Genomic DNA, 72,089 nt, shown 5'->3' on the forward strand with positions numbered 1-72,089 from the left:
CATCCACAAGGAAACCTAAATCGGGCAAGGTAGAAGAATCCTTTTACCCATTCGCTAAGTGTACAAGTAAGGTGGGTAGACAACATATTCCTGTCATGTGACGCACATGCCGTCACCAGTGTCGTGTAGAATATACCAGACGTGTTTTCCTGTGGAGGAATCGGTTGACCTATGACCTTGCGATCAAATGTTTTCGGTTCCCATTGCAGAGGCACGTCCTTTCGTATACTAATCGCACGGTTTTGCGGTGCGGTCGCAAAACACAGACACTAAACTTATTACAGTGAAAAAAAACCTGAATGAACGAACGGACAGATCATAACTTTGCGAAAATAAAGAAAATAAACTTTTCACTCGAGCTAAGACTTGAACCAAGGACGTCTCGTTCCGTAGCTGCTCACCCTAACCACGGGACCACGGCGCTCCTGAGCTCATAATATCCTTGATGTTGTATATTTTGCTTATTTGTTTCATAGTTCCACACAACTTCTTCCTGTTTTCTCGATTGATCTGCGTTCAGTTTTTCAAGGCCTATCCACTGTGCCAACTTGTAACTAAATCTGAGGGGGTTGCGATGGGGAGGTTCCCTTGTAAGCATGCATTTTTCTTCCTGACTCAACTTGTCTGTATCTATTGCAACAAGTCTCATTTTTGTAAGGATTTTTAATCCCAGTTTATTAGCGATGCGTTTGCAGATACTAGCGCACTCATCATCGGGCATCAAGGAGCCTGCTAACACTAATAATATTTAAGTTCCGGAATAAAAGTTGCTCCCTGTAGCAGATTGTGCGCTGATATGGCAGATCAACACTTCGTGCTGCAAGGAGACTCGAACTCGAGACCTTTGCTTAGCCAAAATAGGCAACAAATAATATGTGGGCAATCAACACTTCGTGTTGCAAGGAGACTCGAACTCGAGACCTTTGCCTAGGAAAATAAGCAATATATAATATGTAGGCAATATATAAGTGACCTGTAGGCCTTGATTCATGATTTAAGCGTGGTTTTAAGCACTAAAGCCTCTAAACGGTAAAAAATTGATGTCGCAAGGTTAACATTCTTTAAAAAACTAGGCAACTTGCGGTACATGCCAATATCTCTTATTACAATGTAGGCACGCAAAACTAAATTTCGAATATGGCTAATATTTGTGTTAATTGTTCGTTCTGTTCGCTCATAAAAATTAATACTGTTCAGATTTCAAAGACCTTTATCTTCAGATAGCACTGTTCAATTTATTTACCAGTTACGAACAACATGTGTAGTCAAATGATCCTATGGCATTATAGCTGGCAAAATTAATTGCACAGTGTGCACACTGTCACTATAATAAGCAATGTTATTCATTCAGTGCACATCTCGAAACATATTTTCATCGTCAGAATTCCAGCAGACTTCAGTACCAAGTCACCACGACAGAAATGAGTATCTTTGGGAAATTATTGAGGATTTTAATGGAGAAATCGACGGAAATTGGGTTGCATTGTATTACAATCATAGTCACCTGCATTTGAAGTAATATCAACTTTAAAAAATAGTACGTCTCTGTTAAAAACAGTCTTGGTTGCAATTCTAGTTTTTTATTTTTCAACTAGGCGTATCGCCTTATTTAGGCATTTTCAGGTTATCTTAATTTGGTATTTCTTAGAAGGACCCTTTAGTCAGTGTAGCCAAAGGGCATCGTCGAATATATCAGGCCAACATCGCCTTCGTTAAACTCAGTACAAACTTTTCTACATGGACGCGAGTGACACCAAGATCTGCATAACGCGTTCCCGTTCACAGGAGCGAGTAACAGAATTAACCAAATTAAGATAACCTAAAGATGCATAAATAAGGCGAAAAGCGTAGTTGAAAAATAAAAAAAACTAAAATTGCAACTGACATTGTTTTTAACCGATACTGTTAAGCACTGGTTTGCTGTACGCCACATATGGATTGGAAGAATTTCAATAGTACGTCTCTAATGAAGATAATATTCTTGTAGAAATAGTAAGCAGCCAATCAATTGCAAATTGGAAGTTTTACGAAAACCACCTTACTATGGTTTCAAGGGTTATAAAAACGTCTTCAGAAGGAAAATGTTGAAAACTGGATTACGTGCTGTGGCAGAGCTATGTTGAAATGTGGACACCTTTCTGGTATATTTTAACGAACCTGTGCCACAGCATGTAATGCAGTTGTTCAAATTTACCTTCTGAAGAAGACGTTTTTATAAACCTTGGAACTGCAGCAAAGGGGTTTTAATAAATCTTCCAATTTGCAACTGATTGGCTGCTTATTATTTCTACAAGAAGATTTCGTTCTACGGTTCTTGCTCCAGTCATACACATAATTCAATAAAAATAAAATAAAATGATGAAAATAACTCGACGGAGAAACTTCATTCTGACAACATATGCAAGAAAATAACAACATTTTAAAATTCTCACTATGTTCGACAGTAAGTTTTGCACATTTATTCGTTAAAATCATTATAACGTTCCACAGATAACTATATGCAGCGTTAACACTGCAGTGAAGGGCCTTTAGTAGTCAGCAGAAAATATAAAATATCGTTGGCTGGTCGAAGGCTTCAAGTCGACGTAGGTTGCAGTAGTTATTCTGAAATGAAGAGGCTTGCACAGGCTAAAGAAATTTGGAGAGCTACATCAAAACAGCCTTCAGACTGAAGACCACAACAACAGCATCAGGAACAGCAGGCGTATTTTACTATTAATTTTCGTTCATTTCATTGACTCGGATTGCCAAGGAATGAGACTCGCTTTATTTGCCCAACGTTTTCCAAATTTTGCGAAATTCCAGAAGTAAACAATGACGACTGTGTGTTATGGGTGTCTATGGCCATTTGAGACTGTTCTGAAGGAGTTTAGACTGCAAAAAAAGTGAGTTCAATCCCATGTAACCGAAAAAAAATTGCCCCCTAAAAATGGAGGCAATCAGTTTTTCAAAGAATCGCGGAATAAATTACTGAAAGGGACTGGTAGTTTTTTCGTTGTTACACAACACAAAATTTTTTCTAAGTATTCATGTTACCACAAAAATCCACAAATAAAATTGTGTAACAATGAAAGTGAACATTGTTCTCAAGTAAAAAGTCAAATTAGCATACAGTTATACAGCTCTCAGACGATTATATTGACATTTTACACTAGTCTGGTAAGTATGGCACTTTAATCTTAATTCTCCATGCTTATTTTTCCACTAAAGAAATATTTTCCTACTAAAAAAATGTTTAATACAAACGTTAACACATAACTACAAAGCTGAAGCCTCAGTAAAGTGAACTTGTAGTAAATTCGTCATTTTTTGTTTTCCGTTGTTCCTTAGTTGCTTCTATATTCTTGAAGATGTAGTTCGTCTAATGCAACTAAGTGGAAGGCTGTTCGTATTGAGCCATATGAGTTTTTATTTGCGAAGCATCTTCAGTGGTGGTTTGTGATCTTATTAGTACGCATGTGCCGTCCTAAAGTTGTGCTTAGTCGATCTGCGTATCCAGGATGTCTGATTTTCGACTTTTCGCTGGACTTCCATTGTTCAGTGTGTTTTGGTGTGGTGTATTCCTTTTTGTGTCAACGGCAGTAAATTCTTTATTTGTGTGGCTATGGTGTCCGTTGTTTCTGAATAATTATTTACGTTATCGGTAAAATAAATACACATTTTACTTGCTTTGAGGCTGTGGTCGCCAGCGTAGCATAAATATGGTACAGTTACTTATAAATCATGTTGAAATAAACGGATACTGCCGCAGTACCTTTAAAGCTCTCCTTCATTTAGAACATAAGTCATCTCGGAAACTCTGACCCTCTTCAGATGGACACAGTGTTTCCTTCGTATTCCACAAAGTTAGCGACACATCGTTTGCTGATGTGTTTTATGAAAAATTATGTTACCCCTATTATCTAGAATAAAACCAATTTAAGAGATTTATGTAGCGAATTTGTTTTACTATTGCTATGATGATAATTTTTGAAGATATGGTAGGGGAATGTGTAAAGGCTGTGTAATTTCATTCACACACTAACCATCGTTTCAGACAAGCGCTTAACAAATAATTCAATGTCGCATGCGCATGTTTTCAGTAAAAGATTTTCAGTTCAGCAAAGATGTTAGTAAAGTCTGGATACTAGAACGTAAATATTGATGGAAAATTTAAAATCATGAATATAAATTAACAAATTTCAGTGGCATTAACGCTGAGGATTAACCATTTAGGTTCGTTTTCTTAAAAATATGCTTTTCTACAATAATCGTTCTATTTTCGTTATTAAGCATTACATTAATTTGCTGAATGAAGACTAATTTTTAAGAAATACTTACTGTTCACTATTTACTTGAATATAGTACATGATTAATTAATTCGCGCAAGACAACACAATGAAAGAGGCATCGCTTTTGCACAAAACTATTACATCGCTTTCACTCGTACGAAACTTTTCTAATTGTCCTTTGCTGTACGTTTTATAGACAGTTTCGTAACTGGTTATCCGTATAATCAGGCCTGCATCACCAAAAAAGTTTTTGTGGTACTTGAAATACGCTGCTTCCGATGATAATGCACTAATGCAAAAACAATATACAGCTGCTTCAACCTAATATTTGCATTGCAAATAACGGAAAGTATATGCACAGTTATCAGATCACTGGCAAATTTTCTCAGTAAACAACTTGTTTGTCTCGAGTGGACAATCTATAAACATGATGTGCAAAGTTCTCAATCCTGAAAAAGCCAGATATAGACCTGCTTCCTAGAACCACCACTCGCCATGCGTTTATGTACTGTATTTAGTTCGGACATTGTGCAGAGCATTTAACTCACTCTGGCCTAATGCTAACCAATTCTGTGATACTCATTTAACTTTTCTTATGAAACTATCTACAACAGTATTCGTGTTAGACCGTATCCACACGAGTACTTACCCAAATTATAAACAAACGAGCAAACGCCAAGTATGCGAATGGTACTGCCATGCATTTAAGTTATTCAGAAACTCACACAGTCTGTTTTTTACTACAAAAAATTTGAATAAAATGGGAAATATTCGCTTAATTTTTCAGAATATCAGTAGCAAATTTAAAAAAAAAGTCCATTGTTACTATTTCGAGAGAAGTAAAGATGATTCTTTCATAAGTTCCAGCTTAGCGGTCAAAGAAGAGAGTGCATCTTCTTTAGCATTTCCTTACTACATTAATACAATAAGAATGTTATTTGGTGTGTTGAAAGTGCTTCTTTTTGAAATAAGTGGCCGTTGAACTAACACTTCAGCTCGAAAAATTATAAATTGTGGAACCTAAAGACGAAATAAAGGAGCAACTTTAACTAAAAACATCGAAGACATTAATAATTGAAGTAGGTACTACAATGTTATGAAGGCAAATCTAGTAAACGTCTGCATTCTTGGTATTGCTTTTTAAGATAGTAATTTATACACCATTATTGTTGTCATTTTCAATTTCCCCAGTTCTCTCATTTAAAAGCTATCATTTGTTTTGCCGCCTCAGTCGCACATTTAGTTTTAACATATGACTAGCTTCGATCAAGGTTGATTATCTTCGGATTTATGTAGTCTGATGTGTAATCCCATATGGATACGACGGGTTGCTTATACAACTACATAGATCTCAAAACGATAAACTTTGATCGAAATGGGTCATATCACGAAAGTGAGTGTGCGACTGACATGGCAAAATAAGCGATAACTTTTAAATATCAGAACAGTTCCGCATCTTTCGCGACGAATATGTCGGCAATAGTAAGTCTGTCAATTGTATTAGGATTCAGATTCCGTTTCAAAAACTTACGGCCCGTGAGGATCAGTCGTCAGGATGGCATGTTATCTGCCAACACACTGGGGCACGTTTCTTGCGCAGTGAGAATTAGGAAGTAAACATACGACCACCTGCCGATATCACTCGTAAAAAGTGTGACGATGCTTTCTTCTAAAACTCGCATCTCGATGTCGTGCATTACGCATAAACGGTGAGATGCTTAGCTCAACATTAGGCTTAATTTGCCGGATAAACAACGCTGCGGAATGTGCGAAAGAAGTTCAGCAAATGTTTAGGCATTTATTGTTTCTAATCAACTGTATGTGGTTTTTATAGGGTGCAAACGCTGAAAAGGTGGTACTGTAGAAAATTGAAACAATGCTATTGACAGGTATCAGCCTTTGCACTCTGTTGATAACACTAAAAAATAAAAGATGATAGTTCTCCTAGTTACTACAGTAAAGACAGTGGAAAATTTAGCGGTGTCTGCCGCGAAAGCAACTGCCGATCATGCAAATAGTAAACAGTGATTAAATTCCTACCTTTCGAATGCCCTTTTTCGGGCATATCTTTTGTTTCTATTTTGAAACTTTTTTAATTTAGTTTTTTTAACTGACCAATACAGCCAAGTACAAAACGCAGAAACATGAAGCAGAGATAAAACTTGGTTTCTTTGTACACAGGACATCAACAAACTGAAATGTTAAAATCAATATTTGGAGACATTGTCTTCAAGAACATAAAACCAATGGACTTCGTATCAGTCAAGGTTAAATTTTCCCATAAACTAAGAAAATGAAGTGATAATTCATTTTTTTACGCTTTGCGTGGTCAATAAATTTCGGGAAACGAGATGGTGAAATGTTTGATATTCCCATTCAACTGTTTCTTGTTCTGTACTACTGAAATCTTGTGTTCGATAGATCGTCGTAGCGTTGTAATATCTTTGGCGTGGTCAGATAAACCAGTGGAAGTACATCGTAACCACTGCCGTGTGTAGAAAACCCGGTCTTCGCTGCGCTGTCAACTTGAAGAATCGCTAACAACGTACTTCCAGCTTTACTGGCTTCTGTGTTCTACGCTCGAGCCACACGGCTTTCAAATTTCGGTCCACAGGTGAACTCAAGAACGAATTTAGCATCTAGAAAACCTAAGGATATATATATATCGTTGGAAAATCAGAAATTCCGAAGCACTATCTTTCAGGGCTTGTCAGTAGCTTAAATATAAAGAGAATCGGAAGATAACAAAATACGTAATAAGTTTCTTAGAGTTAGTTATTTAAATTATTAACAGCTACTTAGCAATTTCCACTCAAAAAAAAGAAAACGTGCATACAGGGGACTGCACCACGCGAAACAGAAAAAACTGAGAATAAAGACAACAAAAATTCGTCTTCAAACACACATGAACAAGATATGCGTCTGCTTTTGATTATGCTTTTAGATACGGTTGTATTACCGTACAGAGCGATGATTCAGAGAAGTCTACTGTTCAGCATTTTAAGTATGTAGCATTGATTCAGATGTTTTCTCTGTTTGACCTAATTGGCGTTTTTGTACGACGTACAAATTCATAAATATGAATTTCTTTTGCGTTTGTACAGATTCGCAGAGTAGGTTGTGTCAATTGAGAACAGGGATATAAAGGTCCCTCGGTCAAAAATCAAGTTTTCCTGGCTCTAAAATTAAGCCATGCATCTTTGCAAAGTGGTTATGCATATCAGATGAAATACGAACTCCAACAATTGAGCGGATATGAAATAATTCTGAAAACAGGAAAAATGACAGAGAGAAAGGAAAAATACTGAATCTGTTTAGTGCCTGAAGGCCGCGTATTTCTGCAAGAAAAATGTTGATATACAGTATGCAACGATTTTTTGTAAGCTCGCTGTAGGTGCTCCTCGGTACAATTATTAAGTGCTATCGCTTCCATTCCGTGCTACGTATTTGAAGTAAAACTCGTTACTACTATGTAATATTTTCTGGCATTAACCATTTGTACTTTTAAAGACATTTATCGTCGTCTATATCTGTTAAAACCAGTTATTCCAAAAATCCGATAGCCTGTTGACATTTCGGCCGTTGAGGTGGTACCTGCAGAAATCTTATAAGACAAGATCGCTAAGAAAAACGTGGATGACTGCTTTCGACAGAGCTATGCTGTAGTCATCGGACATTATGCTTTTGAATTCTTACGACATATTATCCATCAGTGATACAAGCCGCTTCGCGATGCACACACCCCAAGCGACTCCTAACACTGATCTATAATACTTTGTAAAAATTGAAAAACATGAGATCCGATAATAACATAGTTCTGTGTAAACCAGTCACCCAGTAAAAAGCTTTACTTGGCGATCTTGGATTCTGACGTTTTCTTCAGTTATATACTGCAGATTGCCCCCAGACTGAATGTCAAGAATATATAAAAACTTTCAAGGAGAGTACAGCGAAAAAATTTGTGCTTCATCTCATGTCAAAATTTCAGATGAATATACTTTTTCCAATTCAGGCTTGTGCTGATGCACAAAATATTCATTTTACTTGTCGTAAAATGGCTGTACGGCATTTTTAAATGCGGTATGTTGTTTTAACAGTGAAAGGGGACTAGTGACTTTGTTTTATATGAGTATCAGGTCCGGCCAGGTTATCTGTATTATTTGTGTTGTATGTTGCGGGAAAGTGAAATCTGTAATGCCATTTCTTATTTTGTTCGTGAGTATATTTCCTGGCTGTGTGAGTTTTGCCCACCATGTGTTTGCGCTTAACTAATTAGATTCATAGTTTTGGGATTCTTATTTTTTTACGTACTGAAATTGTTAATCATTGTGGTGTTAGTGACTACGAAGAGAGCATTTAACTGCGGGTATCGTACTTTTTTTTTAGGAGACAAATCGAGATTAATAATTTTTCATCTTTTTTTTTTTTTCAAAGGAAAGAGTTTCGTTTTTGTTTTCTCAAGCCTCGTTGGTGTCGTTAGGAGGCGAGGCGGTTTTGTTTTGGTGATCAGCTGATCGCGCCGCTGTCCTCACCTGCGGCGACGAAACAGAACTCGAGGGCCTGGTGGGCCGCGTCAGCCCAGGCGGCCTCCATTTCGAAGCCTGGCGGTGCCTTGCAGAGCAGAAGAAGGAGAAGAAGTAGGAGCTACGCGGTAGTCGTTGGAAGGCTAGGGCCGGGCACGCACCGTATACGCAACTACCTGCAGGCTGAGCGCGCGCGCTGCCCGGCCGGGCCGTGGGAATGTTGGCATTGTCGGCGAGGCTCCGCCCCCAGCGCGCGAGGCCACGCCCCGCGGGCCGGCCGTGGGCGGGGCGAGGCGGGCTCGCCCGGCCGCTCCTCAAGACGCCGGCCTCTCGGGTATCGCGGAGGGGGGCCGCTTCTTCTTGAGGCGGCCGCGGCTGAAAACACCTTAGCCTTCTCTTCTCCAGTAGCCTGCCGGGGGCCCTTGTGAGACGTTGGCAGAGTGCGTGTCTTTTATCGGGCTCGGCGCAGCGCCGCGCCACCGCCGCGACGTCCATTTTTAATGACGCGACGTGACAGGCGGGTCGGCGCACAGAAAAATACAAGGCCCACGCCTTGTCCGCCCCGTCAAGGACGCTGCCAACGGCAGCCGATGGCCCGATACGCGGCGTTTTATTTCACTCACCATTCGCCGCTGCTCTCATCGTTTATTTTCTCAATCGTTCAATGTTTGTCGACATTGGAGTATCGTAAACGAGCAACAGCTCTTATATCAGTAACGGAAGAATGACGCCACTGCATCACATTAGGTATATGATTAGCAATCTTTCTCGTATTTATTTAACAAAATAATTCTATCCACTTCTATTGAACTTTGTTTCTAATTACGCATAGTTTTTACCCAATAGCAAAATTTATCACACATCAATAATAAATTAGTTTATTTACAAGAAAAACGCGCTTACAAACTGCGAAATTCTACAATTCATCATAATCAGTTGATTTCTGTATCTGTTTCTTCTAGTTTCATAGAATACCGAAGTTGGAAACTATTAACGTTCACCTTAATAATAAACTGATTTGAAACTACCAATATCAAAAATAGCAAAATTTATCACGCATCAATAAGAAATTAGTTTATTTACAAGAAAAACGCGCTTACAAACTGCGAAATTCAACAATTCATCATAATCAGTTGATTTCTGTTTCTGTGTCTTCTAGTTTCATAGAATACTGAAATTGGAAACCATTAACGTTCACTTTAATAATAAACTGATTTGAAACTAATTGGTCGCATGTGGCTGTTCTAGGTTAAACAACTTTGTATATGGAAATAAAGTTTACATTTTCTTAAAAAATCTGAGAAAATTTATTCACACACATAACTCAGTAGTTCAGTGTTCGTCAAAATCGGAGCATCGCAACCGAGCAGTAACTCTTATTAGTACTGAAAGAATGACGCTTTGTGTATTACGTTCCGTATATGGTTAGTAAACTTCCTCGCATTTATTAAATAAAATAATGTCAGTTTCCATCGAACTTTATTTTTAGTTGCACAGTGACAACGAAATAGCAGAATGTCGCCACAAATTAGTAAAGCCAACTTTATTTAAAAGAAAAATGGCCATCAATTGAAAGAAAAATTCATCTACTCATCTTAAGCTGGTTTCTGATTCCTCGAATTATTGCTTCATTTGTTTTTGAAATTTGAAACCAATAACAATCACTTAAAAAATAAACTGATTTGAAGCTAATTGACGGGCAATTGTTGTTTTGCATAAGAAGGAGTAATGTTTAATATAACATTTTGTTAATAAAGTGTGAGAAAGATTCATTTCTAGTCCATGATATAATGCAGATACCAATTTATGAAAAGATCCGTTTACCTGTTTTGAAATTTCGTATTACATCCTCGGCGATTTCGAGCTTTTGAAATAATTGCCTCTAGTTTGTTTATATTCTAGACGGGTAACGACATTTCTTTAATAAACTACGGCAGTTAAAAACATTGTTTCAATAACAAGCATGGATCTCAGGAAACATATTTGGGTAAAATAACATTATTAGTTGGTTTTCCCTTCACCTTCCTCGTTCCTGAGGTTTTATCGACGCCATTGACACATCGGATGAAATGCTAGCATCTGTATCTGTGTATTATTAATTACTCCTTGCGAGAGAGCGAGTTGCACAGCTTCTATCACACCCATTTTATCCTCCAGGCGTATAACTGTCCGTCAGTCAGCAAAGAAAAATGTCCTGTGTTTGTATTGAAAGGCGACGCAATGGTAATGGAGAAGGTGGTGTTCCAGTCCCTGACCAAGGCGCATTTCTTTCTTGCACAGAGTAGTGTCATGATGTCATTGCTTTGAAACTATATTATAAAATGGTTGACTGCATTTTGTTCAAATGGTTCAAATGGCTCTGAGCACTATGGGACGCAACTGCTGTGGTCATAAGTCCCCTAGAACTTAGAACTACTTAAACCTAACTAACCTAAGGACAGCACACAACACCCAGCCATCACGAGGCAGAGAAAATCCCTGACCCCGCCGGGAATCGAACCCGGGAACCCGGGCGTGGGAAGCGAGAACGCTACCGCACGACCACGAGATGCGGGCGACTGCATTTTGTGCTTGGTGTTTTACAGATAATATTATTAGCAATAAACTGGAAGTTTCATGTTGTAAACACCTCGCTGCAATCTGCTTTGTTTTGTTTATAGTTTTCGTCGTTTCTACGCGAACGGAACGTTTTCATACGTATACAATTGAAAGATGTAAATTGCGTTTGCGCAAAAAATACAGAATGTGTGATATTGAATGTGAGTGTATAAGTAGAAAAGTTGTACAAGTGACACCACTAGAATAAAGCATTCACGGAGAGGATGCGTTTAATAAACTTTCACGTTTATTTTCTATACAACCAACAAACTCTGGAATCGTTAACTATAAGCGGTGGCTTTTCGCTCGGCATTAGTTTCTACTTTTTCGTTCATTTTCTGAACTGTTCGTAGTTTTTCGATAATTACTTATCGTAATCTGATCTCATGTAGATAAATTTTTTCCTCTTCTGTAGTCATATTTATTTGATAACAAGTTTTCGTTTCTTGTAAGGCCTGTATTTATTTCTTCTGTTTATCATAATAGAGGCATCGGTGGAAGTAAAGGCCAAATTTTTGGTTAGTGTGTTCCTGATATAACAGTGCTATTTTCAGCACTCATTTTTTGCTTCTAGTGAGTGAATGATTGCTTCCGAACTAATATGGTAGAATATTTTGCACTGAAAGAGGAATATCTTCAGATAGTCCGATTCCTACAATGAGCGCCATGTCTTTCATACCAATGTTTCTATTTCAGTTACAACCTACTTTATACCAGAGCCCAACTTGCTCTGCGAAATTTTTATTTTTAATAAAACTAAACAAATACGAGATCTTTTGTTAGCAAGATATTAAAATGCACTGTGCTTTATGGACTGCACATATTATAGAAAAAGTAATGTAAACGTTCATTTATAACGGTATTTGTCTTTCGAATATAATTTTATTTAATATGAATACACAGTTTTTTCTGTGATTGTCGTTACTGTAACGCTTATTTAATGGATTGTTCACATTTACCTATTATTCAGACAAAACAGTGAGAGAAGCAATAAATGTGGGAACTCAATTTCTTGCAGATATAACTTTGTTTTACTGGGTGACTTTTCCTGACATATCAGTCTGATCACAAGGAACAATAGTTTATCTATTTATCCCATTACTTTTGCGGATAAAGGTTAGGAGTGCTATTTCCGTAAGATTTCTTTTTTTATTGTCGTGGGTAGAGTAACAGGCAATTTTGAAAAAAAAGAAGGAGTTCCATTTTCATGCATCGCTTAAGAAACACTGCCAATCTCAGAGGCTGTTTGTTGTATGACCTTAAACAAAATTCTAAAATTTTTAGTTGTGAGTGCTGAAGATTAATATAAAATAAAATCGTACAGCTATTTTAGTTGACGATTTTATTGTTTAATCGCGGCCCACTACTTTGTGAGCTTACAGAATAATTTCTTTGGGATTCAGCCACTACGGAAGAAGAAAATGAACAATAATTTTTTTTTTTGCAGTTTATAGCGCAAGCGATCACAATAAAATATTTTTCTACAGGATGCCATGGATATTTAGAAACTACATATTAAGTTTTCGAGAAACGAGAAGTAACTACACTGCAACAGTCTAAAATATATGGAGCGTAAGTTCTGAGATGCCGCAGTATGCAGTAATCAACGACGATATGCGGTCGGAATTGACAGACAAGTCTAGTTGTACGTTGCAGTATCGTTACTTCAATCGGAAGCGACAGCCGAACTTTTCTCTAAAATCTCCACCGCAGGTGCGAACGAAGAAATTAGATTCGTATACTGTGGCGAGTACACCCGAAAAATAACAAGTGAATGCCACCAGTGGTGAGAACTCACATTTCAGCTAGTTTTCAAACTGCGGGACGCTTCATCAGACGGGTTACTGAATTTTTGTACTGCTCTATGTTTCTAGTCCCGCTCCTGCACACGTAGGCTTGTTCAGATAATGTTGTAACGCGCGTAGACGTGCGTCTGTAATCGATGCTCTTCAGTTTTCTTTTCATGTCCTTTTTCCTAATTTCATCCATTAAGCTCTTTTGAAAGAAAGAGCGGAAAATAACGGCATGTCAACTGCGTGCAGAGTAAGTAGCCGAACTGTGCGTTCTTACCAGAGATATTCTACAGTCACGGTCGAAATATAGTCAAAATGGCTTCATATTCTACCTAGCTGCTCATCTTCCTTTTTCGTAGCCACACGCTTCGTTCTTCCTTAAATAGATCATTATTCAGGAAGATAATCAGAAACGGAATCTGTACACGAAAAAAGTTCTCCTGATTTACTCTCTTGTTTTGTTACAAAAACTTCAACTTGATACAATTACCAGGAAATTTTATTGTAAATATTCGCTGTTATAACCCGTTCCAAGTTTCTGTGTTCTTGCATTAATTTTCTTGGACTATTTTCATAAAAATAATTATATCTTTATAATAAAGTGAGTGTTCTGCAGTAACATTTATTGCTTTTCATGCTAAAAGGTTACATCGTTACGTGTACTGTTAATATCGGAAGCGTTTTTCAAATGAAATTTCGTATGTAGTTAGACATTTCGGTTCCGGAAGTTGTAAGCAGCTTGTAAGGTAAGGGCTCTGAAGCTGATGAATATTAATTTAAGTCCGTTTCAAGCTGGAGTGCAAAATATTTCGTGGTGGTGGTGTTTTCACGTTTCTTATTTAGAAAGGATCATCACTTACTGTAAGCAGATATTATGATGCTTTTCATGTCAGTAATAGTTCTTTCCTATATGTGCAAAACAGTTTAGTTCCTGTATACGCGTATTGTGAAAGAGTTATGTACACAGATTTTTTTCTTTTCTTGTTATAACGTCGCTTAGTGCACCTTTTCAGGCGAACATGGATGCGAAATAACTCGTCGATTGTAGTTTTGTTTGTCGTGTGCTAGTTTCTCAGGGTGTCATCAATGGCTCTCAAGTTTCTGGCTATATATTCATTGCTCCAAGTAAACTGCATGTTTACTATTCTTTCCAGAGCCATTCACGTTTTCGCACAAGTCGTTTCGTTTGTGCTTGTCTCTACTTCCGCGCGCTACCAATTTTCGTGTCTGACGTTTAAATGTTTCCTTGTTGTTTGAGTGTGTCTTTGCTGTCGCTTCCGCCGAAAAGCTTCTCGTGTATTATGTGACTACTTGGAAGAGCATTTTTATGCTTTTGTAAGTAGCCTGCTGTTTTCGTAATACTGCACTGTTATATCATCTTGGAGCTAACGTAAATGTCACTGTATTCTAACTGACTTCACTGTAACTGAAACGTTATTTGAATATAACCTTAAGGCTGTATTTGGGTATAATTCACAGAATTTTACTTTCCATGTGGTACATGTTACTGGCGGGACAATCTAACTCAGCGCATACAACAATTTATAGACAGAAACAATCAGTTGTGCATAGCGCCTGAAAGAGAGGAAAGCGATTAACTAGAGGAAAACATTTACTACAATTAGCCAAACAACTGACGGCAAGTTGGCTGTGAGGCATGCAGGCCGACTCATGTTGCGTTTGTCGCCACGCCAATGTCAATAGTGAACTTGTTATATTGAATCAGCATATCCCATAAAATTTTGAAGATTTCTGTTGCACACTTGAAACATTGTTTTTAGCCTAAATCAGTTTACAATTCTAATAAACTTCATCAACATTCAGAGATGCCTTAAAAATATATTACTGATTTTCCGTTACCATTGTAGGCTAAAACCTGCATATTCTGGATACTTTTCATGGAAAATTAATTTTTCTACAATGGAAAACGTTTAAGACTGGAATTTCGAACTAAATACTGCCCAGACATTCCACTTTATGAACAGCTTCCTAAGGAAGTTGTGCGCTCTATCTGAAGATAATATTAAAACACAAGAACAATGGCGTATTAAACTTTGGTTCAAAAGGGTGCTGAATTTCAGACAGTATGATTTCCAAATTTTGGTTACTTACTTATTGTGCTTAAAATTAGCGATTGAGGTCTCTGCACTTCCTTATGGAAAGGTCTGATTTTAGACCAAGCGAAAGCCGTGCCGTGGCATGTGATGTATATAAATGCCTATAATGTTTAGACAGTATTACAGAACGGAAAAGAAACATCGCAGTTCAAGCAGAATGTAATATAATGAGTGTTTTAAGTCTTCCATTGTTGTAGTTTTCCCTTTCATTTATTTTGCTTCATTGAAGAGCTCACTTTTATAGCTTTTTCAACTGTTCCCCTCCACTCCTATATTCTTAACGGTTCGTAAGCGTTCCTCATAATTCGCTGCAAGTCATGGGTCCAAACACCAGGAGACATGTAAGAGAAGTGAATAAAGCCATAACATACTCTCTTCAGGTTTCGGGTATCATACATTACAAATATTCTGTATTTCATCAACAGCAAGGTTTGACCTACATCAGATATGCAGATATAGATAAAAACAGTACGATATTCAGTCACAGTATATGTGTTCTGATACATGAATAATTGTCGTTATTAAAGTTTCGTTGATACTGAACTTGTTTATCAAACTACTTCGGTTACTATGTTATACAATGGAAGTTTCTCTCGTCGCTGGGCTTTTCCCACAAGCACAGTGCCTAAAATAACATTCCGTTACCACATTGAAAGCGTTCACTGGTCTGCTGCAACTTACAGCATATCTTTGACCAAGTTGACGCATATTAACATTTGGTTATATTTATAAGAGGTTTATGCCTTGTATTGTCACAAAAATTCCCAAAATCTTGTCATGAATAAAATGAGGGGTAACATTTTAAAAGAACGTGATAGTTGTCCAGAAGATAAGTAGCACTGACTAAATACAAAGCGAAAATTTTAACATTTGTTCAGTGGGAATAAATGGAAGTTTGTTATAATAGTATGGTGAAGGTACACATTTACTAAAACGGCAATGCAAAAAATATGTCAAGCAGTGCACTTTCATCTGATAAGTACTTAAAACTTATTTTTCAAGGTGTCAGTCCATCAGGCTAACGCGAATTGGATACGAAGCATTTTATTCTGTAGTATTCATTCGGTATGCAGCTCAACGAAGCTAACAGTTTTTGTTTCTGTGTATTGAAAACGGAATCTAAAACCAATTTTAAACGAAAACTTATTTATGAGCTGTACATATGCATTTACACGTCTAAAGCAGGGCGATAAATAATCATAGATAGGGCCTACTTCTGCTTAGTCTCCAAAAGAATTATTGGGAAAGCAGGAATACCATTTCAAACAAAAAGTTCATAATCTAATTTTGTCCATTATAAATCTTTTTTGTGAAAGCCTGTTACTGTGAAAAATCGTGGAAAAATGTTACAGCTGAAACAATTTAAAAAATCTTCAGAGAAGTACGGATTCCATTCATAGAAAACTCACTGCAATAACAGAAATTCCTACTAAGCGTCACTTTCAGTTTTCACAGACGCACTTGCACACACTGACTTAACACGTCCTGTTTGAGAGGGGACAGTCAGAGTCTCTTGTCTTTTTACGAAGCACCAAGACTGAATGTTTTCAGTGATCTACAGTGCTCTGGCTCAGGATAACTCCAATTTTCCGCACGTGCAAGTTAGCTACGATTAACATCCAGTCTACAATTCATTCACACATCACATTCATATTTCACATTCACTCTAACAATGTAATTGAAAACAATCTGCTAAAAAATATTAAATGAAAACTGTGCATACTGTACAATAAAAAAACTGAAATTCATAATACTGAACGCTCAGTTCAGTGTTTTAATGCGGGATCTGATTTACAGAACAATGGAAGTGCAAGAGAACCAAATATTCAGTTCACAGTGTAATTATACACAAAGAACTCGGTTGTAATGTGTTGCATACGATTACAAATAAATACAGTTTACTGATTAAAATGGCCAGAACTATCTAGATAACAACAATAATAATCTCACATCTCTATCATAAACATTGTCTATTCTTAATGGCAGAAAACAAATGCACCTCTATGCGTATTCAAATATTTTACCATCCACTCATATTGTATACGTTTCCATGTGACAGATATTATTTACACCTATCAATTTTTTTGGACTGAGGATAACTCAGTCTATAGGCGTTTCTTTATTCTGGTCACATGATTTTTCTTTATTCCTGAGTCTTAAGTCAATGTCAAACCTGATCTTTTTTTCCCTTTACATTCTGCCTGTACTTCCTTGCCTGCATTTCTTGAACCACTCTTTTCTGTTTCCTGTTGTGTAATAATTTCTCACGCTAAATTTGAATTTCTTGGCCTTACACGTCTGCTGTCCTAGACAGGCAAATTCTTTTCAGCCCCTGTGACTGTAGGGACAGCTATCTTTGTAAGTCTAATTATTCCCTAATGTGATATCGTATCCTTCTTGTATCTTCTTAGTCATTTGATCTAACTATCCCCCAGTCTCAGATAGTTTTCATTAGTAATCTCATCTTATGACACTGTCTTCCTTTCATAGTTAAAAATTGAATTTCCCTCATTTTTTCTTCTAATTTACTCATTGTCAACAAAAAATCAACTGCATCATCAGTGATTACATCATTTTTGCTGTCAGTGCTCACTCTAGCGTTAACAGCTTCTTCACAACTCACTTCAGCGTTAGTATAAATTATTTCTTCACCATTAACAGCAAATCAGCAATAACATAAGAAATGTCTTGTACCTGTGAAACCGCAGAATTCTGAACAGGATCAATACTCACTTTTATCGCTCCTGCATTCAGTCTCTCACACTATTATAGATTACTGGATTGCTGCCAATATCCATAATATGGAATATGTAGTTCCTAGCCTGAGATATCTTCTATAAATCTCACTACTAACCAAGCAACTCAGCCTATACAGTCCTATGAGTTATAGTGTCTGACTTTGCTAATTTTCGACATTAGTAAGACCGTTTAATAACATATTTTCATTGACTAGATGCTGCTCGTAAGGTTGGCTCCCTGATCGCTAATACACTACTTGATTTCAGCTATTTGTCCTGTCATCTTCACTGGAGCATCCGCTGTTAAATTTACGTAATTCATTTTCAGTTCATACTTTTCATTGGGCCCACATTGAGGCATTATTTCATTGATTCATATGTTCACACATGAGAATGCCTGAAGAAATGAAGCAAAGAAAGATACATGCAAAATCTCAGATATCTGCAAGAGAGAAAACTGTTTGCCACATAGACACCGCTGCCTTCTTTCAGCTTTATGATGTAACACCGATGTCATCGGGATGCGCGGCTGTTCGTCACTATCACCGATTGTGCACTCGATAACATCACTTACCTCCAATATCTGAAATTAAGAACTCGTCGGAAAATTGGGCATTTTACGTTATTTTAAATCTCGGAAAACAAAAATTCATGTAAGTAGTGTATGCTGTGAAATTATTCTCACACACTGCAGGCCTACAGAATTGTTGAGATCTTTGTTATATAGGGTCTACATAAAGTATATACATGAAAAAAAAGCTTTCAGGGCGTCTCTTCAAAATGACATATGTATGATATCTGTGCAATGTTGGTTCTTGTGCAATAAATAATTGAAAGTGCTCCCGAACTTTATGTACACCGTGTATATGCCTTTTCTTACGTAAATATTAAGTTTTTATTTTGTCACAAATAGATTATAATTACTTAGGTCACCAACAGCTGACACATAACAGTCACTGCTGCAGAGGAAATATGCGTAGAGTCTCAGAGGTACAATGTAACAACAGAAGTTACATTTCCAGTTACAAAGTTGATCTTTTAAACACTGTAAAGAGAAGAACGAAATTGATCTTGCAGTTACTTTTCTATGTATTGTCATATGATACACCCAAAGCACTTCGCTGCAAGAAGCTAATTTAACAAAGGAAAAAATAAAACTGTGTTCATATGTTTAAAACTAAGATCGGAATGTGATTACTTTCACTTTGAAAATGTTTGCTGTGTCGTGTTCCTGCTTGTGTTAAGGTGTAGCAGCAGCAGTAAAAAAAAAAAAAAAAAAAAAAAAAAAAAAAGAAAAAAAAAAAAAGAAAAAAAAAACAGCTACCTGTGGTGTGTACTGTACTGAGACACATTTGAAAATTTATGCCTCGCTATCGTGCACACTTGCGGTATTTTTTGATTAAAGAGAGGGGGTGTAAGCGGTCAAATTCAGAGAAGTAATTTGGAAAAATACTACTGCTTAATCAACAAATCATCGCGATGACAGCACACAGGTAAATTCCAAGTGGCAGTCTTAGGATGTATTTTCAGCTCTTGAAAGCCATTCTTCTGGAAGCAGTCAAAGTGTGCAGTGATTGCTCACAAATGTTTTCATATAATAGTATATTAGACATTGAGGGTAACCCCAGACTAAATATGTCCGCAATGGAAAGAGAAATAACTCGTTTTTCTTCGTTTCCTTCGATCTCACTTGCTACCGATGTTTTTCCCACGTTGTCCTTTATCTGTTACACAGAGTATTTCATAATTACTGTTTCAGGTTTCTAGGGGTCTTGCTAGACAAAGTCTTGATAAGGAAACAAAGTCTTGATAAGGAATCTATATCCGAAAATGTACTGTTTGGGTGTAAAACAAGTTTGCAAATCGGATCATTTTTAAATTTCCCGCTTCACGGTACGCTCACAGCGCGGACAATTAGCCTTCATTAGCTGCTCCACGTGGTGACCCAGCTGCTAGTTGCACGAGGTGTGTCCGGAAAGCGTGCTTTCATGTATACCGTTCACAAACCCTGGTCCGTGTCCGCAGGGCACCACAGGCGACAATCACAGCTGCGAACGAACCAGTTTCTCGCAACCGTTTCGTAGGCGGACGAATATCATATATGATGGACTGAGGCGACGCGGGAAACGCTGTCGATACGTACGTTGTCCACCTCTACCATTAGAAACGTACCGTGAAGCGGGAGATTTGAAACTGATCCGATCTTCAAACTTACTTTATATCCAAACGGTACGTTTCCGAACTTGGGTTTCTTACCAAAACTTTAGCTACAAAGTCCCCTCTACAGCCCGTGACATTCTTTAATAGGAAATGTGCGACAACCTCTGTACGACTTTATAGCTACTTAGTATATTAATTTGTTAGTCAGCGATGTGTTTAAGCAGTGTCATTATATCTTAGAGGAGAGAACTATACCAATGCTTTGGGTATATATTGTACAGATATAGCTACGTCATACTTTGAGTCTAGAAAATATTTACTAGTTTATTAGCTGATGGAACCGTAATTTGGTGGATGTTGTGACGTTTATTTATATTTATTATGGCCTACAGGCAATTTTATGCAAGTTGCACAGAATTCGCATAAATTTTAGAACTAGGTCACAGCCTTAGTGTTATTAAGGCAAGTGATCATTCTACTTAATGACTGTTAAAAATATTTGTTGCGACTACAGTTTCGACATTTCATCACTGTCATGTAATGTGGGATTTAAAAGCCGACTCTACAGCGTTAAGTTCTAACATGCTGCAATATATTTCCCAGCAACCTGAACCCAAATTATGGTTGTATAACCACACTGGCTCTTCCACAAACCATGTGGCAAGCAGAACAGTAACAGTAATCATGTTGGTTTTCGGTTATGCTGTGGGTGTACTTTTGTTTTGTTTGTCAAATGGCTCGTGCTCAAATGGTGTTTGGAAGAATGGATATCCTTACACCACCATACGTATTTGGATTCAGGTGGCTAGAAACTATGTTCCAGCACATCACGTTTCACAATGTTTGACAACGATTAAATGTAGAAACTGTAATGGCAATAAATATTTTTCACTGCTATATGTGGAGTGACTACATTCAGGTAAACATGATTTTAATGTCGTTTCAAAAAAATTCCGTTGTATTATTCTGATCTGATTCCTTGCTGGCGGATGAGCGCTCCGTCAGTGCGTGGTGATCAGCAATTCCTTATTCAGAGAAGCCTATGACACTTAACTTATATTAATACTGCTATTATTGTTACCATTATAACTACCCTCGATATAATATTAGAAAGAGGAAAAAATGTGGTATCTGCAATAAACAATCTAATAACTAAAAATGTGACAGAGAGAGGAAACAAAAGATAAGAACGAAAGTTACCGCGATTACTAAAATACGCACGGAAGGCGACAATTAACAGAACGATTTTTAAATACTCTTAATTAGTATCAGGGACTAGGGTTCTCTACGTCCCGTTTCCTCTTCGCTCTAGCCTCCTCTTCGCTCTAGCCGAAAATAAAACGGTCTACAGGAGTGTTTTCTACCTCAGCACCTATGTGACAGGTTAGGTACTGTTGATCCACTCTTCATCTGAAATTCGGCTTCGAATTCGAAAAAAATCAACTCGGCTTCGGAACCAGACACAGGCTGATCATATCCTGGACTTATTTCCCGTATTCCTTGCTCAGAGTAGCCATAGTACCTTATATCCGCAACTATTTATTTGGTGTGTATTATAGCCTCTCCACACAGTTTTTACCCTCTACAACGTCGTCTAGTATGAAGGAGGTTATTCTCTGGCGCCTTAGCCCATGCGCTGTTATCCTGCCCTTTTTCTCCACATCTCCTTTTCTTCGCCGATTCTTCCTTCTAAAAGACTGGGGACACTTTAAATAGTTTGAGTCATTTCAGATCCCTAACCCTTATGCCTTTGGGACTGGAAAGCTTCTCAGGGAATTTTCAGCGTATGAAGACATTAGATTCTGGAACTGTGATAGATGCTGAAATGACGTGAGCCCTACCTATATTTCTGTCGTGCGCGAAACAAAACCGAGGACAAGCCACATGGTGCGGAAGATTTACTTAAAGGCGAAATCCTTTTCCAACGTCAGTGCTGCGCTGTTTAATTTTTACTTCTAAAAGTAAGATTTGGTTGCTAAATTCTTAACAATGTTCATCATATAAATTTTGAAGGGCAGCTTGAGGAGATACAGAGAGACAGGAACTGTCGATGAAATGTCTCGCTCAGGCCGCCCAAGGGCTACTGCTGCAGTGGATGACCGCTACCTACGGATTATGGCTCGGAGGAACCCAAACAGCAACGCCACTATGTTGAACAATGCTTTTCGTGCAGTCACTGAACGTCGTGTTACGACTCAAACTGTGCACAATAGGCTGCATGATGCGCAACGTCACTCCTGCCCTCTATGGAGAGGTCCATCTTTGCAACCACGACACCATGCAGCGCGGTACAGATGGCCCCAACAACACGCCGAATGGACCGCACAGGATTGGCATCACGTACTCTTCACTGATGAGTGTCGCATATGCCTTCAACTAGACAATCGTCAGAGACGTGTTTGGAGTCAACCTGATCAGGCTGGACGCCTTAGACACACTGTCCAGCGAGTGCTGCAAGGTGGAGGTTCCCTGCTGTTTTGGGGTGGCATTATGTGGGGCCGGCGTACGCCGCTGGTTGTCATGGAAGGCGCCTTAACGATACGTGAATGCCATCCTCCGACCGTTAGTGCAATCATATCGGCAGCATACTGGCGAAGCATTCGTCTTCATGGACGACAATTCGCGCCCCCATCGTGCCCATTTTGTGAATGACGTACTTCAGGATAAGGACATCATTCGGCTAGAGTGGCCAGCATGTTCTCCAGACATGAACCCTATCGAACATGTTTGGGATGGATTGAAAAGGTCTGTTTATGGACGACGTGACCCACCAATCACTTCGGGGGATCTGCGCCGAATCGCCGTTGAGTAGTGGGACATTCTGGACCAACAGTGCCTTGATGAACTTGTGGATAGTATGCCACGACGAATACAGGCATGCATCGATGTAAGAGGACGTGCTGCTGAGGGTTGGAGTTACCGGTCGTACAGCAGTCTGGACCACCACCTCTGAAGGTCTCGCTGTATGGTGGTACAACATGCAATATGTGGTTTTCATGAGCAATAAAAAGGGAGGAAATGAAGTTTATGTTGATCTCTATTCGAATTTTCTGTACAGGTTCCGGAACTCTCGTAATGGGTTATCACAAATGAACTGGTTTCCAGACAGGACATAGATGACACGATTATTGCACGCGTAGAATTTAAGAAATGAAACACATTTACAGTCAAAAGGAATGCTTATCTTTTCTGACACAAGTTCTTCTTTACTGTGGGTCAGAATGTAGGTACATTTATATGCGCTGATAGGAACAGTCTTAACACTTGTGCTGTAATAGACAGTGGCTGGTAATACAACTCGAACAACTCGAAGCACTGTTCGGCGGAAACTCTTTCTCGCAGCACTGTTCAAGAAGAAATTCGCAAATATGTGCAAGGACTTGCGTATTAACTTCGAGAATCTACCTAGTTGTCCCTAACTCTATTGTCACCAGACACGTGACTGTCCTCAATGCTTACTGTGGACAAGGCGGTGACTAGGACGTGGAACAGACTCCGTACGTTCATCTCATTGGTGTAGCCAGCAATGCTCCGAGAGCAAAGAGCATCTTTGTGGTTGCGATAACAGGCGCTAGTGCTGCGCCTACTGACTACATCACAGGAAGGACACGAAAAGGGTGAGAAAATATATTTATTATGTTTAGTACAGCATAAACCCAAGAAGTAGGGACAAAAACAGACAACGATCGTCATCAAAGAAGGTGTTCGAAATTAGGAGGCCGAACCATGATGCAGGCCTCACGTCTCCATCGCGTGTGCTCTCAACAGAAGCCACAGTTTAGGGTTTGTCGTGAAGAAGCAGCAGAATAAGGAATAAAATATTGTCATTAAATTAATAACTCCAGCTAAAAAATTTGGTTTCCAGTCAATGGAAATGTGAAGTATCAGCTTGCTTATATGCTTACGATAAAATAGTCAGCAGTGTTGGAATACGGAAATAGTATGCTACAGAGTTTAGTAACATAGATCAAATGGCTCTGAGCACTGTGGGACTTTACGGCTGAAGTCATCAGTCCCCTAGTACTTAGAACTACTTAAACCTAACTAACCTAAGGACATCACACACATCCATGCCCGAGGCAAGATTCGAACATGCGACCGTAGCGGTCGCGCAGTTCCAGACTGGAGAGCCTAGAACCGCTCGGCCACTCTGGTCGGCTAACACAGATACATTACATGTCATTATATATAATTTACCTACCAGGACTATACTTATAACCGATTAAAAGAAGATGATTTGATGAAATATGATGTAATAATAAATAACATTAACAATAACAATAAAGTAGAACAAAACAAAACAGGAAAATAGCCAGACGCCATCTACGAATTAAAGTTGCATCCGATTAGAAATGTTTGATTATCACATGCACGTTCTGCCTTCGGAGCAGTATCTTATTTTGTAACAACTGTAATCACCATTTATGTTTGCGATATAGTCCACATTACAAGTGGGCCTGACCATTACTCATCCTTACAAACGGCTGAGAATCCTCTCAGAAGTTTTCAAATGAAATCTGTCGTCTCAGTAATCTTTTTGTTGATGCTTACGTCATTTTTATTCTTAATAACATTCCACATAGAGCATTTGCTCGACAAAATAGTCACACATTAAACTGCTTGGGTGCCTTCACCACAAAATCGGTAGATGAAATAATAATAATAAATGATAATAATAATAACGACAACAACAATAATAATAACGAAGCTACGGAAAAGTAATAATAAAGAGTATTCAAGACGATAGACACCAACTTTAGAGCACATACGGACACGACGTACTACATAAATAGTGCTGTCCTATCTTCACGAACTATGGATGTCTCAAGGGGCCAATAATATGTGCTCAGATCATAAATGGCAAATATTCAGGACTCCAGAAGAATCAGACCTCTCCAACAAACGCCACACCTCCAGCTGTCATGACAACTAGATATAACGCTAGCCTGTACGATCAGCAAATAGGTATCAACCGAACGGTAACATCTGTCAAGCCTGATTTTGTTGAATGTCAGCTAGATAAAAGAACATGTCTCTTAATCGATGACTCATGTTCGTGTGATGGGAACTTTAATGATAAGGCTTATTAGAAGAAACTGAAACATAATATTCTGTTCATCACTGTTCGTCGAATGTGAAATGTTGAAACAGGTATCAGACACGTCATCGTTGGCGCCCTAGGATCAGTACCATGTAACCTGAAGAGCGCTCTGTCCAGAAACACGAGATAAAATCAAGATTGTGCAACAGTGTTGCTTCGAACCCTGTATTTTGCTGGAAGCAGGGAGAAACTAGTGCAAACTTGATTGTATCTAAATATGTGCTTTGTGTTGTCGATGAATAATAATAATAGTTGTAGTAGCAGCAGTAGTAGTAGTCGTAGCATTGTCGGGGTTCCAAGCACGACCTGTCAAAATGTACAGCTGATGAGATTGTTGCTAAAGAGAAGCTCGAAGCTACAGAAGGTTTTGGTTGGTAATGCCGTAATCAAGGATCTGAATCTTGAATACAGGAAAGAGTCTTGGCTATAAAGGAAGCGGAAGAGGAAAATGAGTGTGTTTCAGCGATTGAGTTTCTTGCAGAGAGAATTGTTTAGCAAGACAAAAAAGTTGACCACATGCTGGTTCTTATGTTGTTGTAATTTCTGGACTTGTGGAGAAATCAACGAGAGATGTTTTCATAAACCAAACAAAAGTTATGTATAATTCTCTCTATGATACATGTGTGAAGAACACCCGTTACCCATAGACATCGCGGTAAGTCTGTGGTAAGTAAACGTCATATATTGAAACTCAATACATTATGTTGACAATCGAGACCTGAAATGGTGCTTTAATGAACTGCATCAAGTTCACTCAGTCGAAAAAAATGGTTCAAATGGCTCTGAGCACTATGGGACTCAACTGCTGAGGTCATTAGTCCCCTAGAACTTAGAACTAGTTAAACCTAACTAACCTAAAGACATCACAAACATCTATGCCCGAGGCAGGATTCGAACCTGCGACCGTAGCGGTCCTGCGGTTCCAGACTGCAGCGCCTTTAACCGCACGGCCACTTCGGCCGGCTCAGTCGAAAAACAGCTGGTGTGAATTTTCGAAGAGTGTGACTAGCGGAACCTCGCGAAATAGATCAGTGGAAGTGATGCACAGTTATAGCAAGAGAACACACAAAGAAGTTGACGAAAACAATGCTGTATTAAGTAGGCGATCAGTAGTAGAGTCACCTGAAAAACAAAGACTGTTATAATCTGCGTTCAGGACCTGCGGAAAATTTTCCGGCAGCAAGTTGTCAGCAGTGAGAAACCATCATGGAAATAGTGAATGGTACAATAATACCGGTGTCGTTCAACCCGTACTGAAAAGATCGCCATTGAGTAAGAGGGGTGCAGGTTGATGTAGGCCGAACCATGAGGAGATGAAACAAGAGTGTTGTCCCCTCAGTTGCCATCTTATCCATCTTATAAACTATCGCCACGTCAAGAAGTCAATAAAGCGGAAATCGTAACATGTAGAAACCAGATGGCGAGATGTTGTTTTGTATGATGAAGAGCAACATATTGACGGCACTTCTTTTTCTAACAATCAGTCTTATTTATCGTAACTTAACGAAGAATTTATCCTCCCTGACAGATTCTTCTGCACCGTGTGATCTAAATAAAGTCTGGAGGAGCAGAAACCTCCAGTACACAACCCTAGGGATGTGAGAGCGGAAATGCAAATTTCTCCCCGTGACAATAGACTACCAACGATGCAGTGTGCATTACCTGTGGGAAAAATAGCCTATGATTCCTGGCTGTGAAGCAGTAAGAAACACACAAAAGTTGGTGCAGTTTGAAAAGCTTTCTACATCGCGAATCATATTACCGAATCATTCATCCTTATGGGACCTACTATCAAGGATCTGGTGTGCCATTGGCTCAAATGGTTCAAATGGCTCTGAGAACTGTGGAACTTAACATCTGAGGTCATCAGTCCCCTACATTTAGAACTATTTAAACCTAACTAACCTAAGGACATCACACACATCCATGCCCGAGGCAGGATTCGAACCTGCGACCGCAGCAGCAGCGCAGCTCCGGACTGAAGCGCCTTGAACCGCTCGGCCACATCGGCCGGTGGTGTGCCATTCAAATTATTTTGAGTAGTTGATAATTCCTCACAAAGCGGCACTATAATAGTGATATTAACAGATTTATTGTATATTACATTCATCTCGAAGAAGTAGGGAAACGTACATCCTTTTGTCGAGCCGATTATTACTCTTGGGTCCTGTAATGATCGTGGGTCGCACATTTTGCGACTGTAATATTTTCCTTAGGATGCGCTTTAGAGCTTTTGCAAACGGCATTGTTATTTTTATTTCTCTTTAATGCTCTTCGATAATCATAAATGAACTACACTTCTGGTTCATTAATAATGACAAACAAAAAAAGTAGATAAACAATAAAAGAAAAAACTGAGTAGTTCTAAGTCACCGGAATGGTTGCCCTATTTGAACATGTGCTGTGTATAACTCTCGAATAATGCGGCCGTATGGGTGTATGGCGTGACGTGAACACATGATATTTGAAGAGTCTGTTACAGACAGGCGTGCAGCGAGCAAGGAGAAACGTCACGAATTAATCAGTTTTGGGAAGGGGGGGGCGGGGGCGGGGGAAGGAAGCGAACTCCGCGTTCTGGCCCTGGTGAGCCATTCGGAACTGACCGACCGCCGTGTGAGCCTCTGCCGATGGCGTCATTAAATGCGGTATGGAGGAACCGCTCTCTTGGTCGTTCTCGGATTTCTTGACCTTGGAACCGCTACTTCTCACTCAGGCAGCCCCTCAAAGGGTGTCATAAAGGCTGAGTGCACCCCTATTCAGCCCTCCCACCTAGGAAAAATCTCTGGCCGTAAGGGAATCGAACTCGGGTGCTTTGCATTCCAGCCAGATGCGCTGATCACTGCGCTACGAAGGCGGACACGCAGCTTCGAACGTACAGCACAAATGAGCCATAACATATCGAAGATTGCACAAGAGTTCCGGTGTCTAAAGTTAACAGTCTCTAGGCTGGATCTTAGGTGTCGCAGCCACGGTGTTTCTACTCGCTCGCGTGGACTACCCCACAGGAAGACGGCAATGTTTGACCAACAACAGACGCCGGACACTATGTGCCGTCGCGTTGCTGACCCCGCCCCTCCCGTGCACCAACTATAAGTGATAAGTGCCAATCAGCGGTACAATGTGAACCTCTTTCTCCCTTTTCTACCAGGACTGTACGAAGCGAGATAAAACACATAGGCTTAAGCAGCCAACGACCGAGGTCACAACCACTGCCTTCCCATGATTCCTGGTTAGTTGATGTGAATGAAATGAAGGATGAGAGAGAATGCAAGCAAGGCATCCTTTGGAAGCTGACTGGGTCAAACTCTGCGCCCGAGGAGGGAACCGCACTGCAGCAGAGCGCCGCAGTACGATGCGGCCCGGCTTAGCGCATTCGAACCGCAACACTGCGAACGTACGCAGCAAATTTTGGATGTAAGTCGTTCGGCAACCCCCGAGCAACATGGAGGAAAATGACATGGATGTGATAATAATTGTTCGTTATATGAGGAAAAAGACAAAAAATTTATACAGGTTATTCCTAAATTTCCTTTAAAAACTTTTAGGACCTGTAGAAGGGAGTGAGTACATAATATTTTGAACAGGAACTCATGTCCGGAAATGACATTCAACGACGTTACAGAGGGTGAACGTTATAGGTGTCCGCCCCCGGTCAGCGCGACATAATGTCAATTGTACGGGCCCGGGTTCGATTCCCGGCTGGGTCGGAGATTTTCTCCGCTCAGGGACTGGGTGTTGTGTAGTCCTAATCATCATCATTTCATCCCCATCGACGCGCTAGTTGCCGAAATGGCGTCAAATCGAAAGACTTGCACCCGACGAGAGGCCCTAGTCACACGACATTTTTAACGTTATAAGCACAGGCGCCTGTAAGTGTGTGCACAGTGTGATTCGTTGATGATACAGATTTTCAGGGACGGTGAGTAAGGAAAAAATTTATCAGTTTGAGGTAAGGTTCCCTTACTGGAAAACAACGAGTCGAAATTTATAATCGAAAACCGTTCTGATACCTTTGACAGTGGAATACAAGTAACGATACTGTTGTTGCTAAGACTATAGGGTAAGAAACGTTGAAATGTGATAGCACGAGCCAAAACAAAAAAAAGTCTAGTAAACAGGGGCTCTAAAATTCATACCTTAAGAACTATGAGCATTTGTTCAACACGGAGATCTGTTGTACACTAGCGAATATGAACAAGTGCTCATAGCTTCTCAGATACTAATTTGAGAGCCCATGTTTATTAGATATTTTTTTCTTGTTTTTATCCATACTACCACCTCTGAATGTTTCCTCCCCTACAATCTTAGCAACAACAGTACTGGTACATGTATTCCGAGGTCGGAAGTATCAGAAAGATTTTCGATTGTAAATTTCGACTCGTTCGTTAACGGCACAGGGGCGCTTACCTCAAATTGATACATTTATCCGGGTCCACTATCCTTGAAAGTTCCTACCTTCATCATGGAGTCATCCTGTGTATACATGCATTTACAGGCGACTGTAACTTTGACGGTCTATAGCGTCATTGAATGACGTTTCAGACATGGAAAGTATCCCCTCTACAAGTCCTAGAAGCCTGTAACGGGAATTTCCGAACACCTTGTATATGCGAACGTTGGTGACCTCGGAACGAACAGCGAAGCGGGTACCCTTTCACGGTCAGATTTAGCTACAAAACTTGAAACAAATACCTTGAATATACCAGGTCCAAAAGAAATACTTGGTACGAGAGCTCTACTGCCTCACGTAATTGTTGGAGACGAAACTCTTCCACTGAAAGGCCGGCCGGTGTGGCCGAGCGGTTCTAGGCGCTTAAGTCTGGAACCGCGCGACCGCTACGGCCGCAGGTTCGACTTGACTTGGCTCTGAGCACAGAACTTAGATCTAATTGAACCTAACTAACCTAAGGACATCACACATCCATGCCCGAGGTAGGATTCGAACCTGCGACCGTAGCGGTCTCTCGGCTTTAGACTGTAGCGCCTAGAACCGCACGGCCACTCCAGCCGGTGAAGAATTTCAAAACGCTTTTGGAATATTGTGCCAAAAGTTTAAGATTTACTATCGCAAGATCTGTTTCAGTCCGGAACATGTAAAGAACGCGATTCTTGTCATTTGTGTCTTGCAGAATTTTCTCGGACACAATACAGTCTTGTTTGACAATGAAGAGGCTGAAGAGATAAAATTACGAGACGTTCCTCATGTAGGAGGCAAGTTCGCTAATTCCAGATACGGGATGGATTCAAAGATCATCCGAGTTCCCCGCAAGGTAGTTTGGTCTGGCAAAACAATATTGTAAACATGGGATGTAGGAGAGGAAATAAGTACCTAGTAAAAAAAAGTATAGTAAGCACATGGTCATAAAAAGAAAAGACCTCATCTACCGTTTCACGAAAAAAAACCTGTGATTTTTAGATATTCATATGTTATGTTTACTCTTATTTTCTTGACAGTTTCTTTCCAGGTGTTGATTTTTCTCATACTGTTAACATAATGTTTATTTTGAAGGTCATGTAACTTTGTGTTGTGTACATAGTTCCGCATAGTCAGCGCGTACACAACTTTCCCACTAGAGCGCGCCCTGCTAGCACAACAACGCAGGCGCAGCGCTCGTCCGTCTCCGCACTACGAGATGGCGCTGCCTTAGAGACGGACCAAATTCTGCTTCCGCCGATCCGCGTATTAATATGTAACACAGCCAATGATACTGCTGCTAACGTAGAACCTTCTCTCCTCGCAGATCACATTCGCACAGTTATACCTGAACGCGCGAGGTATTCAAATGGCTCTGAGCACTATGGGACTCAACTGCTGAGGTCATTAGTCCCCTAGAACTTAGAACTACACTCCTGGAAATGGAAAAAAGAACACATTGACACCGGTGTGTCAGACTCACTATACTTGCTCCGGACACTGCGAGAGGGCTGTACAAGCAATGATCACACGCACGGCACAGCGGACACACCAGGAACCGCGGTGTTGGCCGTCGAATGGCGCTAGCTGCGCAGCATTTGTGCACCGCCGCCGTCAGTGTCAGCCAGTTTGCCGTGGCATACGGAGCTCCATCGCAGTCTTTAACACTGGTAGCATGCCGCGACAGCGAGGACGTGAACCGTATGTGCAGTTGACGGACTTTGAGCGAGGGCGTATAGTGGGCATGCGGGAGGCCGGGTGGACGTACCGCCGAATTGCTCAACACGTGGGGCGTGAGGTCTCCACAGTACATCGATGTTGTCGCCAGTGGTCGGCGGAAGGTGCACGTGCCCGTCGACGTGGAACCGGACCGCAGCGACGCACGGATGCACGCCAAGACCGTAGGATCCTACGCAGTGCCGTAGGGGACCGCACCGCCACTTCCCAGCAAATTAGGGACACTGTTGCTCCTGGGGTATCGGCGAGGACCATTCGCAACCGTCTCCATGAAGCTGGGCTACGGTCCCGCACACCGTTAGGCCGTCTTCCGCTCACGCCCCAACATCGTGCAGCCCGCCTCCAGTGGTGTCGCGACAGGCGTGAATGGAGGGACGAATGGAGACGTGTCGTCTTCAGCGATGAGAGTCGCTTCTGCCTTGGTGCCAATGATGGTCGTATGCGTGTTTGGCGCCGTGCAGGTGAGCGCCACAATCAGGACTGCATACGACCGAGGCACACAGGGCCAACACCCGGCATCATGGTGTGGGGAGCGATCTCCTACACTGGCCGTACACCACTGGTGATCGTCGAGGGGACACTGAATAGTGCACGGTACATCCAAACCGTCATCGAACCCATCGTTCTACCATTCCTAGACCGGCAAGGGAACTTGCTGTTCCAACAGGACAATGCACGTCCGCATGTATCCCGTGCCACCCAACGTGCTCTAGAAGGTGTAAGTCAACTACCCTGGCCAGCAAGATCTCCGGATCTGTCCCCAATTGAGCATGTTTGGGACTGGATAAAGCGTCGTCTCACGCGGTCTGCACGTCCAGCACGAACGCTGGTCCAACTGAGGCGCCAGGTGGAAATGGCATGGCAAGCCGTTCCACAGGACTACATCCAGCATCTCTACGATCGTCTCCATGGGAGAATAGCAGCCTGCATTGCTGCGAAAGGTGGATATACACTGTACTAGTGCCGACATTGTGCATGCTCTGTTGCCTGTGTCTATGTGCCTGTGGTTCTGTCAGTGTGATCATGTGATGTATCTGACCCCAGGAATGTGTCAATAAAGTTTCCCCTTCCTTGGACAATGAATTCACGGTGTTCTTATTTCAATTTCCAGGAGTGTAGTTAAACCTAACTAACCTAAGGACATCACAAACATCCATGCCCGAGGCAGGATTCGAACCTGCAACCGTAGCAGCAGCGCGGTTCCGGACTGAAGCGCCTAGAACCGCTCGGTCACAGAGGCCGGCTGAACTCACAGCACACAGTCGTGCGTTGTGTACGCCTCTCACCTACCACTGTCATTCGCGTATTTTCGTTACCCCAAATTCTACAGCTCTGTTTATTGATGCACCACTGAGGTGGAAGTGAGCCTTGACTGAGAAAATTATTGTTTTTGTGAAGTTATCGTTCTTCACTTGTCGAACCAAGACCCATCTAGCAAATCGATGTCTCTTTCCATGATCTGCAGGCTTCATCTCTTGTGTAGGTTGAATCTTGTACGCATGCACTTTGAGATCTTTTGAAAGGGTTTCATGCAGTGAACTTGGTGATAAATTCAATTGTCAAGCTCGTCGGCGAACCGATTTTCTGGGGCTTACGGTCACATTGTCACACGCGACAACAATGCTTTCTTGTGTCCGAGGAGAACGCGGTCGTCCTGTTTTCTTAACGTCTGAAACAGTACCCGTGGTTTCAGACTTCTGCATCAACTTCCAAACTGATGATTCGGTTGGAGCAGCATTACGTCAGAGTGTTACACGCAATTAACGAACGGTTGTCTTTGGACTTTCATTCCCCTCCCGCCGGAGGTTCGAGTCCTCCCTCGGGCATGGATGTGTGTGTTGTTCTTAGCATAAGTTAAAGTTAGTTTAAGTAGTGTGTAGGTCTAGGGAGCGATGACCTCTGCAGTTTGGTCCCTGAGTAATTCACACACATTTGAACATTCATTCTTTTTGTAATAACTTTTCATCACTTGGATACGTTGCTCAGTAGCCATCTGCTACATGACGAAAATAAACATCAAACAACAATGTTCACCACACAGAAGCTATCAGGCTACTAATGGGAAGGATCGCAGATAAGAAACATAGAAAAACCACTGCTGCCAACCGTCATCTGACAAAACAGCGCAAAATTCAAATTCGTCCTTACTTCCCGGAGACTCGTTACATATTAGTCGGCCGTTGTGGCTGAGCGGTTCTAGGCGCTTCAGTCTGGAACCGCGTGACCACTACGGTTGCTGGTTCGAATCCTGCCTCGGGCATGGAAGTGTGTGACGTCCTTAGGTTAGTTAGGGTTAAGTAGTTCCAAGTTCTAGGGGAATGATGACCTCAGATGTTAAGTCCCATAGTGCTCAGAGCCATTTGAACCATTTTTTGTTACATACTAGTAACTTTTCCTCGTTTAGCGCCATTTTGGTAAACAAACTTTCGTTTCGCACTTCGAAAGAACTACGATTTTAATGGCTTGCAGTGTTGCGACACATGCCGTAGGCGTACCGCACTAGCGACAACGTTACTAGGCGTCGCCTCTCGGCGCGTAACAGTTGGCCAGCTGGTCAACTCTGCCTTTCAGTGCTGCGCCATGCAGTCCAGTTGCCGCGTAGCGCGTTTTGTCTCATACGATCTCATATAAACAATATTTGGTCGCGTGGCCTGCGCCCCTCTGCGGTAGTGCAGTTCCGCTCAGTGTAGTCTTACCTTCAACTGGCAGATCATCACCAGAGCTGCCTACGCTCCTCCAGCTTGAAACCTGTCTGATTGTCCCAGAATTTTCTATCCAGCCTGTGAGCGAAAGACCAGTCGTATGGCGTCCAATGGCACCGTGCTATCACTAACAAACTGTCAATAGAACGGCAGGTTGTTCACGAACTTATAAAATAAAAGTTACAGGAACAGGAACATAAACAAATCAGGAGCGAATGACAGCCTACTTATTTTGTTGAAGTTCCCCACCATCAGTACAAAAGCCCCACTGTTCATCAGGAAGACCTACGTCGCAGCGAACGCTTCACATTTTATTTCTTTGGTGGCTCGCCAAGTCATAAATGTACGAGACGGCAACCAAAAGAGGACCTGTATCCTGAGGACATAAGTACATGCTTGGTTACGTGACTGATTAGAAGTGTCATCCAAATACGACGTAATTCTATGCGGTATTCTACTGCATGTACTGACGATAACAGTCATCACTTTGAAGAGTTATTAAATGCTACATATAGTGTGTTATTAAGGGCTCTTGTAGTACTACCTTTGGTGATCAAATGAAACTATATGGCTCTAGGCATCTTTTCAAGTCTCAGACATCTACGATGTGTATGTGCACACTAAAACGGGGAATGAAAATTTCTATAAAGCTGGCAAGCTGGGATTCGAACCCGGGTCTCCTGCCCTGTTTCAGGGTGACATAGTGGTTAGCGCATCCTGCCTGAGTTTGAATCCCGACCTTTGTACAAATTTTCATTCGTCACTTCAGTGTAGCCGCGCGGGATTAGCCGAGCGGTCTAGGGCGCTGCAGTCGTGGACTGTGCGGCTGGTCCCGGCGGAGGTTCGAGTCCTCCCACGGGCATGGATGTGTGTGTTTGTCCTTAGGATAATTTAGGTTAAGTAGTGTGTAAGCTTAGGGATTGAGGACCTCAGCAGTTAAGTCCCGTAAGATTTCACACACATTTGAACATTTGAACTTCAGTGTGCATACATGCTATTGGTTATACCTAACCTCAAATGTGGTACGTTTATGAACGGAATGTTCGGCTTATATGGAATGTTTATCAAGATACTGAAATTTTGATTTACTGCTACTGCTTAGTAACAACAGTTTTGCACAGAGAAAAGCTGTAAGCAAAGAGCAAGCGCGACATGCTTTCATGTTTACGCGCCACCTCTGTGGCTATTCCCGCTAATAAACCGCCAGTCCGAGGCTACTTGCACACACTCCTTTATACGTCACCTGAGCGCGGGCTACCTGTTTCACAGTGCGCTGACAACGTAACGGCGTTTCAGCATTGTTTGGAGGCTGACGATGTACTCCACTGCGGCCGCAGGACCGCGTGTTTCCTGCAGTGGAGCGACGAGGTTATCGACAGCGTTCCCGTTGCGGCTCGATCAGTAGGCACAGAGTTTACAAGGACAGCGGCAAGCATGAATCGCTGCGTCTGCTTTCCACCACAACTCAGATTTCTGTGCCCTGTTTCTGAAAGCCACGCCCTTCTGATAGTGGTACACGCAGTACAGTTTTGGCTATCGCTGTGCAGGGCTCACGAACAAATGTACGAAGATCAGAAGATATGTTTATAGCCGTATGTGTTTGTGGCCATGACTAAGTTATTTTTTGTCCACGTAACACGCTGCTAACGTAATTTATACATTCCCGTCAACTGGAACTTCTTAATAGTCTAGGTATGTCCTGAATCTGGACTGAAATCCTTTCTTTTACGGATAACAGTGAGAAATGTGCTGTCTTCAAAAATTAAACTGTTCAGTTTCAAGTACCGGAAGGGTGACGTTTTAATCCGCTGTGAAATGTAAAAACAGCGAAAAGTTCGATGAAGACTGTGTAATTCTGTATTCCTGTCGCTTATATTTTTCTAAAAATATTCTACATTACATAACCAATAGAGGTAACGATCATGACCCGACTCGGAAGATAGAGGGCCGAGGACAAACATAAACACAGACAGTATTATTGTGTTACGACTATAAAATGTAAATGTCGTGTGACTAGGGCCTCCCGTCGGGTAGACCCTTCGGCGGGTGCAAGTCTTTCGATTTGACGCCACTTCGTCGACTTGCGCGTCGATGGGAATGAAATGATGATGAAGAGGACAACACCCAGTGCCTGAGCGGAGAAAAATCTCCGACCCAGCCGGGAATCGAACCCGGGCCCTTAGTATTGACTTTTTTTTTAAGCCAAAATCAAATTTCTTTTTCCCTTAAGAACAAATTATGAGGAATAAATAAGGAAAAGTGTTTTTTTCTTTTTTTTCCAAAAGAAAACAAAGACTCCAATTATACTGGTATCTCCTTCCAGTAAACAAAAATGAGTCTCCTTCGTCTTGTTGGCGAAGAAGCAATCTTTTGGAAAAAAAAAAAAAAGTTTCTCAAAGCCAAAATCAAATTTCTTTTTCCTTTAAGAATAAATTATGAGGAATTAATAAGGAAAAGTTTTTATTATTATTAAAGTCGTTGTGCGACTTGTAGTTAAAGACCAGTTCTTACAGGAGCTCCTGAAGTGTCTCCGCCTACAGCATGCCAGCTCGTCCAAACGTGTCTTCTCCTGGCGTAGGCGTGGTTTCTGGGTAGCAGATCAATTCAGTTCGGTTCGGTTAATACAGTTTTCAGCTTCTCAGGGCTTGGACGTTCCAGCTACTAGGTGGGTCATCGAAGGTGCTCCGTAAGAAATTGGAAAAATATTACTTATAGTGTGGGTTGCGTATCAGGACGCAGTGTCGTTCATTGAGATAAGTTCAATATCCTAGCTCAGACTTGTCGCCAGAAGTAAAAAGATAGTGGATCGTGTGGCCACAGATCCAATTCAGAGAGTGAGTTTTGGCGGAGGGGTAGAAAGTCTTATCGGGGTACAAAAGCATGTGGACGTCGATCTGAGCCGGTGTCTGTCGAGTAAGAAACGCCAAAATTCGCCGCGCAAGTGTCCAGACATCGAACGCTGTGCCACAGTGGAACCGGTGGACATCCGTGTCATCCATTCCACAGTGGGTGCAGAGGGATGAATCGGCGAGATGGATGCGGTGCAGGCGATCTCGGTTAACTTGTTTGCCATTCACGGTGATGTACCACGCTGATTGGACGTCTGATTCGAGAAAACGCGCATGGATCGCCTTCCATATGTGTCGCCACACGTACTGTGGATACTTACTTCGATGGGGTTGGACGGGCGGCACTGTTGTAACAATTCGGAGGTACAAACGTGTGAGTGGTAAGGACCGGTAGATATAACTGAACTCCAGGAAAAATCGTTGGATGTAATAAAAGGGGGCTAGAATGGTCGATACCAGTACTGGGGCGGACAAGGCGGCCGGCACAAAGTTGTGAAGCAGGTGACTAGTAAGGCTCTGCGGGCAACGAAGCCAAAGTTTTAGTTGGGAGCTGACGTATAGTGCCTTGACACGAGTCGGCACGTGGATGAGTCCCATCCCGCCACGATCTCGTGGCAGTGCAAAGGATTCATACTGCCAGGCATTCTGTCGTGTTAACCACTCAGCTACTGGGGGCGAACGTTACAGCTTTGAAAGAGCAAATATTTCCTTACAGGAATAAATGTAATGGAAAGCAGTTTGATACAGTATCCTGCTTACATCTACCATGTGAGGTATGCAGGTGCTGACTGTGCGGCATAATGGAGTAGTGGTGAAGAGGCGTTCAGTGGTGTGTATGATTTGTACAAGGGGAATGCAGCCAACTGCAGATACTGGCGCGGAGGTCCATCAGATCTCCGCAATCAGGAAGTTAAAATGTCGACCATTAGAGATCTTTTTAGCAACCGTATATTCGTATGAACATCTCATTTGTCTACAATGCGTGGCCCATTTGTATGTAGTACAGGTACACTTTTGCCTTTCTCTGATCTTTGAACGAATTTTCTCAGCAAGTAATTGTGGTAAGGGAAATAAAACGTGATGTGCAGTCAGGACATGGTGTATCTACGCCACTTTTAAATTTACATACACACTCGATCCTGTAAAAAGTAAAGGTGGAATTAAGTTCCAGGTGAAAGTCTCCAGGACTATGTAAACATCGCATTCTGTTCCTTATGCTTATCAATTAAGATTTATCTTATCGTTAACAGTCAAAACTATACCTATACAGAGAGTCTTCGTAGTTTCATGTCTACGTGTTATTTATTCACATCGTATAGATAACAGATTTCTTCATTATTGTGAACAGAAGGCATATTACGTTATAAGATGTGAGTGTAGCACTGGGATGTAGCCTCTGACAGGAGCCTAAGAAATAATTTTGTCTTTTGGTTCATAAACTGCGAAAACCCACATCCGGATGTCCAAATGAGAACGTGATTCTCGATCCTTCTTAAACGAACCCGACTGATCAGCTGCTGCGCCGGTGCTCGTTAAACACCACAAAAAACTGAAACACTATGAAGGAATGGAATTTATTGATATCACTTTCACAAAGATACCAAATTTTCCGGAGGTGAAGTAGTCCCCCATTTGTATCTCCAGGCAGGGACTGCTCAGGAGTATGTAATCAGGAAAAACGAGACTGGCATTCAGTGCATCGGAACATGGAATGTTAGATCCTTTACTCGTATAGACAGGATAGAGAATTTAAAAAGGGAAGTTAGATGTAGGGACAATACATAAGTGTGCTGGCAGGAAAGTATGACTTGTGGTCAAGGTAATACGGGTTATCAACACAAAATCAAACGAGGAACGGAGGGAAGGGAGAGGGGGGCGGGAGGGTAATGCACAAGTAGGCATAATAATGAATAAGAAAATATGAATACATGTGAGCTACTATGAACAGCCTGATGAATGCATCAGACAGACACGAAGTCAACACCCACCACATTAGTACTAGATTACGTGCCAACTAGCTTCACAAATGATGAAGAAATTGAAAGGCTATATGATATAAAGCAGGACCAAAAATTTGGTAGTAATGTATAACTTGAATTCATAGTAGGAAAAGGAAGAGAAGTGAAAACAGTTGATGAACATGGAATGCGGCAAAATAATGAAAAAGGAAAACACCTGGTAGAATTTTGCACAAAATCTTATTATCGCTTGGTTTAAGAGTCATGAAACATGGTTGTATACGTGGAAGAGATCTGGGGACACTGGAAGGCTTCATATTCGTTATGTAACGGTAAGGCAGAGATTTCGAAACCAGATTTTAAACTATAAAAAATTTCCAGGGACATATGTGGACTTCGACCGTTATTTGTTAGTAATGAACTGTAAATTAAAACCGAAGAAATTACAAAAAGATAGGAATTAAGTATACAGGACCTGGAGAGATTGAAAGAACCAGAGTTTCTTCACTTTCGGAAAGAGCATTAGAAAATGACTAAAATAGGGAAAAGGAACACAGTAGAAAGCGGATGGGTATCTCTGAGAGATTAGTGAGGGCAGCGGAGGATCAAGTAATTATGAAGATAAAGCCTAGTAGAAATCCTTGGGTAACACAGGAGGAACAAAAGGAGAAGATATAAAAATGCAACGAATAAAGCAGGGACAAAGAAATAAAGACGTCTAAAAAATAAGACTGGGGGAGAGATAAATGCCGCCTCTAGGATAATTAGTGTTACCTTTGGAGCAAAGAAATGCAGTTGCATGAATATCAAGAATGCATATGGCAAGTCAGTATAAAGCAAAAGAAGTAAAGCTTAAAGTTAGAAGGAATGTAAGGAGGATCAGTATAAGGGGAAGAGACTCGAAGATAATAATATAGAAAGAGCAAACGGAGTGGATGAAGATTACATAGGAGACGTGATATTGTGAGAAGAATGTGACAAAGGAAGACCTAAATGGAAATAATGCCCTGGGACTAGAGGATATTCCGTTACATTTATTGAGAACCTCAGGAGAATCAGCAATCACAAAATTATCCAACTGGTGTGCAACATTCAAGCTGTTACAAAAAGGTACGGCCAAACTTTCAGGAAACATTCCTCACACACAAATAAGGAAAAGATGTTCTGTGGACATGTGTCCGGAAACGCTTAATTTCCATGTTAGAGCTCATTTTAGTTTCGTCAGTATGTTCTTCCACCTACGCTCAATGGAGCACGTTATCATGACTTCATACGGGATATTCTACCTGTGCTGTTAGAACCTGTGCCTTTACAAGTACGACACAACATGTGGTTCATGCACGATGGGGCTCCTGCACATTTCAGTCGAAGTGTTCGTACGCTTCTCAACAACAGATTCGGTGACCGATGGATTGGTAGACGCGGACCAATTCCATGGCCTCCACGCTCTCCTGACCTCAACCCTCTTGACTTTCATTTAAGGGGGCATTTGAAAGCTCTTGTCCACGCAACCCCGGTACCAAATGTAGAGACTCTTCGTGCTCGTATTGTGGACGGCTGTGATACAATACGCCATTCTCCAGGGCTACATCAGGGATTCCATGCGACGGAGGGTGGATGCATGTATCCTCGCTAACGGAGGACGTTTTGAACATTTCCTGTAACAAAATGTTTGAAATCACGCAGGTACGTTCTGTTGCTGTGTGTTTCCATTCCATAATAAATGTGATTTGAAGAGAAGTAATAAAATGAGCTCTAACATGGAAAGTAAGCGTTTCCGGACACATGTCCACATAACATATTTTCGTTCGTTGTGTGTGAGGAATGTTTTCTGAAAGTTTGGCCATACCTTTTTGTAACACCGTATATATGAAACGAGGAAAGTATCCTGACACTACAAGGACAATGTGCACTGATTTTCCAGAAGATTATGACCAGCTGCCTAACAGCCGTATGTCCACCTGTAGCACGTATAACAGCGGTGACGCGTCGTGACATGGAAGCAATGAGGCCTTGGCAGGTAGCTGGAGGGAGTTGACACCACGTCTACCCACACAAGTCACTTAATTCCATTGAATTCCGGGGAAGAGGCGATCAGCTCTGACGCCATCTTCAGTCACATCCCAGACGCGTTCGATCGGATTCAGATATGGCGAGCTGGGAGGCCACCACATCAACTGGAACTTACCACTGTGTTCGTCGAACCACCCCATCACACTCCTGGCTTGTGACATGGCGCAATATTATGTTGAAAAATGCTACTGCCGTGGGGAAACATGATAGTCACGAATGGATGTACGAGATTGGCAACCAGTGTAAGATACTCCTTGCCCGTCATGCTGCCTTGCACGAGCTCCACTGGACCCATGGATACCCACGTGAATGCTCCACAGAACATAATGGAGCCACCACCAGCTACTCTCCAACCCGCAGTACAGGTGTCAAGGAGCAATCGTCCTGGAAAACAACGGATTCAAGCCCTCCCATCAACATGATGAGGAAGGTACCGGGATTCATCAGGCCATATAATACTCTGCCTTTGCACCAACGTCTAGTGCCAATGGTCATGTGTCCCCTTCAGTCGTAATTGTCGCTGCTGTGCTGATAACATTGGCACATGCATGGGCTGTCAGCTGCTGTGGTACATCGTCACGTCCCACGCGTGTTCGATCGGGTTCAGATATGGCGAGCTGGGAGGCCAGCACATCAACTGGAACTTGCCACTGAGTTCCTCGAACCACTCCGTCACACTCGTGGTTTGTGACATGGCGCAGTGTTATGTTGAAAAATACCACTGCCATGAGCAAACAATCGTCACGAACGGATGTCGGCTGCTGTGACACATCGTTAGTAGTGTTCGGTACACTGTGTGTTCAGAATCACTCGTACTCTGCCCAGCATTAACCTCTGATGTTAGTTCTGCCACAGTTCTCCGTCTTCAATGTGTAAACTGTCTGCCCAGCCTATGACATCCGACATCTATAATGACGGGTGGTCGCCCAACCCCGCGACGTCTGGACGTGGTTTCAACTTGACTTCGTCTTGTTGAAGATACTCAGCACAGCACTCCTCGAACACCCGACAAGTCGTACAGTTTTCGAAATGGTCGTGCCGAGCCTCTGGGACATCACAATCTGCACTCAGATAGTTCGCGCGCCTTCTCCATTCTATACACGGACAGCACCCTCCTCCGGGAACAGTGCTTGTGCCTGACTAGCAGTTATTCCTCGCTAGTTGACGATGCTTTCGGCTGGCCGGGTTTATATCGATAGTAAGTCGGTGGTCATTCGAGGTGCATTCAAGTTCTAAGGCCTCCGATTTTTTTTTCTAATTAACTACTCACCCGAAATCGATGAAACTGGCGTTACTTCTCGACGTAATCGCCCTGCAGACGTACACATTTTTCACAACGCTGACGCCATGATTCCATGGCAGCGGCAAAGGCTTCTTTAGGAGTCTGTTTTGACCACTGGAAAATCGCTGAGGCAATAGCAGCACGGCTGGTGAATGTGCGGGCACGTAGAGTGTCTTTCATTGTTGGAAAAAGCCAAAAGTCACTAGGAGCCAGGTCAGGTGAGTAGGGAGCATGAGGAATCACTTCAAAGTTGTTATCACGAAGAAACTGTTGCGTAACGTTAGCTCGATGTGCGTGTGCGTTGTCTTGGTGAAACAGCACACGCGCAGCCCTTCGCGGTCGTTTTTGTTGCAGTGCAGGAAGGAATTTGTTCTTCAAAACATTTTCGTAGGATGCACCTGTTACCGTAGTGCGCTTTGGAACGCAATGGGTAAGGATTACGCCCTCGCTGTCCCAGAACATGGACATCATCATTTTTTCAGCACTGGCGGTTACCCGAAATTTTTTTGGTGGCGGTGAATCTGTGTGCTTCCATTGAGCTGACTGGCGCTTTGTTTCTGGATTGTAAAATGGCATCCACGTCTCATCCATTGTCACAACCGACGAAAAGAAAGTCCCATTCGTGCTGTCGTTGCGCGTCAACATTGCTTGGCAACATGCCACACGGGCAGCCATGTGGTCGTCCGTCAGCATTCGTGGCACCCACCTGGATGACACTTTTCGCATTTTCAGTTCGTCATGCAGGATTGTGTGCACAGAACCCACATAAATGCCAACTCTGGAGGCGATCTGTTCAACAGTCATTCGGCGATCCCCCAAAACAATTCTCTCCACTTTCTCAATCATGTCGTCAGACCCGCTTCTGCGAGCCCGAGGTTGTTTCGGTTTGTTGTCACTGGATGTTCTGCCTTCATTAAACTGTCGCACCCACGAACGCACTTTCGACACATCCATAACTCCATCACCACATGTCTCCTTCAACTGTCGATGAATTTAAATTGGTTTCACACCACGCAAATTCAGAAAACGAATGATTGCACGCTGTTCAAGTAAGGAAAACGTCGCCATTTTAAGTATTTAAAACAGTTCTCATTCTCGCCGCTGGCGGTAAAATTCCATCTGCCGTACGGCGCTGCCATCTCTGGGACGTATTAACAATGAACGCGGCCTCATTTTAAAACAATGCGCATGTTTCTATCTCTTTCCAGTCCGGAGAAAAAAAATCGGAGGCCTTAGAACTTGAATGCAGCTCGTAATGTAATGGCTGATCAGTGTAATAATTCAGTACAAAAGAAGGCAGGTGCTGACAGTTAAGAATACAAAAATACTGACATTAACTACACTCTTACACAAAAAAAGCAAAAAAGACACACGACGAAGGAACTGTCCATGTGGGACTGAAATCAGTAGATGTGATGTACTTATACAGAAAAAATGATTACAATTTCAGAAAAATTGGATGATTTATTCAAGAGAAAGAGATTCACAAATTGTGCAGGTCAGTAACGCGCTGGTCCACCTCTGCCACTTAGACAAGCAGTTACTCGGCTTGGCAATGACTGACACAGTTACCGGATGTCCTCCTGACACAAGGTATCATGGCAAACTCTGTCCAATCGTCCAAATCCCAAGATGGTTAGAGGGCCCTGCCCGTGTTGCTCCAAACGCTCGCAGTTGGTGAGGGATCTGGCGACCTTGCTTGCCATGGTAGGATTTGCAAGCACGAAATTTAAGCAGTGGAAACTCTTCCCGTGTGCAGGCCGGCGTTATCTTTCTTGTTGTAATGTAAACCCAGGATGGCTTGCCATGTTGGGCAACTAAACGGAGCGTAGAATATCGTAAACGTACCGCTGCGCTGTAAAAGGTCCGCGGATGACAATCAAAGGGGTCCTGCTATGAGAATAAAGGGCACCCCAGACCGTCAGTCCTCGTTGTGGGGCCGCATGGCAGGCAACAGTCAAGTTCACACTCTGCTGCTCTCCATGACATGTCCAGACACGTCGTCGCTGTCATCGGGCTCAGTTGGAAGCCGGACGCATCACGGAAGAAGATTCTGCTCCAGTCAATGGGATTCAGGCCGAAGACATGTGACGCGCCAGTTGGTGGCGGGATACCAACCTGGTTGCCACCCTCCACACGGCCCGACAACCGGGAGTGATGGTCTGGGGTGCCATTTTATTACATAGCAGAAAGCCTTTGGTTGCCACTCGCGACATCCTCAGGGACAGCGGTATGGCGACGATGTTCTACGCCCCGTTTTGTTGCCCTTCATGGCATGCAGTCCTTTGCTTACATTTCAACAAGATAATGCGCGTCCGCACACGGCGAGAGTTTTTATTGCTTGCCATATCCTGCTTCGGCCAGCAGGGTCGCCGGATGTCTCCCCAACTGAGAACATTTGGAGCATTATGCACAGGGCCATACAACCAGCTCGGGTTTTTGATCATCTTAAGTGCCAGTTGGACAGAATTTGGCATGATATCCTTTAGGAGGACATCAACGATTCTGTCAATGCCAAGCCGAATAACTACTCGCAGTGACTTGACTTGCTCGACAGACTTGCTCAGATTGTGAAACTCTTTCTCCTGAATCAATCAACCAATTTTTCTGAAACTATACATGTACATCAGACCTGCCGATTTCCGTCGGATAATTCCTGTACAGTCTACTAGCGGAGCTTGCGAGCTTGTCACCGATAGGCAAAATCCCAGACATGTTTTCCAGGTGGCATGTCAGTTTAACACGCAGGTCATGAAGCGAAAACAAGTCATGCAAAGAACAAGTTGTGATTATACTTTGCAACATGTGAACGACCACCATGTGCAGGAATGCACTGAAGCAAGAGTACCTTTTCGAGCTTGTTGTTGACATACTGGTGAGTTGTGTGCCATGCCTTACTGACATCAAGTCCAGTGTTCTCTCGGTGTTCTGTGATGCACCGTTCATTGAACAGCATTACGTCCCATATTAGCTGCTATTTTACAAAATACAGAATTCACAATGGTCAACCATTCCCAGCAGTTGTAAATCCATAACTTGTTCACGCGGAACCTTTGAAGCCAACGAGGTGTGGTGATCCCTTATGCAAATTTTCCTATGACATTGACAAGACTGAGTACTGCTTAAGACACACAGGTTGTGTGTTTGGGAAGAGGTGGGTTGAAATCTCCATCTGAAAGCTGATTTATTGTCTCCCTTCTTTCCCTGCATCACATCTTTGAACAATGTCATGGATGATTTCCTTCCCTTGTCTTGTTACACCAGTAATTCGCCTCTCAGTACATTCGATGTTTCAGAGATAATGCTTGGGGAACGCAGGTGGCATTACTTGGTTATACTACTCACTGACGTGTCACAATACACAGCTACAGTTTTCCAACTCAGTATTAGTGAAACGAGAGAGTATTTTTAGAAGCTCCTCTATGTGTTTCCCTCTCATAGTACCTAGAACCGTTCAGTCACGAAAGCTGACGGTTTAATAACCTAATACTCAGCCTAAGAACATTTCCTAACTTACGTAACATATACATCATAACGCAAGACGAGCTCTTGTGAACAACGGAATTCGAGACGGGAGAGCTCCTGTGTCTTGTTTCGCTCCCATCAAATAGTTTTCATTGCTTCTCGTACAAGGACAAGCCGTTAATTGAAACTTCCTGGCAGATTAAAACTGTGTGCCGGACCGAGACTCGAACTCGGGACCTTTGCCTTTCGCGGGCAAGTGCTCTACCAACTGAGCTACCCAAGCACGACTCACGCCCAGTCCTCACAGCCTTACTTCTGCCAGTACCTCGTCTCCTACCTTCCAAACTTTACAGAAGCTCTCCTGCGAACCTTGCAGAACTAGCACTCCTGAAAGAAAGGATATTGCGGAGACATGGCTTAGCCACAGCCTGGGGGATGTTTCCAGAATGAGATTTTCACTCTGCAGCGCTGATATGAAACTTCCTGGCAGATTAAAACTGTGTGCCGGACCGAGACTCGAACTCGGGACCTTTGCCTTTCGCGGGCGAGTGCTCTACCAACTGAGCTACCCAAGCCGTTAATTACACGTCTTAGAGCTTAATAAAATTTCAGACAAGTGTACATCATTTGCGAAAGAGATAGGGAGAGGGAGTGAGAGTGAGTGAGTGAGAGAGAGAGAGAGAGGGAGAGAGAGAGCGAGACAATTATTTAGGCTTTCTCTTCGACACTCCCTGGTTTTTGACAAAAACGACATACAAGATTTGTCCGTAAGTTCTATTGCCAAGAACAAATATATTGGCGAGCTGATCCTTTGTTAGACTCATAAAGACGTCACATTCCAGGTTAATTGATTCATTTTTTCCCGATCAATAGGAAAGATTTTTCCACAAAAATAATTATTTTTAAATAATCCAATAATTTTATTTGTTTGATGTGGAAGAATTTACAACGCAGATAGTATCATCCAGTTATTGCATTTCATATTTCTTCCGTTTTTGGGACAAGTATTCGTTGAACGTTTGATACATTCAGAACGTGTTAGGTAGAAGTTAAGTTAGTGTGTTGATTATGTTTATTACAGTTATTGTAGTACAGAAGTACTGAAAAAAGTATTAATTGCTAATGAAATGAAAATCTGAATTTTGTTTACATTTACAACTCATTTGACACAAAATTAATACCAATGTAACAATGAATGTTGATTATTTCTTCGAAAAAGTGAATTTCTATAAAAAATATTCTTCGATGTGGAAGGGCAGTATTGAAACAAACTCTTCTGTTTTATTCAAATAGTGCATTAGCTTCTTTTTTGTTTGTCATTAAATAGTTCCCCCCCTGTAAAACAATGTTCTTTCTTCTCCTTCATTCCGTCTCTTTCTACGTTTTTTTAGATGCATTCATAAGTTGTATGAATTGACAACAGTAATAATGTTGGTATTCTGCTCTTACTTTTTTTAATGGTGCCTAGAAATCTAATTGGCGATATGTTTTGAGGTCGTGCCGACATTTTTACATGTATGTGTATTGCTTCACGATTCTGCTTTTCATCTTTGCAAAAATATCCTTCTAATTGTAGTAAGAGGGTTCTAAACACCAATAAAGTGTGTAATAGTTGAAGTAAATATTAAATATCAAAGAAATAAAAATGTTAAATTTTTACTATTAATGATTTATTCTTCATCAGATAAATGAAACTACGTAAAAATCTATTTACACGAGTAAAAATGTTTCCTGAATTCGAAACATGTACTCTAATCTGAGTCCACAGAGCCAGAATTTGCCACGGTCGCCACCCGCCAATTGGCTGTTGACTCGATAAGACTTACAGGACACACAAAACTACGTTGATTTTATAAAAGTTAACCTACAGTTTTCGAGCTAAGAACCGAAATACGTGACTTTTTTCTGTGACAAAAATAGCTATTCACGAATTCCGTTGTAAGTAACACCATAATAACGTTCTTCACATTGCCCTCAGGTGGTTACTCTTGCAGATACGTTCGAGTCTGATGTGTCAGTGATGTCATTCTCCTTTTGTCTCTTCGCCGTAAACCTACAATTACACTGAGGTGGTAAAAGTCCTGGGATAGCGACATGTCCATAAACAGACGGCAGTAGTGTGAAAGAGCACTCCATTGACGGAGCTGTTTTTTGTACACAGTGAAAAGGTTTCCGAAGTAATTATGGTCGCATGATAGACTTTTAACGCGGAGTGGGAGTTGGAGCTAGACGCATGGCGCTCCCATCTCGGAAATCATTAGGGAAATCAATACTCTGAGATCCACAGCGTCAAGAGTGTGCCGAGAATACCAGATTTTAGGCATTACCTCTCACCATGGAAAACACAGTGACCGACGGCCTTCACTTAACGACCGAGAGCAGCTGCGTTTGCGTAGAGTTGTCAGTGCTTACATACAAACAATATAGCACGAAGTAAACGCAGAACTCAATATGGTACGTCCCACGAAGATATCCATTAGGGCAGTGCGGCGAAATTCGACGTTATTGGGTTATGGCAGCAGACGACCGACATCTACATCTACATCCATACCCCGCAAGCCACCTGACGGTGTGTGGCGGAGGGTACCTTCAGTACCTCTATCGGTTCTCCCTTCTATTCCAGTCTCGTATTGTTCGTGGAAAGAAGGATTGTCGGTATGCCTCTGTGTGGGCTCTAATCTCTCTGATTTTATCCTCATGGTCTCTTCGCGAGATATACGTAGGAGGGAGCAATATACTGCTTGACTCTTCGGTGAAGGTATGTTCTCGAAACTTTGACAAAAGCCCGTACCGAGCTACTGAGCGTCTCTCCTGCAGAGTCTTCCACTGGAGTTTATCTATCATCTCCGTAACGCTTTCGCGATTACTAAATGATCCTGTAACGAAGCGCGCTGCTCTCCGTTGAATCTTCTCTATGTCTTGTATCAACCCTATCTGGTACGGATCCCACACTGCTGAGCAGTATTGAAGCAGTGGGCGAACAAGCGTACTGTAACCTACTTCCTTTGTTTTCGGATTGCATTTCCTTAGGATTCTTCCAATGAATCTCAGTCTGGCATCTGCTTTACCGACAATCAACATTATATGAACATTCCATTTTAAATCACTCCTAATGCGTACTCCCAGATAATTTATGGTATTAACTGCTTCCAGTTGCTGACCTGCTATTTTGTAGCTAAATGATAAAGGATCTATCTTTCTGTCTATTCGCAGCACATTACACTTGTCTACATTGAGATTCAGTTGCCATTCCCTGCACCATGCGTCAATTCGCTGCAGATCCTCCTGCATTTCAGTACAATTTTCCATTGTTACAACCTCTCGATACACCACAGCATCATCTGCAAAAAGCCTCAGTGAACTCCCGATGTCATCCACCAGGTCATTTATGTATATTGTGAATAGCAACGGTCCTATGACACTCCCCTGCGGCACACCTGAAATTACTCTTACTTCGGAAGACTTCTCTCCATTGAGAATAACATGCTGCGTCCTGTTATCTAGGAACTCCTCAATCCAATCACACAATTGGTCTGATAGTCCATATGCTCTTACTTTGTTCAATAAACGACTGTGGGGAACTGTATCGAACGCCTTGCGGAAGTCAAGAAACACTGCATCTACCTGGAAACCCGTGTCTATGGCCCTCTGAGTCTCGTGGACGAATAGCGCGAGCTGGGTTTCACATGATCGTCTTTTTCGAAACCCATGCTGATTCCTACAGAGTAGATTTCTAGTCTCCAGAAAAGTCATTATACTCGAACACAATACGTGTTCCAAAATTCTACAACTGATCGACGTTAGAGATATAGGTCTATAGTTCTGCACATCTGTTCGACGTCCCTTCTTGAAAACGGGGATGACCTGTGCCCTTTTCCAATCCTTTGGAACGCTACGCTCTTCTAGAGACCTACGGTACACCGCTGCAAGAAGGGGGGCAAGTTCCTTCGCGTACTCTGTGTAAAATTTAACTGGTATCCCATCAGGTCCAGAGGCCTTTCCTCTTTTGAGCGAATTTAATTGTTTCTCTATCCCTCTGTCGTCTATTTCGATATCTACCATTTTGTCATCTGTGTGACAATCTAGAGAAGGAACTACAGTGCAATCTTCCTCTGTGAAACAACTTTGGAAAAAGACATTTAGTATTTCGGCCTTTAGTCTGTCATCCTCTGTTTCAGTACCATTTTGGTCACAGAGTGTCTGGACATTTTGTTTTGATCCACCTACCGCTTTGACATAAGACCAAAATTTCTTAGGATTTTCTGCCAAGTCAGTACATAGAACTTTACTTTCGAATTCATTGAACGCCTCTCGCATAGCCCTCCTCACACTACATTTCGCTTCGCGTAATTTTTGTTTGTCTGCAAGGCTTTGGCTATGTTTATGTTTGCTGTGAAGTTCCCTTTGCTTCCGCAGCAGTTTTCTAACTCGGTTGTTGAACCACGGTGAGCGTCTTTGGTAGAAACATGATATCACCTACAACGCCTCGCCTCGCCTCATGACCAGACGACTGGAAGACCGTGGCGTGGTGCGATGAGTCCCAATTTCCGTTGGTAGGAGCTGATAGTAGGATTCGAGGGTTGCGCAGACCCCACTAAGCCATGGGTCCAAGTTATCAACAAGGCACTGTGTAAACTGGTGGTGGTCCCATAATGGTGTGGGTTGTCCTTACATGGTCCAACTGAACCGATCATTGACTAGAAATGGTTATATCCGTCTACTTGAAAACCGTAGGTAATCATGGACTTAATGTTCACAAGCAACGATATCACCAGGCCACAACTTTTCTGGACTGGTTTGAAGAACATTATGGACAGTTCGAGTCATTTGGCCACCCAGATCATCTGACATGAAACTCCTCGAGCATTTACGGAACATAATCGAGAGGTCACTTAACCCGCCAGGGTAGCCGAGAGTGCTAATGCGCTGCTTCCTGGACTCGGGTAGGCGCGGCGGCCCCGGATTGAATCCGCCCGGCGGATTAACGACGACGGCCGGTGTGCCGGCCAGCCTGGATGTGGTTTTTAGGCGGTTTTCCACATCCTACTAGGTGAATACCGGGCTGGTCCCCGCGTCTCGCCTCAGTTACACGACTCGCAGACATTTGAAACATATTCACGTTATTTCACGATTTACACTAGCCGCTGACAGCTGGGGTACACTAATTCCTTCCTGGTGGGTATGGAGTGGCGGCAGGAAGGGCGTCCGGGCACCCCTTAAAATTAACCATGCCTATTCCGTACTTAACTCTGCCGACCCTGCACACAATGTGGGATAAAGGCAGTAGCAAATAAATAAATAAATAAATAAATAAATAAAAATAAAAATGGATGGCTATAGATGGAGACTGCCTCAATATTTCTACAGGGGACTTACATCAATTTTCTGCACTACGCTGGGCAAAACGAAGCCCAATACAGTATTAGGAGGTACCCCATGAATTTAATGACCTCAGAGTAGTTTGATAAGGGAACTTACTTGCTCCAGTCCGTGTTTAGCCCATTAATCAGCTTCTGGGACCTAGCGTTTGTGGCGTTTTCAGAGACTCGTGTGTCTTCCACTTATGTTCCAATAGGCTGCAAATGGTTCAAATGGCTCTGAGCACTATGGGACTTAACTCCTGCGGTCATCAGTCCCCTAGAACTTAGAACTAGTTAAACCTAACTAACCTAAGGACATCACACACATCCATGCCCAAGGCAGGATTCGAACCTGCGACCGAAGCGGTCGCGCGCTTCCAGACTGTAGCGCCTAGAACCACTCGGCCACCCCTGCCGGCAATAGGCTGCAGTCACGGTGTTTTCCTGTCTTCTGGATACCGCTAGATTCTGTTAACAACACATCTGCATGGAGTCCACAGAAGCTGCATTATTATGTCGACAGTTGGAATTATTCTGAAGGGATATCCTTCCTTCAAGCAGTGGGAGCGTCACTACTTCCTTGGTCCGTCTACCACCCACACAGTTGCTAATGTGTACCTCTAACCTTAATTTTCATTGCGATTTTCTCCTGTCTTTTCCATGTTTCATTTAAGTACAATACAGGAAATTTTATCAAGCACAAGTATAGCGTGCATCAGAACGCTTCCTTTGAATACTCAAACACCAGCCAAGTTCTGTTACATTCCAAATTACTGTAAGTTTTCTATATAACCTCGAAGGTAAATGAACAGTTATTCAAAAGAGCACTTGACGTCTACAGGTAACGAAGATCACAACAGAAAACAGAAATTTTAAATGTCTTATCATTTCCATACTTTCGACGATATTCTCTCAAGAATGAGATTTTCGCTCTGCAGCTGAGTGTGCGCTCCGCTGCAAAGTGAAAAGCTCATTCCGGAAACATCCCCCAGGCTGTGGCTAAGACGGAGCTCCACAGTATCCTTTCTTCCGGGAGTGCTAGTTCTGCAAGGTTCGCAGGAGAGCTTCTGTGAAGCTTGGAAGGCAGGAGACGAAATACTAGCAGAAGTAAAGCTGTGAGGACGGGGTGTGAGTCGTGCTTGGGTAGATCAACTGATAGAGCACTTGCCCGCGAAAGACAAAGGTCCCGAGTTCGAGTCTCGGTCCGGTACACAGTTTTAATCTGCCAGGAAGTTTCATATTCTCTCAACGTTGGAAGGTATTCCAGGTTGTTGATTTACGTGCACATGAATATTTAACATCTTCTTTCAAGGGTCATTATTGGTTCACGTTGTATCCTTAGTTATTACACTGAGGAAGAATTTCATTTCTGTCAGTTATCCTCTGCAGTTACAAATATAAGAATTCCTAAATAACATTACATTCAAGTAATACTGCAGAGGCCACAACACTACGAAGTGGTTGTGAGGATGGGAGGGCATTTGCGCTTAAAGACACCGAAGTGGGTTCGATATCATACTGCATTTAGTTTTATGCATGAGATTCATTCATGTGGTCCTCGTCTGCCATTCCAGGGACGCAGGAACCTGCGGTCCTCATCTGCTAATAGTTGCAGGTTTTGCACTACTGTCTCGCCGAGAAGTTACTAGCCCCACATAAACGCTCTTATAGCACTTGCAGATATCTATTCCCATTGTTTGTTTTTTTTATAAAAAGTTCCTTGATATCGCATAACGTTATTACTCTGGGACTTTTTGATGTTTCAACACAAATCTTTTGATTTATTTATTCACTACAAATAGTAGTAACGATCCTTTTACAAAAGCGCCAATGCGGATCAGGGCCTCATATGATAGAAACATTTTCTGAGACACTTCTACCCTCTCACTATGCCATTCCAAAAACATTTCAAGAAATGCTGTACTGCTGAAACAGTCTGCCGGTACGATTTCCGATGGTACTAAGGGCCGACTTGATAGAGCAGCTTCTGTAGACTCCTTGTGAATGTGTTGATACCAGTATCATCATTATCGTCTGTTCACAAAATTGCTAGTATTTCTGATCCTTGTGCACTAGTGTCACAGTAAGTTGCTAAGTGTAATAACGTCAGCCCCTGAAAGTTTTGGTGTTACATGAGTGCTATTCTCAAAGTTGCATCATGCTTGCACAACTGTCAAAGATTTCCAATCCTACTTCCAATTCATTATTGTGACTCTCTGTTGTTCGCTTAGCTAAAATGCTTTATTTTAATTTGCAGCGAGGAAAATAAGTAAAAACAAAATATATTGCGTGTTTACCTCTTTAGTTTTAATAATATCAGTCAAATATTTTATAGTTAACTAAGAACTAAGCAAAACATTAGTCGGCACTAGAATGTACTTTATGATGTGTAAAAGCTACTTCTGAAAGTTACGGAACGTGATGCAATGTTCCATTTACTAGAATCGGTAACACTTTGTTCACTGCTGTTCTCACCTTGTTTTACTTTGTGTCTTTGTTTCAGATGCAGGACTTGACACCGCAGACTCTTCTACATTTGTGGCGCCATCTCAGAGGCATGTGCTTACAGCTTCTCAGGAAAAATCTCATTGCTTCTAGGATAACATGGACAAACATAAAAACTTTGAAGAGTGCCAGTGACATTGTAATTGTACCATAGACAGCAGAATTGAACAGTATCAACAGTGTCTTGATAAGATATTACGTAACGTAATGTAATCGAATCAAATAATGTGATGTTGAAGGAATTAGAATAGAAAATGAGACACTAGAAATAATCGGACGCCAAAGAAGTGAACATTGCTGAAATAAATTACCAGCAGCAAGAAAACATTTCCGAAAACAAAGGTAAACGTCGAATATAAATGTGTTGAGAAGGTTTGTATTAAGGTATTTTTCGGGAGTGTACCCTTGTAAGGAATTCACACATAAGTGGCAAACAGCTCATAAGTAAAGACGATAGAAGCTGTTGAAATATTACGCTCCGGAAGCATTCTCAAGATTACACGAGAAAGTCGAACAGCTAACGCAAAAATACTAAACAGAACTGGGGGAAAATAAATTTGTGGAGGGAGTTGGAGTCATTCTGCAGAGGTGAAGTGGCTTGCACAAGAAAATTATCCTTAAGAGCTACATCAAACCAATCTCCGGACTGAGGCCCACAACTATAACGAAGATGTGGAACGCCAGACACGATAAGGAACAAAGATGACATAGAACACTGGTAGTTCCAGTGCGTTACACTGTGTAGATGAGACTGAGGAAGAAAATTCTAAAATTGCAGTCCACAAATGCAGATACCGAGGTCAGCCTAGGACTTCCCAACACAGGATCAGCTTCGAAATCTGAAGACAGATAGTTTTTTTTTTCTTTTTTTTTTTTTTTGACGTTACTGAACACCTTAAGGGGCTCCGGAACGCCCTATACTTGCAATGTTAAAATAACGCTTATAAATTACATCTTTCCTCACAAAGTATTTGAGGTAGGAAGTTGAACTTTTTACAGATTATTTATTGGAATATGGGCTACAACTTAACACAGGGATTTTACAAAATTTTAGTTCAGTTATTAAAGATGATTTTTTTTCAATTGTAATGAAAATTCACAACATTTTTTTGCAATTTTTTATTTATATATTCAAAAATATACAGTTTTTTGGAAAAAGGCTGTGTTAAATTATGCAGAAGGTACTGTGTAACATTTACTGAAAGTTTGAAACAAATATGTTTGGAAGATCCTTAGAAAACATGTAATTAGTATGAGAAAATAAAAGTTTTGGGAATCGAGCGACAAAGATTGGATTAACTTTTTAGTGCATTCCAGGTCCATAGGATGGATTATCTTCATCCTCTGCAAACTCCTCCTCCAGCTTCCTCTTGTTCCTCCTCCTGTTTACTCTTGCTTGTATTTCTAGACTCTTTACAGCCCTGTCTGCAGCCCGAATGCGTTCCTTGTCTAAAGCAAGCAAAGCAAGCATCGCTCGTACCACGTTAGAACCTATCTTCATTCCCATATTTCTAAATACCTTGCACCTTACAATGTTGCCATAATTGAAAGTCGCAACAGCATCATACACACCAAAGTGAAGTGTTTCTATTCCAACAACTACAGTCTTGGGGATTCTCGACCATATAATACTATTTACACTTTCATTGGGGTTTTGAGTTTTTCCGTGAATACACTTTTTCAACAGTTCAGGTGCTGCTAAGTCTCTGAAAATAGGTTAGCCACAACACATACATTATCTCACATCACTAAAATGTACCTGATGAACACGGACGTTAATAATAACACCATTTGACAGCAGTTTAACAGCGCCACAGTGGGTCACGCCCATGTAGAACACATTTCAAAAAAAAAATTTAAAAATAGTTGTAGTCTTCGGAATTGGATAAATTATATATCTATTAAAAGGTAATAGTCTGCAGATTCAGAAAACGCAAAAAAGTAAAAATTGAACTTTTCATGAATTTGAGCCTTTCCGGAGCCCCTTAAGTGAAGATAGGTACAGTCGACAATCATGCCTGTTCGTATGTCTTCATAAACTCGTAAACCTTCAGTTGTGTACAGCTCGCAGCACTGGGAACGCAACACGCACCGGAAATTGTAACGATTTTACTTATAGATCGTTTTGATTTTCTGTAGTTGAGTATAATTACTGCATATTGTTTTGCATATACATCGTAACACTTACTTTTATCTGTTGGAAACTCTGAGATGTTTCAGCCTCGAATGTGCAAATAAGAATAGAGATGAGTCGTTACGTTGTAGCTGTATGGCAGCGTTTGAGGGTCTGGGTTTTCCCCAAAGTAATTATGTTTCGTGTTGTTACATATTAACCCTGTGGATTACTAATTGTTTCCTTTCAGTTTTGCTGTTACGATGTGTTCTGTTAATACTTTTCTTGTGGAATGTTATGCTGTTTTTCTATTGTACAATAAAATGAATGTTAAATGTAAACTAGTCGTATTTAGACACTCTGGCGTAGTCGGGGTTATGCATTGCTGTCGAAGCTGCTATCACATTATCGCTGGGCGTGCGAACTCGCCGGCCGTACAGTGTAAAGCGGTGTTGACATGTCAACACTCAAGTCGAGTCGAGTCGCGTACGGGGAACGGTGGAGAGAATAGTGATACGACGTATGTGTTACGACGTGGTCGTAAGGCAGTGGTGCTAAAATATGTAATGCCTCGGCGGAAGTTTGGTGTGGCCAGATCCAGTATAAGGCATTATGTGGGCACGGGACAATCACTGCAAATGGATACTCGTACTAGCTAACATAAAGAGTATTGTGGAACCAATTTTAATCACTGGAGCTGCAAGAAGAGGAGCCTTTGCCACATACTGGCAACGAACAATGCCTTAACATGCACTGACGGCGACTCAACATGGAGATCTAGGTAATTATTGTATCAGGCTTGTGTAGCTAATTTTGTGACTGAATAACAGACAGATATTTCAAAGTGTCTATTTCTACCTAAGGAAAAGTTCCATCCCACCCATTATCATTAACCTGAGAAAGTCCTAATAAATGAGAAGCAATTGCAATGTTTCTCTCTAAAAGAAATAGGTCAGACAAAATAACTTAGCCGTAAGTAACGTTCTGCTATGCTGAAAGGGTAACAGTAATTAAAGTCTTAGTGGTTTGCAACATAGTAATTAACCAAAGTATTTACGCCTAGTAATTTGAACAGTAATCTCAAAAGCAGTACGTAACAAAGTAAACTTCAGCAAAAGGTACTTTTGAGAATTTTTCAATGATAAATAAGTTTTTATTTTACGCAACTGTAATCAGTCAAAAGCATTTAAGTCTTGAGCAAATAATGGTAGTAACTGTACAAAGTGATTTTCGGTTACTGTTAGTGAATAATAGCGAAAGATCCTGTTATTTGAGATCAGCAAGTCAGTAAAAGCATTGTTCGAATTTTGACATACTTTTGCAGTTGAAAATTAGATTCGTAGATTACGTAAATTTGAATTATACGAAAGTGATTATTGAACACGGCTGTTATCATCACGTCGTTTTCCAGTTTAATTGAGAGCATTTGGCAATGAATAAATATACATGCCTTGTGCGCAAAAGTAACGACAATAGCATTACAGAGAGTGGACATCACGAGTTTTGCATTTTACGTAACGTTCCACAGGTAATAAAATTTTTCTGTTCTATGTTCATTACTAAATTGTTTCCATGCTGGAAAGTATTTCACCATTATGACATACCCATTTGGAGCTGTGCTAACGTGATATTTAACAATTGTGTGCTATTTTCGCCTGATAACATTCCAAGTATTCTTATGTGTTTACCAGTAATCCAAGTAAGTAATTACAGAATCAGTAATTTTGCACATGTAATGAGCTGGGGACTGTTAATTTTCTTTACTCATTAACTGAATTCATAACATTTTTTTCCAAATTTTGCTAACTACTGCGATTCGATTTCATTCTTTCTGATCATTTTACTTTAACCACAATTCATTTTCTTATCGTCAATACTAAAGGCACTGAGTGTTGGCGATTCGGTTACAGCAGCACGGATTTCGTGTATTTTTTGGAGTAAACCCATGTGTAATGTTCTCTCGAAAGGAATAGTTAATTTGAAAGAAAATTATTGAAATTTGATATATCTTAGTGACTACAGTAGGAGTACAATAAAGAAGTATGTGTCATGAAAATATCAACGTTCATTAATATCAAACCTCCTACTTGGCATAGCGCCTGTGTTACCCACTATTATGATTTTTTCTTCCAGTCAGCTGCAGAGTCGTATATCTGAAAAGCTTGATAAAGGCGCATCGTGATGATGTAATGTATAATGCAACGGAATATTTTGCATTACACAAAAGCGGTAGCTGGGCTTCGTGACTAGAAATTTAGATTGCATGTTTCGAATTACTCCACTGGCCATTAAAATTGCTGCACCAAGAAGAAATTCAGATGATAAACAGGTATTCATTGGACAAATATATTATACTAGAACTGACATGTGATTACATTTTCAAGCAATTTGGATGCATAGATCCTGAGAAATCAGTACCCAGAACAGCCACCTCTGGCCGTAATAAAGGCCTTGATACGCCTGGGCATTGAATCAAACATAGCTTGGATGGCGTGTACAGGTACAGCTGCCCGTGTAGCTTCAACACGGTACCACAGTTCATCAAGAGTAGTGACTGGCGTATTGTGACGAGCCAGTTGCTCGGTCACCACTGACCAGACGTTTTCAATTGGTGAGAGATCTGGAGAATGTGCTGGCCAGGGCATCAGTTGAACATTTTCTGTATTCAGAAAGGCCCGTACAGGACCTGCAACATGCGGTCGTGCATCATCCTGCTGAAATGTAGGGTTTCGCAGGGATCGAATGAAGGGTAGAGCCACGGGTCGTAACACATTTGAAATGTTACGTCCACTGTTCAAAGTGCCGTCAATGCGAACAAGAGGTGACCGAGACGTGTAACCAATGCCACCCCATACCATCACGCCGGGTGATACGCCAGAATGGCGATGACAATTACACGATTCCAATGTGCGTTCACCGCGATGTCGCCAAACACGGATGCCACCATCATGATGCTGTAAACAGCACCTGGATTCATCCGAAAAAATGACGTTTTGCCATTCGCGCACTCAGGTTCGTCGTTGGGTATACCATCGCAGGCGCTCCTGTCTGTGATGCAGCGTCAAGGGTAACCGCAGCCATGGTCTCCGAGCTGATAGTCGATATTGCTGCAAACGTCGTCGAACTGTTCATGCATATGGCTGTTGTCTTGCAAACGTCCCCATCTGTTGACTCAGGGATCGAGACGTGGCTGCACGATCCGTTGCAGCCATGCGGATAAGATGCCTGTCATCTCGACTGCTAATGATACGAGGCCGTTGGGATCCAGCACGGCGTTCCATATTACCCTCTGGAACCCAACGATTCCATATTCTGCTAACAGTCATTGGATCTCGACCATCGCGAACAGCAATGTCGCGATACGATAATTTGCAATCGGGATAGGCTACAATTTGACCTTTATCAAAGTCGGAAACGTGATAGTACGCATTTCCCCTCCTTACAAGAGGCATAAAAACAACGTTTCACCAGGCAACGCTGGTCAACTGCTGTTTGCGTATGAGAAATCGGTTGGAACCGTTCCTCCTGTCAGCACGTTGTAGGTGTCGCCACCGTCGCCAACCTTGTGTGAATGTTCTGAAAAGCTACTCATTAGCATATCACAGCATCATCTTCCTGTCGGTTAAATTTCGCGTCTGTAGCACGTCGTCTTCGTGGTGTAGCAATTTTATAGGCCATTAGTGTATAAACTATACAAATGAGCATAAAATCGTTCACGGGTGGCTCGTAATTGCCAACTCACCAAACCAGTCGGTTCCCAACATTACTGAACTTGGCTGTTGATGTTGGCTTGCTTATTTTGTGAGGTCGCAGGATAACGTTTGGATTCGCATGTACTCTTTGTTTGTATCTTGAAGTCCAGCTGTACTGCAAAGACATTGTACCTAAGTATGTTCCTGTTACACGGGAAGCGTCCCGTTTTCCAGAGGCCGTTTGTAGCATTTTCCATTGTCACTGCTCTCAGGCAGTGCGCTACGAGCAACCTTGTAAACAAAAATGTGGTTATCACTTGAGCTGACAAGGGTCCAGTCCTATCCGACATGTCAAAAGTGCTCTGACATTTTTTATACATTACGATTACACCAACATAAACACAGTGTCAGAATTATAGCTGCTAAGAGACACTGCAAGTATTTTTTAAAAAGTTAGAAAGTGCCAAATTCGTGGCTTGTCGGGTGGTTGGACAAATGTACAGTCCTACCGTAATTGTAGCAGACAGTACATGCACAACACAACAGCTTTGGTAGGCGGCACATCGGTAAACGCGGCACAATGTGACCGTAATTTGTGAAGCGAATTTCAGGTTCCGTTGATAGTTTTCTCTGACACAGTTGTTCACAGTTACTAATTCCTCGCATTTGGAAGACATTTAATATCTATAAAAATTACGAGTTGCCTTTGTAGTATCTGTAAAATAACAACGGATATAAAACTGAATTATTTCTCTGTAATTTCATCTTATATGCTTGCTGGTAGCATAAATCCTTGTATAGATTTTAGAGTTCATAGTAATGTGGAATCCAATTAATGTTTTCAATCTCGCAAAGACCATATATAAAGAACGTGGTATGCAGTCGAAATCACTTTATTCTGTTGAAAACCTACATACGTATTATTTATTAGTTAATTTCTTGGACATTCATTTGAATGACGTCGACATTTCGTTAGAAATTGTGGAAATATTAGAAGAAACAGCAAATAACTCTGACAATTCTGTAACTGTGGTTCAGCGATGATTGTTGTGGTACTGAAGGTCCAGAGTAAAAATACAGCACCTTTCTAGGCTAAAGAAAACATGAAGAGTAGTAGCTTTCATTGACAAAGAAAAGGCTATCAATCTCAATGCTTAAAGTTAAGCTCTCTGCACAGCTGGTTTCGTTCAAATGGCTCTGAGCACTATGGGACTCAACATCTTAGGTCATAAGTCTCCTAGAACTTAGAACTACTTAAACCGAACTAACCTAAGGACATCACACACACCCATGCCCGAGTCAGGATTCGAACCTGCGACCGTAGCAGTCCTGCGGTTCCGGACTGCAGCACCAGAACCGCACGACCACCGCGGTCGGCGCTGGTTTCGTTTCGTAAAATTTGAACGTGCGTTAAATACATGGAAGAATGATTTATACGCAGTACAAAACATGCACCAAAATGAAACTCGCAAAGAAGTGAAAGAAAAACTATTCGAAAGATTTAGAACTGCGCGTGAGAGTCAGTGCACCATTACCGAGGGAGAGGGAGATCTACGAGAATGGGCCCACTGAATTGAGAGTGAGATGAACATTACCTATTTCCAGGGTTCTTCGACAGCTTCAGGAACCTATGCAGAAAAGGAAAATTACGGTGTTTACCTCAAGTAAAGGTGTAGAGGAGATATTACAATTAGGTAACACTGTGGAAAAATTCATAGCTGATGTGTTGACACAGCTTCTTGTTACACTGTAAAATGCTATGTATGGAGCCAATCATTCAGGTTTCGTGCGAGAACTGCATGCCAACAATGCTTTCTCAAATTCGAGCGAAAAAAAAAAAAAGACGGAGTGTCAAAAATGGTTCAAATGGCTCTGAGCACTGTGGGACTTAACATCTGAGGTCATCAGTCCCCTAGAACTTAGAACTACTTAAACCTAACTAACATAAGGACATCACACACATCCATGCCCGAGGCAGGATTCGAACCTGCGACCGTAGCATTCCAGCGGTTCCGGACTGAAGCGCCTAGAACCACTCGGCCACCGCGACCGGCACGGAGTGCCGCTTGTATAGTCAATGAATGCTGTGACACATTCGTATACAACAATGCCAGTGACAAATATCAGTGGGTTACTGTTTCGGTAGCTCTACATCTGTCTTGAGGAACCTCAAGGCAAATTACGATTATATTATGATAAAATTTAAATATGGACTGTTTAATTGCATAAATATTGTAACTGACATAGCGAAATCTGTCATAATGGGATGTCAGTGTGACATACGATACGTCTTCTTTTCTTGGTTTCTTGGGCAGGACATACCAACACCTCTGACTTTGGATGGACGATATAAAGATTTTATGTAATTCGGATTCCTTATGGGTGCGATTCGGTCTCTCGATTAAAAAAAAAATAAAATAAAATAAAAAATAAAAAAAATTTCGTCAGGGGAAAGCATTTTTCAGAAAGCTGTCGGACAATATAATTTCCGATTTCTCTTTATCATTTCATGTTTACCAGCGGAGAAGTTCTCTTTGGCACATTATTTGGACCTGATTATTTTCGAAATTGAGATGATAATGAATTTTTTAGTGTTCCCAAATGAAAGGGCAGAAGGGTTGCAGTTGAGCTTCGTTCTCACATTTCAGTGCACAAATTGAAAAAAAGTGTATCACTGCCATTTTCATTTGTGCCAAAGAATTAGTTACTCTCTCCAACATTTGAAATACAAGCTTTGTAAAAGATAAAATTTTGCTGCATGCCTGACTGATCTAAAATCACTTTTTCCTCAACATAATATTCTCTCACTCCTATTAAACTAATGTCCATAAAATAAATTGTTTCGATTTACTTTAAAATCATGTGAATTTTTTAACTTGTACTACAGTAGTTCTCTTAAGGACTACAAATAATGTGCACTGGTATTATATTCATTGACACAAGAGAAGCTCCCACAGAAAGACTGTTTGGCACCTATCACATTGTGGTCATAAGAGAATATTGGCTAGACGATGGAACTGATTCTGGTTCAGTGAGTGAAAACCAGGCAGTTTGCCAGTGAGCTACTGGCACAGCAGTAGTAACAGCTCCTTCAGATCACTTCTAGCATTGTCAGTCAAATCACTACATACTTCATGATTGCTGTTAATATCCTGTGCTTCTGTGTACAATACTTAATTGGTAGTAATTTCCCATGTTGTCTGCAATACATCTCACTGGTATATGTTGCCAGGAATATGGGTGTTCACAGGATGAAAGTGTTGCCACAAATTGTGACATAGCTCCACATGTTTAGAATGCCCGATGTAGGACTCACTTATTTTTCTTGCCAACAGTTTACTTTTCTCGACTGTACAAATGGTCCTCTAATAAATGAAGCGTAGATAACAATGGAAAACCAGTTGCCATAAGGGAGTAATGACCAAGTCATAGAGAACATAGCATGTCATGTAAGAATGTGAAATCATTAGAGGGAACACCAAGGTAGAATCATAAACAAAAGAGTGGCCTAGAACGTTCAAAGAGATGGATGTAAGAGAGAAATACGATGAATGATATGGGAGTGCTGTAGAAATATTGAGATAGTTAACAATTTTTGAAAGAATACTGATTGCACAAGATAGATATGACTACTGCATAATAAGAATTATCAATCCAAGTTTCATCAAAGTGCTCAATGTGATGAAACAAAATTGGGCTATCAACACTCATACTGTGTGGTAACAATTGGTGCTATAAAACAAAGAGGAAACATTATAAGCCAAAACGAATAATTATTTGACTCTTGTATTATTCAATCTTCTACCAGTGAACCAATGTCAGGAAAAGCTCAAGTGGAGCTCACCATCATTTTGAAGGAAACAGAAATCATTTATGCTTTCATAACGCAATACTTCTTCAAAGCATGTCGCATCACAACACTATTTCAGAATGAAGACACTGAAATTTTAATAATCAAGGTTAAAGTTTGTATGACATTGATTCTCTCACTTATTTCATTTCATGACATCACATGAACAGATATAAAAAATCTATTGCAGAAAAAAGACATGTAAAAATTAACATTTATAAGTTCAAAAATGAAAAATCCAGTAGATGAAAGTTACGTTTGGCACCAAGTGCTGGGATACATTATGATGTAAATATTCTGACTAAACTGTGCATGCAAATTCATGAACAGTGCTACAATTTATATTTATAATGTAGTAATATTGGCTAACAATATTATCAGTGTTTTTGATGCTCTTTGTTAAGCAAACATGGTACATGTTTTGATCACATTATTATCATCATATTTGAACAGTTTAACAGTGGGACAAGGGAAGTGAACTAATGTACTATGAATTTTTTTGGGGTGTGCAGTATAATTAAGTTGAGACATAGGAATTAGCAAAGTAAACACCTTTTTCAAGTGACAGATTGCTGGTAGTATTACTTCTGAATATTTTTTTACTTTGTTGCATGTAAGAAATTGAGTTACTAAACAAGGTCAATCATGTGATTGTAAGAATATGAAAATACTGAACCATGAGCTGAAGAATACCATTTGGCTCATAATACTTCTGTAGCTGTAGCAGTTGCGCTATGGAAGATCAGAAGAAACAGCAGCTTGTGAATGAAGGTCTGTATATGGACGCTTTGAGTGGAGAATGTCATTGAGTTTGATCTACCATAATGTACACAGGGAGACAACTCTATGTACCCTAATGTCACTTTAATTGTATTCCCATGTGAATGGTGATGAAGGACATGTGACTGATGCCCATCTTTTTGAAACAGTTGTATGTTAGATACAGTGATGAAGTTTTTTGTTCAGAATCACGAATATTATCAATCCTCAAAGCCTTCACCTTTCCTCCTGATGCACTCTGTATATGAGGAACGACAATATGAGATGTACGAGTTCTGAGAACATCAGTGATTTCTCACCTAGAGGTACAATGGAAGAGTTCATCCAGTAATATGGGTGAGGAAATTAAATATTGTACTTGCATCAAACTAAAGAGAAGGTAGGAAGATGAATTTTATTAGAAATTATTTCATAGCTACAATACAATATTAAAGGCTCAGAATTGCCTTACTACAGAATCTGTAGAAAGATTTTGGTCACAAAGTCATCAGTCTAAAAAGAAGTCTTAAATTCGAAATGTATGTAATTATTTGAGAGGTGATAAATTAAAATGATCACGGAATTTTTAAAACTGTTATTACGAGAACAACATACTTTTATCACAGACACTGCAACTAGATCTGATTCGTGTATTAATCCCAAATTCCTAATGGAACATACGAGTGATTGCCATCACAACTAGAACAGAAAACATGTAACTGTTCGTCTCTATGCTGGAGGATTTGGATAATGAATGTCGAAGTGATAATAATTACAATGGAAATGGGGAACACTTTCAGCTAGGAAGCGATTTTGAGCAGGAACATAGGGAATACAGGCCATGGAACCGAAGTAACAGGCATCCAAGAAATCGATGGGACAGATTTAATAATAACTGGATGAGGTATGCGGACAATTTTCGAGAAGACCACGATTATCCCAAAGAAAGACCTCAGCAATGGACAAAAAGAGATCCTCAGAACAATAATCTAGAAATATGATCTCCTGCTGCACCAGCAGATAATGCACAACGGTCACATTTCGGGAAAGCATGTGAACAGAAAATTAGTAATGAAATGAACCGGATTGGTAATGGGAAAAAGGAAACGAATAAAAGCGCACAGAGGCATGGACAAAGAGAGTAGGGAAGTAATTGCAGAACAGTGTTTCATTTATTTCAAACAGACTTGGAACCATTCATGCAGATATGTCTTGAATAAATGAGTGATGGAGAAACGACTTTTAAAGACGACGAATGTGGAGAAGAATTTGGATAATGGGAAAAGACGTTATGAAATATTTGTGGAGTCTCAAACAATGCAGCAGAAAGAGAAGAAATTTTTTGTAAATACAATAGATAGGGAAGACAGTCTGTAAGATTTGTTGGAAGAGAGTCGACATATGAAGAAGTCTGGCCTGTCCTGAAATTGATATATGTATATGGAAATGATGATGACTGTAGACACTGTGAGTGAGATTGTGGCAATTTAAAAGAATGCTTTGAAGAAGTTTGAACCTGTTTAGTCATGTACAATATTACACATTCTGCAAGTGATACTCCTTTTTCTTGTGCCTTTGTCCAGCATTTTCGCAGGGTTGGCATGGTTACAATCGGATTTGGCATGGTTAATTTAAGAGGTGGCAGGATGCCCTTGCTGTTGCCACCTCTTTGAAGACAACAAGAACACCCAGTCCCTGAGCAGAGAAAATCTTCAACCCAGCCAGGAATCAAATCCAGACCTCTTGGCATGACAGCCCGTCGCACTGGACACTCAGCTACTAGGGAGAACCTGGAAGTGATACTGAAAGGTGTATTTTTGGAGAAAGGTGTTGAAGTAATTGAGCAGTCCAGTATAATTATAGGAAGTCTAGGGATAGAACTTGGTTTAAGGTTACTGATAGCAGAAGTTCTTAATGAAGATGTCATATTGGGCAGTGATTAATTAAAGAAGAAAAAATAACAACAGGTTTTAGCAATGGAAATGGTGAATTAGTGATTGCTGGTTGGAAAAAAAGCATTATGGCTTGAAGAACACTAGAGGAGGAAAATGGAGTTAGAGTATCTGTGAGTTGTTGAAATAGGCTTTGAAAATTTACGATAATACATGGGTAGTTCCGTAGTTCAAGATGAAAAAATTTTACAAGGATGAGAAGTAAGTTTTAAAACCACCAGTAGGATCGAATAATGACTGCCAGTAACATGTAATTGGGAGAATATGGAAGCTGAGGAGGTAGAAGAAGCAGGAACAGAGCGAAATGTTTATAATGAGACAGAAGTATTAAAACTCTGATATGAGTGTATTATTTTGAATATAGATTCACAATGTATGCTGAAGAGGTACGAAATGGAAAGGATGGAATCAGAAAAATTACATGGAAGGTTGAACTCCATAGTTACAACCAACTAAGATGACTTTACTGCCAAAATAAACACAGTTGAAGTGTGTGCAGTAGTGGGCTAGTACCAGTTGTTTTCATCTCCATGTTCAAATTAATTAAAGTGATGACAGAAAAGAGGCAGAACGGAAGTGGGCATAAACAAAAAGTGGTTGACAAGGTAGTAACAGGACTGCAGAGAAGGTTAGTCATGTTATTGACAGTACAAACGGAAAGTCAGTACCAGAACTATGGAGATCATTGCAAAATTTTCATTTTTTCCTATGCCAAGTGCAACTTCTACGACTGTGAGCGAAATATTTATTAAAAATTTCATAGGAAGGATGGACAGAGTGTTATTAAATATACTACCAAAACGTCGATCATTCATATGGAAACAACTCTTACTTTTCATTGTATAAAAGCCATTTATACTTTATTTCACCTGCATGAAATCTGACAGAACGAATGCTGAGGTAATTAAAAAAGATAGATCAACATATTGACATCGATTATGGAATTAGAAGTAATACAACACAAACAACGTGGTGCAACAGGTTTGTGTCCTATGAGAGTTCTCTCTAATATCGAACTGAGTGACATTATTAGATAACTAGACTTCTATGTTCAAGATAAATAAGTTAATGTCAAACGATAGACATTGCAGTTAAAAATACAGAAAAAGCGACAGTCAGGAAACAAGAAAAAATGTGAATATAACTTTTGTCAAGGGACAAAAAGTTATTGTATTACCCACTATTCTTCTAGTAAGGTGAAACAGAAGGGTAAGAAGTTTTTCAGAACATTTTGAGGTCTTTAATCATATGAAACTACGTGGTTGCTGAGATCTTTTCAAGTATCAGACAACTGTTATGTATGTAATGTATGCAGACAGAAGCAATGAATGAAAATTTGCATAGTGAGCAGGGTTCGAATTTCGGTCTTGATGGAAATTTTCGTTCGTCTCTTCGGTTTACATACATACGTTTACAGGTCTGTTAAGAGTGGTAAGTATTTTTCTGTTAAGAGTGGAAAGTATTTCCCATCTCAGTGATGTGGGAGTGGAAACATTATGCACTAGAAAAAGGTGAGGAAAGTACCATATGTTGGAATTCATTCTATTTCATGTATAATATACCACAAAACGACTATATAGAGTGGAGAGAGAACACAATGATCATGTGTTGTAGATGCAGTTATTCTGGAATGAAGAGCTTCGATCTAAATACCAGTATTCTTTTTCAATATTATAATTTTGAATTTTCGCCATGTGGCTTGAATGGATCACATGTAATACCTTTCTGAGAGGTATCAATATCTTTGTGAGATGGACTGTTTTGGTTACAATTTCATCAGGTGTGTTTTTACATATAGGAAGTTTGAATATGTACATGTGGAAAATTTGTGGTACCATAGATTTACATATTAGATTGCTAATAATTTGATTTTTTAGTATTTTATTTTTACATGCAGTATGTGCACAATTGAACTCCATGCTTACAATAACAGTTAGAGGAATCATCTTAAGTTGTGTAGAAAGTTTTATTTATTAAATGATAGCTAGTTTCAGATGGCTTGCCCATTATCAAATCATCCATGTACATACCATAAGTCTTGAATTACAACCACACGTGCATGTAAGTTGTGGGTCACAAAACATTTAAATATTGTTGTTGTTGTTGTGGTCTTCAGTCCTGAGACTGGTTTGATGCAGCTCTCCATGCTACTCTATCCTGTGCAAGCTTCTTCATCTCCCAGTACCTACTGCAACCTACATCCTTCTGATTCTGCTTAGTGTATTCATCTCTTGGTCTCCCCCTACGATTTTTACCCTCCACGCTGCCCTCCAATGCTAAATTGGTGATCCCTTGATGCCTCAAAACATGTCCTACCAGCCGATCCCTTCTTCTGGTCAAGTTGTGCCACAAACTTCTCTTCTCCCCAATCCTATTCAATACTTCCTCATTAGTTATGTGATCTACCCATCTAATCTTCAGCATTCTTCTGTAGCACCACATTTCGAAAGCTTCTATTCTCTTCTTGTCCAAACTGTTTACCGTCCATGTTTCACTTCCATACATGGCTACACTCCATACAAATACTTTCAGAAATGACTTCCTGACACTTAAATCTATACTCGATGTTAACAAATTTCTCTTCTTCAGAAAGGAGGATATAAGATGAACATCAACAAAAGCAAAACGAGGATAATGGAATGTAGTCGAATTAAGTCTGGTGATGCTGAGGGAATTAGATTAGGAAATGAGACACTTAAAGCAGTAAAGGAGTTTTGCTATTTAGGGAGTAAAATAACCGATGTTGGTCGAAGTAGAGAGGATATAAAATGTAGACTGGCAATGGCAAGGAAAGCGTTTCTCAAGAAGAGGAATTTGTTAACATCGAGTATAGATTTAAGTGTCAGGAAGTCGTTTCTGAAAGTATTTGTATGGAGTGTAACCATGTATGGAAGTGAAACATGGACGATAACTAGTTTGGACAAGAAGAGAATAGAAGCTTTCGAAATGTGGTGCTACAGAAGAATGCTGAAGATAAGGTGGGTAGATCACGTAACTAATGAGGAGGTATTGAATAGGATTGGGGAGAAGAGAAGTTTGTGGCACAACTTGACTAGAAGAAGGGATCGGTTGGTAGGACATGTTTTGAGGCATCAAGGGATCACAAATTTAGCATTGGAGGGCAGTGTGGAGGGTAAAAATCGTAGAGGGAGACCAAGAGATGAATACACTAAGCAGATTCAGAAGGATGTAGGTTGCAGTAGATACTGGGAGATGAAGAAGCTTGCACGGGATAGAGTAGCATGGAGAGCTGCATCAAACCAGTCTCAGGACTGAAGACCACAACAACAACAACAGAAACGCTTTCCTTGCCATTACCAGTCTACATTTTATATCCTCTCTACTTCGACCATCATCAGTTATTTTGCTCCCCAAATAGCAAAACTCCTTTACTACTTTAAGTGTCTCATTTCCTAATCTAATTCCCTCAGCATCACCCGACTTAATTCGACTACATTCCATAATCCTCGTTTTGCTTTTGTTGATGTTCATCTTATATCCTCCTTTCAAGACACTATCCATTCCATTCAACTGCTCTTCCAAGTCGTTTGCTGTCTCTGACAGAATTACAATGTCATCGGCGAATCTCAAAGTTTTTATTTCTTCTCCATGGATTTTAATACCTACTCCGAATTTTTCTTTTGTTTCCTTTACTGCTTGCTCAATATACAGATTGAATAACAGCGGGGAGAGGCTACAACCCTGTCTTACTCCCTTCCCAACAACTGCTTCCCTTTCGTATCCCTCGACTCTTATAACTGCCATCTGGTTTCTGTACAAATTGTAAATAGCCTTTCGCTCCCTGTATTTTACCCCTGCCACCTTTATAATTTGAATGAGAGTATTCCAGTCAACCTTGTCAAAAGCTTTCGCTAAGTCTACAAATGCTAGAAACGTAGGTTTGCCTTTCCTTAATCTTTCTTCTAAGACAAGTCGTAAGGTCAGTATTGCCTCACGTGTTCCAGTATTTCTACGGAATCCAAACTGATCTTCCCCAAGGTCGGCTTCTACTAGTTTTTCCATTCGTCTGTAAAGAATACGTGTTAGGATTTTGCAGCTGTGGCTTATTAAACTGATTGTTCGGTAATTTTCACATCTGTCAACACCTGCTTTCTTTGGGATTGGAATTATTATATTCTTCTTGAAGTCTGAGGGTATTTCACCTGTTTCATACATCTTGCTCACCAGATGGTAGAGTTTTGTCAGGACTGGCTCTCCCAAGGCCGACAGTAGTTCTAATGGAATGTTGTCTACACCGGGGGCCTTGTTTCGGCTCAGGTCTTTCAGCGCTCTGTCAAACTCTTCACGCAGTATCGTATCTCCCATTTCATCTTCATCTACATCCTCTTCCATTTCCATTATATTGTGCTCAAGTACATCGCCCTTGTATAGACCCTCTATATACTCCTTCCACCTTTCTGCTTTCCCTTCTTTGCTTAGAACTGGCTTTCCATCTGAGCTCTTGATATTCATACAAGTGGTTCTCTTATCTCCAAAGGTCTCTTTATTTTTCCTGTAGGCAGTATGTATCTTACCCCTAGTGAGATAAGCCTCTACATCCTTACATTTGTCCTCTAGCCATCCCTGCTTAGCCATTTTGCACTTCCTGTCGATCTCATTTTTGAGACGTTTGTATTCCTTTTTGCCTGCTTCATTTACTGCATTTTTATATTTTCTCCTTTCATCAATTAAATTCAATATTTCTTCTGTTACCCAAGGATTTCTACTAGCCCTCGTCTTTTTACCTACTTGATCCTCTGCTGCCTTCACTACTTCATCCCTCAAAGCTACCCATTCTTCTTCTACTGTATTTCTTTCCCCCATTCCTGTCAATTGTTCCCTTATGCTCTCCCTGAAACTCTGTACAACCTCTGGTTCTTTCAGTTTTTAAATATGGCATGTACGATATAGTGTCCACATATGAACATCACTGTATGTCAAAATGTTAACTGTTATCAGTTTTTGCTTACAGCGACAATCATGTGTGGACACTATATTGTATATTGCCACATTTTTTTGTTTTGTGACAAGTAACTTACACACATCTGGTCTCAATCAAAGACTGATACTCATGGATGATTTTATAATGGACAAGGAGTCCAAAACTAGTCATCAGTAAATAAATAGGACTTTCTACACAACTTAAGATAGTTCCTCCAATATTTCTTGTAATTGCTTAAAGGTTGCAGACCTGTTTCAATCGCAGCATACTGGATATACAGTAACTCCATGCTCAGAAACATAAGTGAAAGCTGAGACCATGTAAGATACCCCTTATTTGCAGATAAGAGTGCATTTTACTTTATTTCCAGTTCTGCTATTTCACATATGTGAAGTGGATGTATTAGTGCTGCAGTATGTATGGAGCAAGGAGTGGTTCGTGCACTAGCTAACAGAGGTAGTTGGCTATCTGGCGCTTTCAGAGCCAGTGGAATGAGGTGCCGATGCAGAAATCGCCATGACATCTGCAAAGAGATACGTAGCCAAAGTACATTTATTCTGGCGTGATTGAAGTAATTGTTAGTAACCAGTATTTGCTAACAAAAGTTGTATTTACCACTCGCACTTAAGGAGGAGCATATGGGTCATAAATGTAGTCTTTCAGTAATTTTATGATGCCAGGAGACGTTAGTATTACTAAATAAATGAATGACTTTGGCATAACCAAAGGTGTACGATCTTATATGAAATATACCGATTGTACGCTCAGTTGAAGGTTGTGTGCCATAGTCGGCAGTCGTCGATAGAATGTCTTTGATCTAGTCCTGCAGTAAACGATGCCCTCGTACTGTTAGTAGTTAGCTTGTAATCAGTGTGAACAAGTTCATTTTATTGTGTTTGTTGAATAAACACACCATAATGACATGCCACGTAAAAATTATTTGCACAAAAAACTTCTTCCCACTTCGTTACGTAAAACATAGACAGTAATATTGCACTTTCAGAATCCAATGGCACTGCTACAGTACCGGAAGCAACATAAAACTTTGATAGCATCTCCATGTAACAGATAGGAAGAATTCCTACACAGCAGCTCACTAAGTCAGCTCAAGGACGGACTGGATTAATTATCTCGA

This window comes from Schistocerca cancellata, chromosome 2, assembly GCF_023864275.1.
Source record: "Schistocerca cancellata isolate TAMUIC-IGC-003103 chromosome 2, iqSchCanc2.1, whole genome shotgun sequence".
In the NCBI taxonomy this organism is placed as follows: domain Eukaryota; kingdom Metazoa; phylum Arthropoda; class Insecta; order Orthoptera; family Acrididae; genus Schistocerca; species Schistocerca cancellata.